The sequence below is a fragment of the Populus trichocarpa genome, chromosome 6 (assembly GCF_000002775.5).
Source record: "Populus trichocarpa isolate Nisqually-1 chromosome 6, P.trichocarpa_v4.1, whole genome shotgun sequence".
Taxonomy (NCBI): domain Eukaryota; kingdom Viridiplantae; phylum Streptophyta; class Magnoliopsida; order Malpighiales; family Salicaceae; genus Populus; species Populus trichocarpa.
The window spans coordinates 24,276,044-24,336,991 of record NC_037290.2 but is presented as its reverse complement, the minus strand read 5'-3'; the positions used below and the strand labels follow the sequence as shown (position 1 = coordinate 24,336,991).

At 34.5% G+C, this 60,948-nt stretch overlaps 9 protein-coding genes across 12 annotated transcripts; 3 read left to right on the top strand and 6 right to left on the bottom strand.

Moving 5' to 3' along the window:
• The first annotated feature begins 1,777 nt into the window (after positions 1 to 1,777).
• Positions 1,778 to 9,007, top strand: LOC7471543 (transcription factor MYB3R-1). Of its 2 annotated transcripts, XM_024602487.2 has the most exons (13): positions 1,778 to 1,995; positions 2,495 to 2,687; positions 2,766 to 2,820; positions 3,236 to 3,293; positions 4,650 to 4,744; positions 4,872 to 4,975; positions 5,121 to 5,249; positions 5,487 to 6,335; positions 6,429 to 7,254; positions 7,547 to 7,887; positions 8,139 to 8,253; positions 8,333 to 8,542; positions 8,695 to 9,007. In XM_024602487.2, exons 2-13 carry the CDS (start codon positions 2,605 to 2,607, stop codon positions 8,818 to 8,820), a joined length of 2,991 nt encoding a protein of 996 aa, XP_024458255.1. In that variant the 5' UTR covers positions 1,778 to 1,995; positions 2,495 to 2,604; the 3' UTR covers positions 8,821 to 9,007. The 2 variants fall into 2 exon arrangements, with proteins under 2 accessions (XP_024458255.1, XP_002309557.2); XM_002309521.4 differs by having other exon boundaries at positions 1,779 to 1,995; positions 5,487 to 7,254.
• Positions 9,008 to 10,801: 1,794 nt separating this feature from the next.
• Positions 10,802 to 15,042, bottom strand: LOC7471542 (aspartate aminotransferase, cytoplasmic). The gene is made up of 12 exons (XM_002308582.4): positions 14,693 to 15,042; positions 14,483 to 14,554; positions 14,225 to 14,286; positions 14,046 to 14,129; positions 13,819 to 13,918; positions 13,608 to 13,728; positions 13,109 to 13,272; positions 12,843 to 12,980; positions 12,509 to 12,630; positions 12,184 to 12,278; positions 11,855 to 11,975; positions 10,802 to 11,133 (listed from the first exon to the last, which is right to left on the bottom strand). Exons 1-12 carry the CDS (start codon positions 14,876 to 14,878, stop codon positions 11,049 to 11,051), a joined length of 1,350 nt encoding a protein of 449 aa, XP_002308618.1. The 5' UTR covers positions 14,879 to 15,042; the 3' UTR covers positions 10,802 to 11,048.
• Positions 15,043 to 16,448: 1,406 nt separating this feature from the next.
• LOC7471541 (aspartate aminotransferase, cytoplasmic) lies at positions 16,449 to 20,589 on the bottom strand. Its single transcript, XM_024602488.2, has 12 exons — positions 20,413 to 20,589; positions 20,006 to 20,077; positions 19,801 to 19,862; positions 19,641 to 19,724; positions 19,257 to 19,356; positions 18,998 to 19,118; positions 18,468 to 18,631; positions 18,240 to 18,377; positions 17,910 to 18,031; positions 17,420 to 17,514; positions 16,983 to 17,103; positions 16,449 to 16,767 (listed from the first exon to the last, which is right to left on the bottom strand). The coding sequence occupies exons 1-12, from the start codon at positions 20,509 to 20,511 to the stop codon at positions 16,680 to 16,682; spliced, it is 1,266 nt and encodes a 421-aa protein (XP_024458256.2). The 5' UTR covers positions 20,512 to 20,589; the 3' UTR covers positions 16,449 to 16,679.
• A 2,319-nt stretch (positions 20,590 to 22,908) lies between these two features.
• LOC7471540 (tetraspanin-19) lies at positions 22,909 to 25,167 on the bottom strand. Its single transcript, XM_002308580.4, has 5 exons — positions 24,640 to 25,167; positions 24,336 to 24,435; positions 24,030 to 24,110; positions 23,518 to 23,622; positions 22,909 to 23,402 (listed from the first exon to the last, which is right to left on the bottom strand). Exons 1-5 carry the CDS (start codon positions 24,801 to 24,803, stop codon positions 23,139 to 23,141), a joined length of 714 nt encoding a protein of 237 aa, XP_002308616.3. The 5' UTR covers positions 24,804 to 25,167; the 3' UTR covers positions 22,909 to 23,138.
• A 1,340-nt stretch (positions 25,168 to 26,507) lies between these two features.
• On the bottom strand, positions 26,508 to 30,778 carry LOC7471539 (uncharacterized). Its single transcript, XM_002308579.4, has 8 exons — positions 30,280 to 30,778; positions 30,036 to 30,194; positions 29,173 to 29,504; positions 28,419 to 28,758; positions 27,648 to 27,796; positions 27,466 to 27,559; positions 26,892 to 26,963; positions 26,508 to 26,797 (listed from the first exon to the last, which is right to left on the bottom strand). Exons 1-8 carry the CDS (start codon positions 30,646 to 30,648, stop codon positions 26,753 to 26,755), a joined length of 1,560 nt encoding a protein of 519 aa, XP_002308615.2. The 5' UTR covers positions 30,649 to 30,778; the 3' UTR covers positions 26,508 to 26,752.
• A 1,162-nt stretch (positions 30,779 to 31,940) lies between these two features.
• On the bottom strand, positions 31,941 to 35,866 carry LOC7471538 (uncharacterized). Its single transcript, XM_002308578.4, has 3 exons — positions 35,120 to 35,866; positions 34,313 to 34,393; positions 31,941 to 32,727 (listed from the first exon to the last, which is right to left on the bottom strand). Exons 1-3 carry the CDS (start codon positions 35,490 to 35,492, stop codon positions 32,309 to 32,311), a joined length of 873 nt encoding a protein of 290 aa, XP_002308614.4. The 5' UTR covers positions 35,493 to 35,866; the 3' UTR covers positions 31,941 to 32,308.
• Positions 35,867 to 39,497: 3,631 nt separating this feature from the next.
• On the bottom strand, positions 39,498 to 40,221 carry LOC7495709 (translation initiation factor IF-1, chloroplastic). Its single transcript, XM_002308577.4, has one exon. It carries the CDS (start codon positions 40,071 to 40,073, stop codon positions 39,630 to 39,632), a length of 444 nt encoding a protein of 147 aa, XP_002308613.2. The 5' UTR covers positions 40,074 to 40,221; the 3' UTR covers positions 39,498 to 39,629.
• A 6,211-nt stretch (positions 40,222 to 46,432) lies between these two features.
• LOC7495708 (TOM1-like protein 9) lies at positions 46,433 to 52,506 on the top strand. Of its 2 annotated transcripts, none has more exons than XM_024604157.2 (10): positions 46,433 to 46,816; positions 47,165 to 47,243; positions 47,827 to 47,925; positions 48,014 to 48,127; positions 48,336 to 48,496; positions 48,724 to 48,805; positions 49,047 to 49,132; positions 50,005 to 50,205; positions 51,032 to 51,510; positions 51,672 to 52,506. In XM_024604157.2, the coding sequence occupies exons 1-10, from the start codon at positions 46,716 to 46,718 to the stop codon at positions 52,241 to 52,243; spliced, it is 1,974 nt and encodes a 657-aa protein (XP_024459925.1). In that variant the 5' UTR covers positions 46,433 to 46,715; the 3' UTR covers positions 52,244 to 52,506. The 2 variants fall into 2 exon arrangements, with proteins under 2 accessions (XP_024459925.1, XP_024459924.1); XM_024604156.2 differs by having other exon boundaries at positions 48,011 to 48,127.
• Positions 52,507 to 53,256: 750 nt separating this feature from the next.
• On the top strand, positions 53,257 to 56,398 carry LOC7495706 (protein PEROXIN-4). Of its 2 annotated transcripts, XM_002309518.4 has the most exons (6): positions 53,257 to 53,478; positions 53,693 to 53,770; positions 53,892 to 54,011; positions 54,089 to 54,217; positions 55,363 to 55,492; positions 56,179 to 56,398. In XM_002309518.4, exons 2-6 carry the CDS (start codon positions 53,765 to 53,767, stop codon positions 56,265 to 56,267), a joined length of 474 nt encoding a protein of 157 aa, XP_002309554.1. In that variant the 5' UTR covers positions 53,257 to 53,478; positions 53,693 to 53,764; the 3' UTR covers positions 56,268 to 56,398. The 2 variants fall into 2 exon arrangements, with proteins under 2 accessions (XP_002309554.1, XP_024458866.1); XM_024603098.2 differs by lacking the exons at positions 53,257 to 53,478; positions 53,693 to 53,770 and having other exon boundaries at positions 53,886 to 54,011.
• Positions 56,399 to 60,948: the final 4,550 nt, after the last annotated feature.

Genomic DNA, 60,948 nt, shown 5'->3' with positions numbered 1-60,948 from the left:
TTAACACACCTCTTTTATTGTTCATGTGAACATTGAAAGAGTTGGTTTTTTTTTTCTTCATTTTCATCTTTCTTTTTCTAATTTTATTTTTTAATATTTGATTGATTTTGAATTTATCTTCATAAATTATTTCGGTTTGTTTTTCATGAGATTATTGTAGTCTCAAACAAATATTATAATATTTGGTTTGTGCTTAACTTTATGAGCGTTTATTTTTGTTATTTTATAATTAAATAAAAAAATAATTTTAAAAACATTCTTAAAACCAGTGGAGTCCATGACCTGAATCATGAATTTAGCAGGTTAAGCTGTAAAGACCAAGTCGATCTAAGATGTAGCTATCTCAATATTGTTTTTTTTTAAAAATCATCTTGAATTCTTTTAAAAAGCCAGACCATGCTTTTTCTGGTCATTTGGGTTATGCTTAGACCCATCAAGTTAACTGTATCATATCGAGACAACTCCTATATAATTTAATTTTAAACTCGGGCTTGACAAAGAATTAAATTAAAAGATTTTAAGATTAACCTGCTTAATTTAATTTAATAATAATATTAAATAATTTTTTATAACTTATACACACACACTCGAGTAGCATCGTAACATGATCTATAAATTAATAAAACGCTAAAAGACTTGTATCCTTGTGATGTATCGATGAACACTAAAACAATTTTTGAATTTAAATATTGGAACCTTTTGCTATCTAAAAGTTTTAGTTTTTCATCCAAAACTTTATAGAGATTTTTAACCTTCTGATATATAATTGCACATTGGATAACAATCCAATGTTTTGCTCGGCGGTTTATAATAACAAAATCTCATAATTAACAGATACAAATTTAAATGAGATATTTTAACCAATGAACAGTTAACAAATATTAATCATGCAATTAGCCCAACAATGCTAATTTATTTTTGTATTTCAAAAGTATTTTTAATTTTTTTTAGATTGTTTTGATATGTTGATATTAAAAATAAATTTAAAAAAATAAAAAATTATTTTAATTCATTTCCAAGTAAAAAACATTTGAAAAAATAACCACTACTATAATACCAAATAAACTCTAAATATATATAAAAAAGTCTCATGATTTATTCATCGTTTGTTTTTGTGTTTGTAATTGTTGTCTGAAAAAATATTAAATTAAAATTTTAATATTTTTTATGTTAAAAATAAATAAATAAAATTATTTTAATATATTTTAAAGTAAAAATACTCTTAAAAAGTAAATTGCATCATGATATAGATACTCATTTAATCAGAATCTTGTTTTTTTTAATATATATAAAAGAAAAAAATATACTAAGAAAAAATAATAACAATGCTAAAGCACAATCATCATATATTTGAATTTTTCTTTTTACCAATTGAAGAATGAAATTTTTTAAAACCCTTGGAGAATGGCTCTTTCTTGCTATATCTTTCTTTTATTAAACTAGATTAATGTTGGTGGATTTCAAAAAATGCAATAAATAAGCTACCACTACATTATTAAAAAAAAATCACTTGTAAAAATAAAAAAGAAAAAGGAAAATAAACTGAGTCCACTAAACCCTCAGTCCTCAGTATTAAATACAAAAAAAAAAGAGGTGAGAGGAAAATAAAATTTGTCCGTTGGGATTTTAAAAACCTAAGGGAAAAAAGTCCATGAAAAGGACGGCTAAGATTCGAAATTGGAAAAATCAGAACCGTCCATAAAATTCAAAAAAGTTGCTCGACATTTAACACCCGCAAGGTTTGAATAAAGTCAATAAACTCCAATAGTCAGCCCCTTCAATTTTGAAATGAATAGAAGAAACAAAGCCCTCCCCCCCTCTCCCTTCTCTCGACCGTTTCAATCTCTCTCTCTGAAACGTATTTGCAGATCCCTTTCTCTTCTCTAAAATCTCTCTAAACCTCACTTGGATCTGCAAATGCGCACCGTTTTATCCACTTTATCTTCCCTCTCGTGTTTTGATCTCTCTTCTTTTCTGTCTTTGAAGCTGTGTTTGGTAAGTGCTTGAACCCCCCCCCCCCCCACCCTTTCCTTTTTAGTTTGAATTTGAAGGGGTTTTTTATTTTGATATTTAAATAGGATGAAATATATTTTTTTTCTTAAAACTTTTTCCATTTTAATTCGATTCTATTGAGTTTGAATGGCAAAAAAGATTGAAACTTCGTCACTATGTTCATGTTTTAGGGTTTTTGTTTTTTAATTTGAAGAAATTAAGTCTACTGATTGTAGAACTCATTTTCAGTTTTATTCTTGGAGGAACTTGAATGATTTAAAAATTTGAATTTTTTTCAGTTAATTAATTTCACAAACTGTAGAATTCAAGTTTCAATCTCTTCTTTTTCGTGAAGAATTTTAAATTTGAAACTCTAGTGGAGTTCAGTTCAATCCAACTGCACTCAAATAGAAAGCCCTAATTTGTGATTTAACTAAGTGAAGATTGCTATTTAGAGGTTATTCTGATCCGGGTTTCTTTTTCTTCTCGTGTCTTGTGCTAGCTTGTGATTTTGAGGGAAATTGGAACGGGCTGGTAGGGAGGTTATAATGAGTTGTGGTCGAGTGGGAATTGGGGTATGTAGTATCTTTTTTATTTGTATATCAAGCAACAATGGAAAGTAGTGACAGTTTAATTTCTGCTCCCGTGGATGGGCTTGTTAGTGAGGGGGTTCCGAGACCCAAGCTTCTTCATGGGTAATTTTTCAATGTTTTCTTTGATTGAGAGTTTAAACTTGTTAAATATGTTGGATTCTGAATGATGTTATCTTGCAGGAGGACTAGTGGCCCTGCAAGGCGTTCCACAAAGGGGCAATGGACAGCTGAAGAGGTAATTGAGTATTCTTTCATGTTTAGTGGTTCGTGTTTACTAGTATTTAGGTAGAAGAATAATTTTATGCTGTGGAGATTTTATTAAGGGAACTTGTTTGCATTTTTATGATTGGATTAGTTCACAGAGAAACCTTACCCGTTATGATTTTCACTACTTTCCCAAGTCCAAAATGACATCTCATGGTGATGCTTAGGGTTTATTGTTTACCTGTTCCCATCATGCATAAGTTTCTTTTTCATTAATTTCTGTTTTTCCCTTCATAATTATAATCACCAATTCCCCAATTCTCAGTTTATTTCTGGTTATATGTACAGTAATGAGCAAGTCTTCATAATTATAATCACTAATTCCCCAATTCTCAGTTTATTTCTGCTTATATATACAGTAATGAGCAAGTCTTATATGTGTTCAGGATGAGATTCTGCGCAAGGCTGTTCAGCGTTTCAAAGGAAAGAACTGGAAAAAAATTGGTATGGTTGTGAACTTATAAGTTTAATTCTGCTCTATTTTTTCTTTTAAGTTTCTCATTTCATTATCTTTCCTTTAGAAGTTTATAAACTTTGTGCTTTGTTTTGGGCTTCAATTCTTTCTTGTTTTTGCTTTGGAAGGTTGATAGTTGGCAATGCACGTTCACATTGTTTGCTTTTATTTTTGTTGATGATCTACGATTATTTCCCCGGGGATGGGCTTAAAAGTATTCTACCTAATTATAATAGGTTGGGAATCATTATGACATTTAAAGGATAAGAAGCAGAGGATGCACATCAACCTGTCAAGTTTTAGTTTTGATAATGGATCAATAGAAAAGACGATTTAGCTACTTAAAAAGTACCTTCTCAGCTAACTATAGTTTATCTAGGGTTTTGGTCCCGCCATTCAGAGGTCCGAATCCTTCTGTCTCAGAGTACAAGGAATTTCGCTACCTTAGGATAGTTAGAGAGAATTTATTTTTGCACTTTGGAACTATTGTAGAAAATCTTAATTTAAACTTACATTTAATTTTATGTTCTTTTAAATGCAGTCTTTCTTTTTGGGAGTTTTGGAATTACTAAGCTTCATTATTGAACTTGTCTGCATTTGTTACATGAAAACTGCCTTCATTTTGTTCTTTCTTGAGCCAGCTTTTAAAGCGAAACGCTTAAAAATTAAATCCTTTCATATAATTATTACACTATGCCAAGTATTTTCGGTTTTCCTTTTACCATTGTCAACCTTTGAATTCAAATACAGTGACTCTTCCTCATCAGTGCTTCTGAAGGTCTAGATTGCAGATGCCTGAACTAACTTTCACAATATTCCATCAATTTTACTATAGTTGGTAATATGGTTAACTTTTTCAGACCATTTATTTGTTATTTTTTGCATCACCACATCCATCTTAAGCTTTTCATTTCAACAATGTTCTTTTATAGACATATTACCTCTTTATTGCCTGAAATTGTCATGCCGCATGACTGTTCTTACTACTGTTTTCTAAAAAAAAAATTCCATGTCATTTTTTGGAAGTTTTGGAATGCCATGGAGAAAATGCTTGTGTGATGAAGTTAATGGTATTGAATTGATTTGTGCTTAGCAAGGCTGTAAATGGATCAATAGTGTCATGTGAGCAATGGGAATCTCCTGGGCTATATCTGTCAGGCACTGCCTGGCCTTATTTCACTGGAGCCATTCTCATTTTATAATCTTTTTTAGGTCTTTGTTGAATGTGATAAAACCATCTCAGTCAATTTAGTTTCACTTTTTAGTTGGTACTACATGCTCATCCTCATTTGTATTTGTAATACACAGCAAATATTGTCTAATTTGTAATATTGAATTTTATGTAGCTGAGTGTTTCAAGGACAGGACTGATGTACAATGTCTGCATAGGTGGCAGAAGGTCTTGAATCCTGAACTTGTTAAAGGTCCATGGTCAAAGGAGGTAGGTATACCATATGGTTGTTTCTGTTTATGTCAAACTCTGCTCTCTTTTTTTCTTGCTACTTTCTATCTTGAAGATGATTTTTCATGATGATAAACTGACCTGTTCTGTTGTGAAATGTAAACAGGAGGATGAAATAATAATTGAATTGGTGAACAAATATGGACCAAAGAAGTGGTCCACAATCGCACAGCATTTGCCTGGACGTATTGGAAAGCAGTGCCGGGAAAGGTAAGAGTATAGAGCTACTTAGAAGCTGTATTCTTCTGCCCTTTTTAAAAGTTGCAATTATTTGCTGTCTCATATATAATCTTGTTTTATGGTTTAAATTTGTCCTGTATATTGCTTCATTTGCACTAATGTTCACATAATTTAGGTGGCATAATCATCTTAATCCTTCAATAAACAAAGAGGCATGGACTCAGCAAGAGGAGCTGGCCTTGATTCGTGCACATCAGATTTATGGGAACAGATGGGCAGAGCTGACAAAGTTCTTGCCTGGAAGGTTTGTTCATTCCTTATTTGAAGAGACTCCCATTGTTGCATTTAACTTTCTCTGGAGGTGTTTTTAGCTCTTTGGTTACTTGCATGCTTGGATGAACAAGCTTTTGAGTTATCTCCTTTCCATCTGCCTGTCTGCTGTGTAATTTACATCTCTACTTCTGTTAATTAGAAGTTCAGCAGTGGTGTTAGAAGTGATCTTTACTGAATGTGAATTTGATTTATGTTGCGTGGTGAACAGGACAGACAATGCCATAAAAAATCACTGGAACAGTTCTGTAAAGAAGAAACTGGATTCTTATTTGGCATCAGGTCTGTTAGAACAGTTCCAAGCCTTTCCTCTTGTTGGACATCAAACTCTACCCATGTCCTCGTCTTCCTCAAGGCTGCACTGTTCTGGAGATGATAATGCTCAGAGAGGTGGTGCAGAAGCTGAAGATATATCAGAATGCAGTCAAGAGTCAACTATTGGTGGTTGCTCACAGTCTGCGAGTGACCTGGGTAATGCAGTTTTTCATACAAGAGAAGAATTTCAGTTAGCTGAAGAATCTGGTCTCAGAAAGGAGCAAAGCTCCAGTCCAGCATCTTGTTCAGAACAATATTACATCCCTGAAATGCCTTGTGAATTGGGTGGCTCTTCCAATTTTCTCCAGCAAAATTTCTCTCATAACACTCTGACTTCCATGAGCAGTGATTATCAATTTGAATTACAGGAGCTACCTAACGTTTCCTCCCTAGAACTAAGGCAGGAATCATCAGGGTTGCCAACTCATTGCATAACTGCTAATGAAAGCCATGAACTGGTGAATGTTCCATTTCAAACTTCCATTGGCCTGAGTGCTCCTGCTTCCATGGGAAATATCACTGCAAGTTCTGTGCAATCAGACCAGATATTCATATCTGATGATGAATGTTGCAGGATTCTATTTTCAGAGGCAGCAAATGGTGGAATTTTTTCCTCTGAAAGTATTACAAAAGACTCGAGTGTGGTTGACTTAGGTGGTGGCATGGATTCTTCACTTCCTCAATCATCAAGCACCCAGATATCTGAAACAGAGAGAAGTGCTTCACAGTCATATTGTCCTCCGAGGTCTGCTGTTTTGGGAGCTTCATGCAGTCAATCATTTCTATCTGGTCCTTTACTATATTCTGCTGACAACAGTACACCACTTGTATATGATAGGGAACCCGATCAGTTAATGGTCCAATCATTCGGAACTCATGAACAACAGTTTATTACAACCGTACATGACAGCTTTATCTATACCAATGATGCCATCAACTCCTCTTGTGATGATGGTACAGGCAACACAGAGCTGCAAGAGCAACCATATTTGAAGGAACTGTCAAAGCTAGTGCCCGTGAATGCTTTCCCTTCTGGTTCAGATACCATATCATCTTGTCCTGCAGATGAGCAACCAAATGTGCATGCAGGGGGTCTTTGCTATGAACCTCCTCGTTTCCCATGCTTGGATATACCTTTTCTCAGTTGTGATCTCATACAATCTGGAAGTGATATGCAACAAGAGTATAGTCCTCTTGGTATCCGCCAACTAATGATGTCTTCCATGAATTGCATTACTCCATTTAGGTTATGGGATTCACCATCTCGGGATGGTAGCCCTGATGCTGTTCTGAAAAGTGCTGCCAAGACTTTCACAGGTACACCATCCATCCTGAAGAAACGAAACCGTGATTTATTGTCACCCTTGTCAGAGAGAAGAGGTGACAAAAAGCTTGAGATTGACATGGCATCCAATTTGAGCAAAGATTTTTCACGTTTGGATGTTATGTTTGACGAGAGTGAGACTCGCAACAGATCATCTCTGCTGTCTCCATCGTCCGATCAAGAAAAGAACCATGAATCCTCAGGTGAAGATAAAGAAAATTTGGACCCTGCTCGTGAAGGTGCAGAAGAAAATACTGGTAATTCCGAGGACAATGTAAAGCAAGGGGTAGGTGATAGTGATGCAAGGTCCAAGGCTCATCCTGATGCTGGTGCTCAAACTGTGAGTTTTTTATTTTATTTTGTGTTACTGTAATTGGGAGTCGTTGGTTCTCTCTACTTGCATATTCTGTAGTACCACAGTCCTTGTTCATGGTTAGTTTGATGGTGCTTGCACATTATCTAAAATTTTATACTATTTGATTTGTAAAGAAAAAGAAAGAACGAAAAATAAAATCTGCAGTCTGTTTACATGTGTTTTTCTTATTTGTTTTCCTTACCAATAATAATTCCCCTAGCTTTCTATCTTATTGGCATTTCTTAAATGTCTGTCTTTCCCTTCCTCCTTTTCATAGGTGAAACAGTCTTCTGAGGTCCCTGTTGAAGAAAACTCCGATGATCTGTTATTTTCTCCTAATCAACTTGGTTTTAAGGCAGACAGAACATTTGGTCCTAGCGCTAGAACTCCCAGGAATTTTTACCGTAAAATTTTGAGCACTTTATCAGAGCAAGCCAGTGCTTCAGAATCATCGTCTGGAAATCCATGCATAATCATTAGTCCTACTGTTTGCATGGAGAAGAATCATGGAAGTCACATAGTTGAAAGCACATCAGCACAACCTATTCCTTCATCAGCACCCTCAGAGAATATGCCTGATAATTCTGGGAACAGTGCTGGCACTGAAAATTTTGGCATGTAAGTTTACCTGCATTTCTTTTATGATCCTTGTCGCCATACTGTTTAGACCAGTAAAAAGCTGCTGCCATGTCAAATATTCTGGTTCATTTTTATTTTATGGGAGAAGATGGTAATTCATGTTTGGGTTGGAACTTGACATTTCTTGCTAATTTCTGGCTTTATCCGTGATTAGACAGATATATGCTACTTCTTGTTTTTGCATTACCATGGTTCTTATTACAGGCTTGGTTGATGGCCTTTTTTTGTAGATTTGGTGATACTCCTTTCAAAAGGAGTTTTGAATCCCCTTCGGCATGGAAGTCACCTTGGTTCATTAATTCCTTTGTGCCAGGCCCAAGGATTGATACAGAAATATCCATTGAGGTAGATAACTTTCATTGATAAGTTAATTACCAAATATGTTTAGAGATTTTTCTTTTAAATATCTGGAATTTCTTTCCAGGATATTGGTTATTTTATGAGCCCCGGGGACAGAAGTTATGATGCCATTGCATTAATGAAGCAGTTAAGTGAGCACACTGCCCCTGCTTATGCTGATGCCTTGGAGGTTATGGGTAAAGACACTCCGGAGTCCATATTAAAAGAAAGGAGGCGCTCCAATGATCCCGATGGTGACATAGAGAATTGCTCCCATTTAGTTTCAAATGTTTCGGTATGACTGATTGTGCAGAACTTTCACAAAACATTTTTTATATCACCAAAGTGTTTAGTTGCCAAAATCCATCCAAGAATATTTTCACCTTTTTTTTGTCCTGTGAATAATATTAATATGTCAGCTAAAAAGATTGTTTGGAACTTGTGCAGACCGAATGCCGGACCCTTGACTTTAGTGAATGTGGAACACCTGGGAAGAAAACAGAAAATGGGAAATCTTCAACAGCCATAAGCTTTTCAAGTCCCTCTTCGTATCTGCTGAAGAGTTGCAGATAGTGGCTGCCTTGGTCTGTCATTGTTTGTAGTTTATATTATACATACATATATATGTATACTTGCTGTCATTTTTTTTTGTTCCTCCTGTTGCTCGGTGCTTTTCAATTATAAATGATAAAGAGATATTCCCTTGCACACGTTTATCGCTTCTTTGATTAAGATGATTGAATCTGTTCATATTTCAGTAGACTTTGTCTGCAAGCTATGGATGGACAGAGGGCAAGACTTGCAGTTTGATTACTTTGTAAGAATTCAGGTCTGGTTAACCCCTGGTAAGGGCTTAGGGCAACATAAGATCTGAGCAATTAAGTGGACAAAAGCATAGTGTGGAATATAAAGATCCGAGCTAACCCCAGTAAAAAGTTGAGAAACTATAGAATCATAGGCAGGATAGATGGTAAACTACAATAATTTCCTCCTTTCCTTGCATATAATCCTTTTAAAGAAAAGCTTTTCTGTAATTTTTCTTCATGTGCCTATTACATAATCTATATACCCAACTTCCCCCATCTTTGGTTTCTCCAACTTTTCAGGCTTGTTTCTTTTATCAGATTCGGTTGATGGAAAATAACTTCTCCCTTTACTTTGGGGCAGCTGGGCCATCCTAGATTTGTACAAGAGACTTCGCTCGTAAAGTAAATCATTGCACCTGTGGTCTAACCAATTGGGAGAGAATGGATAGATTCCTTTTCAGGAGTGATTTCGAAGAACTTGAACATGGAATTGCAGAAGAATGATATTTGTGTGGTTGGAAGACAAGGTGAGTGGTTTCAGGTTGAAAATAACTTAAAAAACATGAGTTCTCACTCCTGAAAATAGAAGCACATGGAGAAAGAATGCATGAAATTGTGAAATTAGAGGCATATTCCAATTATCTTTGTTTCTCTGAAATTGTAGCAGCCAGCAAATACATGGACGCCATGGAATCCAACGGGTTGAAACTTGGGGAACACATGCATGATATCTATACTTTTGAAAAGTAAATATGGAAAAATTATCCATCTGATTTTTTCTGAATGCTGGATTTATTTTGTTTAAGTTCTTTGATCGACTAGGGGAGAAGAGGAAATGTATGGCAATTTTTTTTAAAAGACTTTCTTGAATTCTGATGAGATTGTTCGAGTTATTTGGGTGCAGCCATGAAGAAAAGGTTCATGGTTGCATTAACTTGCAAGGAAACCGACGACTAATGATGTGTTTGCCACCATATCGTTTTCAAATAGACCTGTTTCCCAATAGTTTTATCTCCATCACTTGTTTTTCCCTGAAGTTAATTGAAATTGTTATCAAGAAAACTTAGAAGCAATGGCGATGTTTTCATGAAGAAGAGGTAAATACCTTTTGATTCGTGACTTAATGTTTTGTTCAATACGGAAAGACCAAAATTTTTGTTTATCTGCTGTTGCAATTGTGGTGACTTCGGAGAACTGGGATGCCATTCACAAATAACAAGATAATCAGAAGCTTTATCTGTTCAACGATGATAAAGAAATATGTTAATTCCTGAGTTCTATAAAATTTCACCACCGTTCATAGATGGTTTTTGTTGAGGGTTTGTAGCCATTTCGTTATTACAGCCACGCCTTGGTTTTTTTTTTTTAAATGAATACTAATATTAAAAATAAAAAAAATATTATTTTAATACATTATCTCTATTTACATTTACATCTTAATAATATAAACAATAATTACTATTACAAAAGGATAAATTAATTAGTGAAAACGGCTTGGCTAGGTCTCATTGATAACTGGCTCAAAAACTACACTTGGCTGTAATTGCTATGTTTAGCACAAGCCCTCAAAAACTATACTTCCAAGCCCTTACCAGTTGTCACCTGAAGAATTTCTCGTTAACAAATACACATTTGAAGACTTCAGTCTAAAAGCGCCTCTGTTAAGTTCGAACTTGTATTTCTTATTAATCTTTCACAGTTCATTGAGGAGAGCATAGACACAAAACACACGCCAGGAGGCCAAAAAAGAAGACAAAATAAATCTTTACTTGTATTTCAAGGGAGGGAGGCTAGATAAAGGTGCATTGATTAAAGAATGCACCTGTAGTAATTATGTTTATTCCAAGAACTTTTTCTTATGGAAAGGTTTTCATTTTTCCCATTTTATGTAGGCACTACAATTATTGTGGCAAAACAGAGAAAAAAAAACAGACAATCAACCAATTTGATATGGCAGAGAGAGGTTTTCGTAATTAGAGTGCCTGATTGTTGCTTCTACACAACTCGCTTAACAGCTGCATGCATAGCATCTGCAAGATGAGGGACTGTCTTTGAGCTCAAACCAGCCATGCTAATCCGCCTGCACAAGATCCATACATTCCTGATTAGAAATATTCAATACCGTTGCGAAAATTCAACCTAGAACCATAAGTGCATGCTTCTGTAGCAGGGGACCTGAAAACCAGGTCTGAATGCAGCTCTGGACCGCATTAACACCATATTTCAGAGAGGGAAAAGTTTGAGGGAGAAAAAGGAGTAAAGGGTATATCTTTTGTTTGGTGAGATGGAAAAGCAGAAAGATGGATGGTATGAGGGAATCATCCCTTTTCATCCAAGACGTAAACAGGGTAGGTAACATATGTAAAGATAATCATCAGTGTTCAATTCTAACAGGTTTAATTTCTATTATTACAGCATCAATACTCCACCTATAACTACAAGGGGGTAGAGATGACCAACTAAAGCATGCCTTATTTCCATCTTAATCCTTCCTACTAAGCATACTTTTTTCCTAATCCTCCAAGTTCTTGACCACTCCTGCCAAATAAATTGATAGAAGTACACAACAATTTCTTTACGGGGTAAACTACGGGTTTTGTTTCAAATGCACATTTTCCAAACACCAACCAAGCTTTCAATGTGCACCGTACATAGTTAAACCAGCAAAAGATTTTGAACAGATTTCTCCCAAAATGAGAGCTATAAAGTAGTAGTGTGACATAAAATATCAGATGCGGGCTTGGTTTGTTCTTTAATATACAAGAATAACACGGGTGACTGTAAGGAATAGAGCTTATTACCCATCTGATGTCATGTAGATGTGGTACTCTTTAGTCATGAAAGCAACTTGCTTAGAGTTCAGTCCAGTGAATGTAAACATTCCAATTTGTTTAACAATGTGACTCCAGTCACCGGGTGTCCCTGCAAAACAGGATGAAGATAAAAATATAGAAATTAAAATTCCAGCCAAGGGTATGGAATAATAAAACCACCAAAGCACCGATAACCCCCCAAGATCCATCACAGAAAATTATGACAGAAATAATACAACCACTAGAAGAACAAGGGAGGTAGAAGAAACACATTAAGTGACTACCAAACAGAGAAGAGAAACTCAAGAGTGGCTCACCTCTAGCATGCAAGGCTTCAAAGAGTTTCTGGCGCATGCTGATTATACGGTCAGCCATAGCCTTCAACTCGATGGTCCACTCATTGTACAAATCCCTGCGTGCAAAACAGAAAGAATTTGAAACAGAATATATGAACATGAAATCCACCCCACCTGGCTGTGGAAAAATGTTATTTCACTTCTAAGATGGAAGGAAAGAATAAGAAGTCCAGTGCAACTAGTGTCATTTGAGTTCATACATTTTTCCAATAGAAACAAAATTAGAAATCCGTGTTTTCTTTCCTTTCCAGATGGTACAGGAAGGGTAGTCAGTTTATGTAATTACCTGTCCTTTAGAATAGCAGCCACAATAGATGCACCATGAATAGGTGGGTTTGAATACATGGGTCTAATCACAAGTTTCAACTGGCTTTCAACCCTGCCTGCAACATCAGCTGTCTTGCAAACCTGTAAAGAAATGAATGCTGTGAGAAAGACAAGTCCGAGCTTGATAAAATCATGGGCTTTCCAGAACTCCACTAACATGAAGAATCCTCACTGATATTAGCGGAACTATAAATTTGTTTGATTTAAGAAAAATGTATCAGACAGAAGAATTTAGAGTACTTTTTTCAATTAACTAACACAACTCAGAATATGTCATTGGGTTTCGGTCATACAATGCTCAAAGCACCAATGCGCTCCCCATATAGCCCCATGTTCTTTGCATAACTCTGAGCTAGAAGAAGTTCACCGCCATCAGCAACAAACATGCGAACAGGCTGTGCATCAGCATCCAGACTTCCGCTTGCAAAACCCTGGGGTGCCAAATAAAACAAGTTAGATTGATATGAGATGATGCCAAGCATCATTTTCTATTGTTTTTGACAAAATCCTCGTGGGGCAGGAATCCAAATCTTCTGTTGTTGCAAAAGAAGTAGCCGACCTGATAAGCACTATCAAAGAAAGGCATCAACCCTTTTGACCTCATCAACTTCCTGATCTGCTCCCACTGCTGAGAAGTTGGATCAACGCCCGTGGGGTTATGAGCACAGGCATGAAGAAGAACAATAGCTCCAGATGGGGCAGAATTAAGGTCTTCCACGAGGCCTATTAGCCACAATAAAAAATGAACAGAACATTACCACACATAAAAAACAACAGTAAAATAAATTAAGACTAACAATTCCTCTACAAGATACGCAGGCAAGAAGAATGAGAAAAACTAGTCACAAACATTATTTAAGGAACATTTAATTAAATCCATTAAGCATCATGCAGCTGAATGGGAGAAATTGAGTGCAACACAAAGTATTCCATGGCAGATATTTATCCGGAGAAAGTAAGCACCCATTCATTGTTGAAAATCTAGAATTGTACACAAAAGGAACAGCAAAATCAAACGAATATATGGTTGCTAGCTTATATGGAGGAAGATTCCAAACCTTGGAAATTCAGCCCACGTGTTGCTGGATCATAATAGCGGTAAGTTTTGACAGATAACCCTGCCAAAGTGAAAATTTTAGGGTGGTTTCCCCATGTTGGCTGGGGAATGTATATTGTCCGCTGCAGACAAAATGACAATAAAAACAAAATGAATTCATCTTCCTACCGCTAATAATGATCCAAAAATGGTTAAATGAGAAAGAGCTTTACTTGATGATGGTGTTTTGCCAGAAATTCAGCTCCAACACGCAATGAACCAGTGCCAGACAAGCATTGAACTGTTGTAACCCTGTTCTCTTGAATTGCAGGGCTATTTCCAATGGGGGGAAAAAGAGAGAACAGAAAACAAGCAATTAGGAACAACCTCAGCTTATAATAATAAAGCACATGATGGACTCAAATAGCAAAATCCAAAACCAGAAAAGGGCAATCAATACCAGTTGGCACCAAACATAAGCTTAGCACTCAATTTATTGAATTCTGCCAATCCAGTAATAGGAAGATACTCCTTAACTCGCGACCTATACAGAAGTCAGTAAATAGAAGATCAACCACAACATTACATCCATGTTAGACTTGCGATGTCCAAGAAACAACAATTAGAGAAAAATCTCACCTGTCATTAACAAGCAGCTGCTCAGCTTTTCTCACTACATTCAAAACAAGAGGCTTTCCTTCCTGTTAACAATCACAAAAATCGTAAAATCTGGCAACATGAGCCTAAACCCACTTAATTACAACAAGGGTTTTATCTTATACATACGAATAACAACATCTTTGCTAGAAAAGTTTCAATATTTATCACGATCCAACAAAAATTACCACTAGAATAACACAACTTAATCCAAAAAGAAAAAAGAAAAAAGAAACTTACTTCAGTTCTATAAGCGCCAACACCCAAATTGAGCTTAACAGGACTGGGATCTTTGTTATAAGCAACAGTCACCTATAATTATTCATCACCAGAAAAAAAAAATCATAAATAAATAAACAAAGCGGCAATCTTTCGATCTCCCCAAGACATAACCAATCAAAATATGACAGCTGGGCAAAAGCAAAGAGATGGTTCCATTTGATCACTTACACCGAGGATGGGGTCTTCAGGACCGCGAACAACGTGGGAGAAAACAGAGTTGCTGTCAGAACCTGAAGTAGGAAAAGCCGAAATGCTGTCGTTCTGAGGGTCCATTTCAACACCAACAAGGTGTCTTGCTAATACGCTAATTCTGCGATCACTAGAAGAAGATGGTGATGTCAATTCTGGGTTCATTTTGCTTTGCAGTTTTTGTCGAAAAATTCTTTAGCTTTCTCGATTTGGCTTCTTGAAATTCTTGATTTCGAAGCGTTCTGTTCTGGGATCCTGTCTTCTAGTAAGAGAGAGATATGAGAAGGCTTCTTATAGCTTACGCGGCGAAAGATGAAGGTAGTTGTTTCTCATCTTTCTTCTTTAAACGGACAAATTTTCTAATAAAAACAAAAAAAAGAAGAAAAGAAACTAGTTGTCATTAAAAGCTCATCAAAGTCCTCGAAGTGTAAATTACTTCAATTACAGCTTCTGTTTTTGGTTATCTAATCAAATCAAAGGATAGATGCTAAAATGATTTTTTTATATATATAACTACACAGTTCAAATATAAATGGATTACCTAAAATATAATTAAAATAAGGATTTATTTTTCTTAAAAAAAATAATCTAAGAATATCTTAACTATTAGATTAACAAAACGATATAATAATGGATAATAATAATAATATGCCTTAGTATAAATGAAGTCCTCTCATCAAAATATAATTATATTTTTTAGATTAAAAATAATTATATGATGGATGCGTGACAAAATAATTGATTTTATATTTTAATCTCTATATGAATTATGGTAATCGTAATGTTAGATGGGTGATGATTGGACATAAGATTGGAAATGACAAGTCGTTTAGGAACTGCTATGAACTCTGGTTATTATTCAAGGACTGATTTACAGACAGCTCAAAATCTTGTCACGGTTCCGTGCTAAAAGAAGGTGAAGTGGGGCCCAATGAAACTGATGTGGCACGAAAGTCGAGGAGATAGATATGGGCACCCGCCACATTGGATAATATTTCATCATCTCCTACAAATTGAATTTTTGGACATGAATGATCTAGCTATTAAATTCAGACCGTCCGATGAATCGACACCGTAACCCATCCATCTAGAGCCTCTCTCGAGTAGAGTTTTTCTTTTTTTTTCTTACAAATTATCCTGAACATTGACTTGAATTAATTTAAGTGACACGATGGATCAATTCTTGAGTTGATTATGCTGACAAATCCAAACGAGTTTGGTTAAATTATAAAGACTTAAAAAAAAAATTCTTTTTTTAAAAAACATTATTTTATTTTTTTAAAAAAATTATCCAAAACAAAAATATTTAAAATTAGTCCAATGACTTGAAACGAGTCAAATCTTGAGTTGGTTTTGACAAATTTGCATCTAGTATTCTAATCTCAATTTAATCTTATGCTTTTTGTTTATGTATGAGTTTTTTTTAAAATAAATATTTTTAAATTATTTTTATTTCTTTTTTTTTTAGATTTTTCTTATATAGTATTATTAGGCTTTTATAGTTATTTTTGGATTGAAAAAATAATTTTTCTATTTTTATTTTCTTATGCAATATTAATAGAGTTTTATAAAAAATTTTATATAAAAAATTATAATAACTTTTCTATTTTTCTATTTTTGGTCTCTAAAAAGTTTTAAATTGTAACAAACAAACTCTGTTATTTGCATTACCTTTTGTTCAAAATCCTCTATTCTCCTCCTCCACTTTTAGATCCCTGGCCAACCACTCCAGAAATTCAGGATTCAATTCGTGGGCTCATTGTCCAGACCATCATTGGCCTTTGCCCCTTTTTATATGATTAATGACTTTATTAATTCTGGATTGTCAAAAGAAAAAAGAAAAAAGGGAAGAGATTAATTAGTTCTGGGACACACAAGAAAAAAAGCTTTGGAAATAAACGAGCAAAGTCCCTAACTTGATGGGAACCAATTCCTGATAATCTCACAGCATTGCTGCATTACAGCTTTATAAATTGATCCCTGTAACAGCTGAATGAATTGCATCAGCTAGATAGGGGACAGTCTTAGCACTCAGGCCTGCCATGTTGATCCTCCTGCACCATGGAAAGAGGCGAGGTTATAGAATATCCTAAGCCTTCTTCTAACCCTGACCTCTTGCATGGATTTGCATGCACCAAAAACAATCAGCATGGCATTCAAAAATTTCACTGATAGGATCATGACTTGGTCCATTCCATCCTCAGAAATTGTTTTGTTCAAAGCTACTAATTGCTAAGAATCTTTGAAGGACAGGGATAAATGTAGTTACCCATCAGATGACATGTAGATATGGTACTCTTTGGTCATGAAGGCAACTTGCTCAGCATTCAATCCTGAGAAAGTATACATCCCAACCTGCTTCATAATGTGGCTCCAGTCCCCAGGTGTACCTGATGAATAAGCAAAACATGTTCACTTCCTTGAGAACTACAAGCAGACCAATAGAAGCTAACCCTAAATCACCTTTCTAAAGCATAATTATGAATAAGAGCTACATATCAATCTTCAGAATGGTTTTGCAAAGACAAACACCGAGACACACAGATGGAAGACAACATTGCAAGTATTTCTGGTTCTCTTTTTACATGTTTACTGTTTCAAAGATGCAAGCTTATTAAACTTTGGTTATAACTAAATTTGGTTGCATAAAAAGGTCAAAGTCAATAAATTCGTATAACACATACAAAATGAATTAAGTAGCCTTACCTCTATCACGCAAAGCATCGTAAAGTTGCTGACGCAGGTGAATAATACGATCAATCATTGCCTTCAACTCAACAGTCCATTCATCAAACATTTCCCTACAGACATAGCAATAACAGACTTAAAAGAGGAGAAATATTTAACTATCTGGTTTTCTCATCAAGGTGCATCGGGACTCATTTCACACCAGTTATGATCTTCTCTATTTCATATTGCAGTGTTAATCATTATGTTTAATCTTCCTTATTCATCTAGTTAAGTTGCATCATCAGTTCTTCATTCCAAAACATAAAACGTACAAATTCTAAAACCATGTTTTTACCATGGAACATCAAACATATGTAGTTGATCCCAAAGAGGATATGTCATGTGCAAACTTATATTTGCATGAACAGAAGACACTCTCTAGTGGACGATTTTCATTGAAGAACTCCCAGACTCAAAATGTTGCTGGCTAACTTGCCATCAGAGAAACATACTACTGCTACCATACCTGTCCTTCAATATAGCAGTCACAATGCTTGCCCCGTGAATTGGTGGGTTTGAATACATAGGTCTGATCACAAGTTTCAGCTGGCTCTCAACCCGCTTCGCCACATCTGCTGTCTTGCACACCTATAAAATGGTCAACATTTTGAGCATCTGATAAAACAACAGCCATGACAGGAAGTCGTTACACAGACCCAGGGAAATCAAGAAAGTTTTGCATGCAAATCTATAAATATGCTGATTACGAGAATAACAGAAAAGTTTAATTAGTTAACAGAGTTTTTGAATACACAGACCAGGTCAAACTGATGGAAGTTTATTGCTAGAGCCTTACAATGCTAAGTGCCCCAACACGTTCTCCATAGAGTCCCATAATCTTTGAATAGGAGTGAGCTACAAGGCATTCACCACCATCTGTAACAAACATTCGAACAGACTGCGCATCCATATCCAAACTTCCGCTTACAATGCCCTAGAAGAGTGAAATCATGTAGTTAAAAAAACAAAGGAACAGGAAGTATATGAAGAATAGTTGGAGATTTGAGCTTCGATGTTTGTCTACCTGGTAGGCATTATCAAAGAAAGGTAGCAGTCCTTTTGATCTCACCAACTGTCTAATCTGCTCCCACTGATGAAGAGTTGGATCAACACCAGTAGGGTTATGACTGCATACTTGGAAAAGCACAATGGCTCCAGAAGGTGCAGAACCAAGGTCATCCAGCATTCCTACCCAGTAAAAAAACAACGAAAAGTTGAAGCCAAAGCCAAACGAATAACCATATCTGACACCAGTCTCTTTTGTGAGGGCCATAATTGCAGCTTTATTATATATCATTCTTTTTTAAAAGGCAACAGATCATTAGATATGAACAAACTATTGCAATAAAAGATTTATAGTTAGGAAAAGCATAAGATTTAAAATCAATCTAGATTATGGTAGCTTTAGTCATTTAGAGAATAGAACAGTTGAGAAATAAAGCTTAACATTGTTCACAAGAAGTATCATTCAAGGTGACATAAATTGATGGGCAAAAGTAGTAGAAGGCAAGAAGTTCTGCAAAAGAAGCAATAAAATTCCTAAACTAAACAAACCTTGGAAGTCCAGCCCTCGTGTTATTGGGTCATAGTAACGGTAAGTTTTCAAAGTTAGACCAGCTGCTAAGAAAAAATTTGGATGGTTTCCATATGTTGGCTGGGAAAGATAGACTGTGTGCTGCAGATATTAGAAAAAAAAAAATGTCACAGACATGCGATGATCATAATAGTCGATAACGGGAAAAATTAGCAAAAGAAACAGGACATTAATCTAAGTATGAGAAAAAGAAACAGGCAATTAAGATGAGCACTTTACTTGGTGGTAATGCTTTGCTAAAAAATCAGCTCCAGTCCTCAGTGAACCACAACCAGCCAAGCATTGGACTGTAGTCACTCTGTTCTCTTTCATAGCTGGGCTATTTACAAATTACAATAAGATGGAAGTATCAATAAAAGGCAGCTCTATTCCTATAAAGCAGAGTTTTAGTCGCAACCAACTTGTAAAATAACACAACTAAGTAAACCAGCTACCATGATTACATCATAATAGAAGTTTGTAGCAAAATGCATTCAAATATACACACAACTTGGAAGCCATGAGACACCTTTTTAAGCTTTTGTCTCCAATTCACAAAAGTTAAGACATTTGGTTCCTTGCAATAAATCTAACACAACTGCATGCAGGTTGCGATTATTGTACCTGTCAGCACCGAAAACAAGCTGAGCACTCAATTTATTAAATTCTGCCATTCCAGTAATAGGGAGATACTCCTTAGCAGCAGACCTGAATATCATAAAAACTTGAATTTCAACCACATTATAAAGTTGAGTTTGCAACAATTAACAATAAAGTACCTTACACATCATCAAGTAGTAGCTTCTCTACTCGTCTAACCACATTCAAAACATGAGGTTTTCCATCCTGTCATCACATCAATAAAGCCAACCCAAAATAAACCAATTTCGACAATATTAAACTACAATGGAAGCAAAAGGCACTCCTACACAGTTCAGCACTTTCACAAATTTATCAGCGCTAACTAATTTGCAATAAACGAGATTAACCTCCGTCCGGTAAACACCAATACCCAAATTCAGCTTAACTGGGCTAGGGTCCTTGCTATAAGCAACCATGACCTGTTCATTTATAACATATAAAAGGCATAAATGATCAAAAAAATCAAAACCCACCAAGCTATAATTAACATTCTTTGAAAATTCCACACGATACTTAAATTTCTCTGTACAATTTAACTGTACAGCACAAGTAATTCCTAATCATTTATCATTCTCAGACAGTGCAAAGTTTCTGGTTAATAAAATGGCTGCATTCATCAAGCAATCATACTATATACAAGTGGTTGAAAGAAAGAAATGAGAGTAAAGCAAGAAACAAAGACTGTGACTATAAAGACTACTGACAAAAACGATGATGAGAGTAAAAACCATGTGAGAATAGAAGAAAATATTACCGCATAAACTGGAACATCAGGAGCTCTAACAACATTTTCAAACACAGAGTCTCCATTGCAGTCCTTGGTTGTTGTCTCCTTGGTACTCAGAGATTCCATGGGGTGAGAGTTTCTGTTTTTGCTACTGTTTCTGCTTCTGTTACTGGTTGTCTTGGCTGTGTCCGCATAGCTTGTCTAGTGTCACTTATAGACGAACCACCCTGGACGTCATTTATTGGATGACGTGTCGTCTGTCTTTAAAGTCTAATCACCTTGCTACCCACTCTTTGTCGTCTATGGTCTCTGGAGTCAATCAATTACTATTATATTATTTCACAACCGGATTTCATTATCATTAACAAAAACTAACCGCGGACATATTTTGTTTTTATTACTCAGGGCATTTTGGTCTTTTAAATATTGTTTTTTCCGTTAATTTCATTGCCATAGTGGGTAGATTAGTCTTTTTGAACTTAATTAATTAATTTTTTATTTAAAAAATGACCTAACGCGTGGATATAAGTGATGCATGCATCGTCTTGCAGTGCCCAAATCACCATTTTTATTATGTTGTTGTAAGTGTCACTATTCTCTTTCTTCTGGCTCGTGTTAGTGACAATGAATTCAGTGATCTTTTTTTTTCTTTTTTTTTCTTTTTTTCCCATAAAAAGTGCACTTTTATCCTTTTTGTTTTTGATTTTTTAATTTCAGTCCTTATTTTTTATTTTTAATTTGTTTTCTTGGCTCTTTTATAAAAATTTTATTTATTTTCAATTTAGTTCTTCATTTACAATTTACCATATATTTATTTTTACAATTTGGTCCTTATTCATTTAATTTTTTTTTTCTTCTATAAAAATTTTATTGGTTTTCAATTTCATCCTTCAATCCAAGTTTATAATGGTTTAATTTTTTTTAATTTGGTCCTTATTTTTTTATTTTCTTCTTTATGTTAAAGTTTTTCTTTCAATTTAGCCCTTTGATCTAAATTTTTTTTATTACTCTCTAATTTAATTTTTATTTTGATATTCACACTCATTCATTTAATTATGATTTTTTTTATTTTATATCATTTTGTCTTATTGATTTTTTTCCGGTCTCATCCTTTGGCATTTGATTTGCTAGGGATTGAACTTCACCGTTTTTTCCGAGTCACGGGTTTGAAGAGTTAATATAAGTCAATATTTTTTTTTTACTTATTTTCTTTCCCGATTTCTTCATTCAAAATTTATTTTTTTTTTAAAAAAAAAGGCCTTCTATGAGGTTAGTCCTGACTTCATGAACAAGTTATGGGTTTCGAAGGATGACATGGTTTGACTTTGATCTTTTTTCTAGGTCCTTTAATAGAATTGATTTATTTTTAATTTCATCCTTGAAATTTTAATTTTTTTTAAATTGGTCCTCATGCTTTATTTTCACTTTCCTTTCTGTTGGGTTATCTCATTCCTCTTTTCTGTAGGGTTTTCTTTTACAAAGTAGCAGGTTAGCCTGATTTGACGCAAATATTTTTTATATAATTTTTCTTTTTGTTTTCATCACTCAACATTTTTTTATTGATAATTTTGCTTCGTTGTTTTTCTAGGTTTCCCTTCCTTGCGGTCGATTCAGGTCTCATGACCACAATCACGAGTTTTGATAGTTCACATGGGTTTGGTTTGTTTTTATGTTATTTTTTAAAATTAATTTTTTTTAATTTCATCTTTCAACATTTACTTTTTTGAAAATTAATCTTTGTGTTTTTTGTTTTTTTCTTTCCTTCACGTTTGTTTTTTTCTATAAAATCAAGTGTTTTACTCTTAGCTAACTCTTCATAAATATCATTTTATTTAATTAGATATGTGTATAAGCTTTTCAATTTATGTTTAAGAATCTTTTTATGTCAAAAAATGCGGTGAAAAAACTTGTTTATTCATTTTTTTTATTGGATAAAAAAATATTTAACCCATGACAACACGCTGGTAACATGGCTGGTGTTGTTTGGATTAGATATTTTTTTGTTTATATTAAGTTATTAACATTAGAAAACTTATAAAATATTTAGCTTTTATAATTAGGTAGAGATTTGAATATCAATTATAGTTATTGAACTCAGTATCATAATATGGTGATCAAGAAATTTCCATAGAGTTTTATTTGGAATGATTTTTTAAATCGATCCAATCAAATTTGAATGATCTAATAAGTTAATTTGTAATTCATTTGATCTAATTAAACCTCATTCAAATTCAATTGAATCAAAAATATTTTGTCATTTTAAACAAAAATAATTTACCTAAATTAACGAATGACACGGTAAGCAACCCATTAATCCATACCCTAAATCAGTTAATACTTAATACCCCTAACTCATCTAACAACTATCATCATGATAGCCATATTTTAGAGTATATATACATTCTTGATCAACAATTGAATATAAGGAATTTATTATATATGCTAGTTGCTAGATGATATGGTCGTAGGATTGAATAATTATTTTTGGAAGGTGAACATAGAAAAGGAAAGGAAACATGATGCTAGAAAAATATGGTGATGGGAACCATTGTACTAGATTATTTAAAGTTGGTGTCCAAATTTATATGGTGAGACATGGAAGCAACTTTGGGAGCATCTCTACGCATTTTTTCTAGCCAGGCTTTCATTGAACCTACAAAATTTCTCCATACATTGTATCTTAAGCATTGGTACAATGTACAGAACTTGCAAAACCTTTTGTTGTGCTCAACTGAAAGAGGGTGGAAGGGAGATTAATAAACAGTGTATGTTCTCTGAAATCTCCTTCTGAGTAAGCTCTTAAAACGTGACAAAAGGCTTCTTAGTGCATTTCCTCCTCCTAGAGGTAAACTGGTCCCACATCTTCTGCAAGTATGTCCTGGTCTCTCTGCAAATCCAGGTGATTCTGCTGGCACCAGAAAGGATTGAATAAAAACCGAGGTATCCACCTCCAGAAAGTCAGTTCTTGGCTCGCTACCTACTGCCCAAAGAATGGCAGCAAGTATAACGACACTGCTCTGCAAAATGATAACTACCAATATAAATTCCTGTGTCCTTCTCAGGAGAGAACAAACTAAATACTCTAATGACTAAAGTTTTGATGAACTATCAAACCTTTTGTGTTAGAGTTACCTGAGCCACCAAAATCAAGATCGTGATTGCACGGCTTATCTTTACATGGGTCAATATAAACATCTCAAAGTATGTGTTTTTTTCGCCCGTGTATGCAGAAATTTTCTGTAAAAGAAGACTAGGATAAATATGACATGAGAAGTACAGTCTTGTTCGCAAAATGTTTACGAATTAAGTACACCATGGAAATTAAATTCATGAACAAGCAGCTTATGACCAGCATCTGGGCATCATATCGAGACTCGAAAGTAGGCTCAGGGATCATATAGATTGGGTATTAAATCAGACTTGATTTCAGACTATTCTGCAGAACAAGCCAAATGCTGGGTAAAGGGGATGTGGAAACCACACCTGTCCTTCCTAGCTTCAAGATAATGCGAATTTACCAATAACTAAACCGTAGATGCTAATCTGTGTCTCAAAATGGTTGAGATAAGCTTTGACCATATTATGGTCACATTACTAAGAGCATCTCATTTATATATTAATCAGATAACTTAGCGCAAGCATACCTTTCCCCAGTCCGTCTTGAAGAAAATCGCGAAGACCACGGTCGCCTCAAGGGAAAGAAGGCAGCAGATGGTAACAATGTACTGAAGTTTAAGTCAAGGACGGAAATTATATGTAGCAGACTTAAATGTTACAAGCAACATGTAACCATAATGGATGGCGAGCTTCCTCTAGAAGCACAGATAATGAGCTTATATTAAGGATGTCATGATCACTGGTTAAGCAGTCCTCGAAAATGATAAGGCTTGAAATGCTTCAGAGTCTCTTTTGTTCTTTCTAGTTATGTTAATGATAAGCAGAAAGGATACGAAAAGGAGAGTAGAATTGCTGATGCGATTAGCTATAATATGACCACCGACAGTGCTTAAGCAGACAACAATTCCCACTCCTAAAAATGTGAATATAAACCTGAAACCAGGAAAAAAAAAAAAAAACTTGTTAGAATTCCGAGGAGCCATTCCTTGGATCTCTTGAATCAACCATGAATTGATATGTTCCTTCCTCTATGAATGATATAATCTCAATTCATCGAAAAGGAAAAGGATTCCATAAAGTGATGTTTGAAGGAACGTGTGTGTAGTTGAGAAGAATAAGAGGGGATGGGAAACATACCATGGTGCTAGAGGAGATTGCCTATGAGGGAACTTAGCAATACCTTGATCCCATTTCTTTTCCAGCCAAAGTGAATATATGATGATTCCAGTCCCACACAAGAGCATCATCAGGTTGACTATCCTGATTGAGTTGCGCAAGCAACACCTTGCACACTTTGTCATTTCTGGTATTGAATCTACCTGTGTTGAGCAGCTATCATAACCAATACTGGTAGGCAGAAGAATAATAAGCTCCTCTCAAGCTTATTTCCCATTTGAAACCCAAGTGCCGCCATGCTCTGCTGAATTGGTGTAGAAAGGGAGCGGGGGTTGGTGGTCCGTAAGCATGTGCGAAGAGTGGGTTCTACTGATATTGTTTTGGTGGTTAATAGACACACAGAGGGTGTTCCTGGTGTGATTTTTTGCACGCAAGAGGATGGGAATTGCACTTCCTTTGAAAGGTAGATGAGAGATGCACATCAAGATATACAGAAACCACCAAGCTGAAGGCAAACCTAACAGTCAAGTGTGCATGGAGCGACAATAAGTAACACTGTCCAATATGCTTTTCTTTCCACAAAGACTAGGTTAGGAAAAATCAGTACCATAATCTGTCAAAACAATGAAATCCAAAAATAAAAATAAAATCTCAGGTGTAGCTTAACTAATTAATTCCTTCGGAGTTTCGCAAATCTTTGAGTCATTAAAAATTTACATGATTAATAATTTCAGGATTCATAAAATTAATCGGGATATGTATAAGTAAATTTGAACATCCATGTCAATAAAAAAAAAACTATAAATAAATAAAATGCAACGTTTTGATGTCCCAACACCTGCACGGAACACGCAAGGGCCAGTAGAAGTTAGAAAGGAAAGGCTTCCTGTCCAGCACAGAAGACAGCCCACATGTTGAAAACGGGATGCCTCGCAGGTGGTCCCGAGACATTATAGAATGTTCGTGACACAATGTTGATTGGAGTTTTTTTGGAAAAAACTTAATTGGAGTTTTTTTGAAAAAAAAACCTAGTATGACTAAAAATTTCAGCCGTGAAAATTTATTTGTGAAAATAATATAATTTATTGAGACACACAGGTACACGTGCAAGATCTTAATGGCATAAATATTTTTATAGCCTTTAAACTCTATGCAAAAAAAAATTTTGATTGGTCACGCATGTGCATCTCACTGTGTTATTTTTATAAATAAATTTGCAGCTGTGCTAGCTAAAATTAGATTGCCCTCAAGTTCTTGACGGCAAGAGTTCTTGACGGCAAGACAGGCTTACTTGCAAGGGCTGCATTACCTCGTTCTTGACTAACAAATTGGCGGTACACATGATCAAGCAATCACATCCTCGCAAAGGCACAAGGAGAAGGAACAGTACAGTGGTGCAACAGGCAGACATCCTAACCATTTCATGAAGCGAATACCAGTCTAGATAATGGCTGGAGTGGAAGGTAGCAATCTCTGCCACTTTCAACTGCAATTTAATAAGGGCCTCTCTCATGCCCACAATTTTTGTTTCCATTACAGCACCTGGTACTTGTTCATTTTTCCAGCAATTAATTAACAGCCTAAACTGCTCGTAGTCCTGAGAAGACAGCATCCCATTATAATAGTTAAAGAGTAATGAACAAGCTAGCCATCCTCCTATAATAGTTAGCAGCACTGGACAAGAGAGTCATCGGTCCTGGGAAAGAAGAAAATAAGAAGAGGACTACCTTTGAAAAGACAAAAGCAGCTTGTTAAACTTGCTAGACAAATCGGATTTATTGCTACAGCATGATGCTGTTTGTTAGGGTTAAAGAATGTGGGTGCTACGCACTAGTTTAATGCATGATGTACCCTATACTATCCATGGTAGAAGCATAAACCATTCCAAGTACAATAATAAAGCCCCTTGTATATTTCATGAATTGTGAGAATGACATGGCGACAACATTTTTAAGGATCCCGAAAGCCAATTTCTCTCTTCTTCTTTTTAGGGGGGGCAGAACTACCACAGTTGCACTGATTCAAAATTTTAAAATAAATAAAACTGAAAAAATGCCAATAGATAACAAAATCTCAGCCAAACAAAGAGAATCTAGATGCAAGTTAAGGCAATACAAATTCTACGTTATAGGCCTCATTCCAGCTTTATCCGATCCATGTCATTTATCACCCCTTCAAACTGTATCATAAAGGAAAAGAAAAAAAATCATGACAGGCGAAGTTAAACACTGTTGTGAAAATAGGAACACCAGCAAATAAGAAAATGAGCATACCTTGACAATTTGCCGCAAAAAGTAATCACCATATCGCTTCACTGGTTTGGTGTCAACAACATGAATCATGTCCTGCAGTAGTAAAGCATTGTTTGAGAACAAAAGAGCAGAAATTTTCCAATAAATACCGCCAACTACTTCTTGCCTTTCCATAGTATATCTTGGAAGTATTTTAACTTGCATTGCTTAGTTGGATGTAATCGGCACATGCACACGTCAAACATGAGTACATGAATGTATGGCTTATGGTGTGGGCACCACAACTCAACAACAGCTATGATGGCGAAGAATTGGTTCTCGCCATAGTCAATTATATCATGGGAACCATGATTCTGTGCTATGATGACGAAGAATTGGTTGTTGCAATGGTAAATTTTCTCATGAATTGCCGAAAGGCTCGGTGATTTGTTTATTCAACGTTGTGAATAAAATCAACAAGTCCAGCTAGTTGCAATGGTCCAAAGAGACTATCAAAACTCCAAGAACATGCTAATATGTCAATTTAACATCATATTAAATTCCATGCGCAACTTAAAAAAAGATCAACAACATAGTCACATGCAAAAACACATACCTCATCGATGTAGAAATCCACATCAGCATTAGATATAATCTTTCCCTCGGAATCAACAGCATGAGTCTTGTGCTTGTATGTCATCAGGATAGTCCTGTAAGATGTAACAGCAGCATGTTCAAGACATCATTTCCAATCATTAAAGGTTTAAATGAAATAAGCCTATGGAACAAAAACCTCACCTTAAAGTAGGTTCATCCACTTCCATGTAATTCGCAAGCTTCCCAAGGGATATAGTAGAATACACTTTTAGGAAGGTTCGAACACCTGACAACAATTGTTGCTGTTTTACTTCGTAAAGAAACAGTTTCAGTTGCAGTCTGTAAGCATCCTGCAGACATAAACAGCAATTTGTAAATATCATGTGCATGCAGAGGCAGAGAGGGTTCAAGGTTGAGGGCCAAGCAGGTCAACTGCCAAAATGCTTGGTTCAGCCTACATCAAAACAGATAGAATGTCACTTCCTCGATATGCAGACATTACCTTTTAAGAGAATAAATTAAGAGGGAATCCTAATTTCCCAATCCAGATAACTCACAAAGGGTACAGCTGTGTCTAAACCATATGGAATTTATAAGTGGTATCTTTGTCCATATAAAACATATGGCAACATGAATCAGATGATATTATTAAAAATACTTGTAGGAGAAAAATATGCTGCTTTAGAATGGTGTGACCACTGTCACTGCTATTTTCTTCCCTTCTACTCCTATTTCTGGCATTAAGAAAATTCTAAGTATACACTTTGATATTATGTTAGCATATGCATCACTATAACAAATTTATTTTAATAACATACAGCATACCTCAACTTCAGTGAAAGCATGCATATATAATTTAATTTGCAAGTGATTTCCAAATAAGTTAGATGGTCAATGACAAGAGTACCAAGAAATATGTGTGCTGTTCAAACATTCCTGGTAGCTCTGTTCATGTAATATGTGAAAGCATACCTGGTTGTAGTTTACAAGTGGTTCTTCAAAACTTGGAGCTGAGGGTGTAATGAACTTAGGGCATGCATAAGAGAAGAGTTCATCGTAGAGAGAAAATGCCTCATCATCATATCTTTGCATTCTAGCCATCTTTTCACCATACTTCTCCCTTAATTGTGCATTGACTGTCTCATCCACAAGCTTCACTTGTGGGCAAAGTGACAGACAAATTGCCAGCAAAGCATACATCTGCTCATTCTTCTTTAATATCTGCTCATACTGTGGAGATTTCTGATGATACTGCTTAGTCTTGTATATGTACAGGAGAATTTTATTGAATTCACGAATAGCATCCACATACCTATAAAAAGAAACAAAAAAGATGTTTGACATTAAAAGGACAAAAAAAAAAGGTTTCATTCAGGTAAAGCCCAGAACAATATTATATATGCAAACTAATAAACAAGAAGAAACAATGGGACTAACCTAAGAGATTAGATATTTTTATCCTTGGGTTGGAATGAGAATTGGGGAGTATGATTGAGAGTTTAGATATGGACTAAACAGGCTCACTTATTGTCTGGGAATACTCTAGTCTCTCTACTTCACATGGGTTTTTTTTCAAATGTAATTCATACAAACCTGAGAGTTACTGGTATGATAGACTTGAGCAAAATAGACCAACTCAGGGGAAATATAAGGATGGAGTCTTAAAACAAGAAAATGAAGAAAGAAAACAGATATATGCTGATGAAAAACCATAGTTAGTGCGTACCTCCTCAACATAAGATTGGCAAAACCATAATGGTATATTGTAGCAATGTGGCTTCCTATGACACTGGTATAGACACCCTGTTGACTAATGTCAATGGGAAGCAAGCACTTCAGGCCAGTATGATAGTCACCCAGGAGGCAATGAACTCGCAGCAAACCAACCATACTGAAATACCCCAAAACCTTCAAGACATTACTGCCACCACTATAATCATACCCATCAGTAGCAGTGAATTGTTCAATACCTTCCTTCTCCTGCTCCAGTATCTGAATGATACTCGACTTCTCCACCAGTGCTTGCAAGAAGTTCAGCACTCCATACACATTCCAAGCCTGTACGTACACAACCCTTTAATTCTAATCCAATAATCCAAAATTAAATCCAACAAAAAACATCTGTAAAATAGCATGAGTCTAGTAATTATCACATTATAGCATCCATCAACATAAGCAACAGAAGGGCTCGTTTGGAATTCCTTCTTGGCTCAAATTTCATTGCTCACCCCATGTTTCCCAAAGTCAAGATAAAAGGTGCAGTATTCCATTCAAGCAATAAAAAACAACCTTCCTAGTTCTAATTTTTCCTCTTTTCTGTTATTGTCTCATCAATTTTTATGGGGTAAATTCCAATATCTCATCTCTGTTGAAAAACTAAACACCAATTCCCAACAAATAAAAGCCACAAATAACACTAGACTTAAGCATTGTTTCTCGCATCACAACTTCTGGGAAGAATGCGTCCTACAATTCACTGATTTATTTCCCTTTCCTTCCACAACAGCACCCAACATTGAAACAATAAAAAAATCAAATTAACATTATATAAAAAAGCCATCCCCAAATTACAAGCAACGAAATCTTTACCGGATCAAATTGCCTCAAAAGGGCAATCTCTTGCTCAGTCTTGTTCTTCATCTTAGCTCTATACTGACAAAAACTCTGAAACTGATAAACAAACTCATCCACCATATCCCATAACCACTGATTCGGCAATTGCATGTTCACCACTCCATGCAACACCACCTATCAAATCAAACAAACAAAAATTGTAACAATTATCACAAAACAGAAAAAATTGAAAAAAGAAAAGGAAAATAAATAAATAAACCTGAAAAAGACCACAATAATTATCCCAACTATCAATCCGCTGTTTAAGAGTAGGCGAAAGTCTTGCATACAGATGCCTAAACCACATCTCACGATAAAGCAAGCAAAAAACATGATCATTGTCGACATAATTTGCGACCGCGTCGACTGAAGGCCAAGGAGTGTCTTTGAAGAGATGGTCGGAGAGAGTTTGGAAAGAGGTTTCATACATCTGGTGAATCTCGTACACATTTTTCTCTCGTATGTGTCTGTATAAGTGTGTTACGAAGGACTTGACGGAGTCCGGGACGAAGTTTGGGTCGTAACCTTGTGGACCAGTTTCTTCATCGTGTCTGCTAGGAGCGTCTTCGTAGTCGTACGATGCTGCCATGGTTGGAGAATTAGGGTTCGGAGGAAGCAGATTAGGGAAAGATAGAGAGGGAAGAAGAAGATGGGGGGAGTGGGAGAGGCAGCGAGGGAGAGAAGCGGGGACGCACACTAGGGTTTAGTTATTACAGTTGGGCTTTTTAAAAGTTGTGATAAGGCCCATTAAGATTTTCCTGTCTTGAGAAGAATTGATTTTCTATGTTGCTCACAGTTTAAAGAAGAAATTTAATATATTTTTTGGGTTGATTTATAACAAATTAGCATTGTAGCTTGGTTGAAACAGGCGAGTACCTGTGTGAGGTGCAAATATTTTCTAAATTATGATGGTAGGCAAGCTTGGTTGGCACTTTGCTGTTTTTTTTTCTTTTTTCCTTTGGTTTTATTTATGAACACTCTAGAAAAAAAATCATGATATTCATTTACTTTTAAGTTTTGATATGTTTTTTTAAATATTATTTTAAGTTTATATTTGAGTTTTAATAAAAAAAATTGCTATTATGTATTTATTTGAAAATAATAATAATATTGACAAATTATTCATGAAAATTTAATTAAAATAGGTGTTTTATTATTAAAAAATTTAAATTTATTTTGAACATGATTTTATTATATTTATTTATTTTTTTAATCATAGTTTTAAAATTTGGTTCAGTCCACACAGAACTAGAATCAGATTAGGTTTATAAAAAAAATAAAAGAAGGCAAAAACTCAGGGACCCAATCAAAAACTAGATCGTAACTCGTTAACTATTTATTTTTTTACAAAAACAACGTCGTTTTGTTTTATAAAAGAAAATAAGGGTCAACCCGGGATAACCCAGTGACCTAATCAAAACCCGTGATCCAGGTCTTGGGTCGGATCGACCACCGGGTTGAATTTAAAAACTATGCTTTCAATTATACAAAATAAAATATAAATATATTATTTTAATTTTTTTAGTTTATTTTAACAATCATAAAATATATTTTTTAGCATAAACAATTATTTCAATTGAGAAACAAGATGCTTGTTGAGATAAATAATAGATGTGTTCACAGAAAAATTTATCTTTATGAAATAACATATTAAAAGTAAAATAATATATATATTATTTATTTTATGTTAAATAATAAATAATAGCCGTTGTAATTAATTCCAAAATAAATATTCAAAACCTATTTTTTTATAAATATCTAATTTTTTTATATCATGGAGCAATAATATATACATTTATACCCACCCAATGCCATCCCCGGTAATAAATTTAGCCAACGAAGTCACCTGAAAATTCAGCTGACATTTGGGATGTGGCGGTGTAAAATGAAATCGTATGAACAATCTGCTTGCTAGACCTGGAATTCTCGAGTTAATCAAATCACTAGTGGAATGTAAATGCTTGCTTTTTCATTAGCTCTGGAGCCCAACATAAAAACGTGAAATCAACATTGAATTATTTACAACCTACATATCTACGATGACTACTCAGAGGCCAAAGGTGCGACAGAGGGTATAGTCACATGGACATCATCATCAAAGCCATGCACTCACTGTTCGTCTCATTACAGTGTCAGCAGCTAAACTGGCTTCTGATAACCATCAGTTAACATGACAAGCTCCATACAGCCTCGATGCTGGACTTGAGAAAACTCTGCAAAAAAGCTACACATGCCACTTGACTTCAAGATCATACTCTTTGTCTGTTAGAAGAAGAGCGAGTGATTTGAGGTGATTCTGAATAATTGCCAGGTTCGTCTTCTTCATCAGAAGATAGGAGGGACGACCCCATCCAAGTCTTGAAACCTTCATTAACACGTCTTTCTAGATCTGGAGTGACCACCATGGTGTTGGCTTCCAACATTTCCAGACCCAGGTTTCGACCACCAAAATCACTCTCGTCAAGAATCAGAGCAGCTTTCCTTCTTAAAAAGATGGCAGTTACTGCATATAAAATGACTAGCCCCCATGTTGCAATCTCATAGCACCAAAACAAAGGCAATGAGCAACTACTCCCCAGTGTCAGGAGGCTTGAACCAAGAAACAGCGCAAGGAGACCAAAGATAATGGCAAAGACACTATTCAAGATGGACAGACATCGCACCCCACCTATATGTCAAAAACAGTTAAAAGATACTCATCAATAGAATAATTGGGCAACACCTCTATGTAACATACAGAAAAGCAATATCATGAATATGCTGAAAGGGCAGGGCTTAAATAGTTAATCTTTGTTTCACTTTCCAGCAATATCATGGGAATTAGTTCAGCAAAATGAAGAGAGAGAAAAACAGGTTTACGGCCAGAATTGGCTTCCGGCAAGCAATTTGCAGAGCCAATCATCCATGATCAAGTCTTTTCAAGAATACTAGAAGTCAAAAGAAGGCCATCCCATTCTGATTAATCTAGAGGATTAAAGTAATTAACGAGTCCATTGTTCCATTTGTTTATCATTTTGCTAGGAAACTGCAGTAAGCTTCTTGTTAATTTCATAGCTATGTAGCAAGCATTAAGCAACAAATGATTTGCTAAGAAGTCCTTATTTTATCAATTTCAACAGCAGTCTGTCAACCCATTGATTCTTCAGTTTCTAACTTCATAAATATTTTGGATTGCACAAATCAGTGTTAATGTCATTCAGCTGCCTCCACTTTATTTCTTGATCTCTTGTTGGGAAAAATGTTTGGGGGAGTGAAATCATTTGCATCTCATAAATCTCTAAGTACTGGCTAAAAAGAAAATGAGGCGATCTGTGGTGCATAACAATTTTTAAAATAAAACATCTTGATTGCATCAAACTCGGTATCTGCTCATGCAGGTTTCCAGACCTAATTAAGTCACTACACTCGTGAAAAAAAACAAATGGCGGGAACCCATTAATCTGTAAGTGTCTAGACCCGACTAATTAATGCATTGTCCTAAGCTGTCCAATTACCAGATCTGCTGCTGTCACCCAAATATACAATGGGGAAAGGAGTTAGAAGGTCTGCTGGTGTCTAGATCTGACTTAATAAAGCATTGTCACTACACTTGTCATAAAAACAAATGCCCGGGAACCCATTAAACCTCAAGGCAGCCATTGCAAAGGACACCTAGTAGAATGTTTTAAAAAAAAAAACATAAGGGTTCACTGATCCAAAAATGTACTCATGCATGAATCATCCATCACCAAAGCCTTATTGTAGATACTTCTAAAAACTAATCACCCATTTTATTGCTCATCTCCTTAGCAACCCAATGCTGCATGAATCAGAACTTTAAAGGCATAGTGAAGCCACTTAGGAAAGCAAAACCAGTATATCATATGATATTAGCAATTCAGGTGTTATTCTGGCAAAACTTACTAATCCCTCCCTTCTTACTGTGCCTCTCATAGAGCATGTTTTGCCTTTTGTCGTCAGCATTATTGGTAAGTTTGAGAGAAAAATCATCAACCAAACATGAGTTACACTATTCAGAACAATAGCAGCAACCAACACTTGAAGCACCAATGAAAAAAAAAACCTACTAAATCACGTGTAAAGAATTATTTGTTTCCTTCTTTTAAGTACAATCCTAAAACCTAAATCGCCAAACTAAGCCCTATAAATAACTACAATGGCATGTTTAGACACTGAAAAGACTCTTAATGGGAATACCACAGACCTTGCAAATATTTAGACTACATCACTGGGGCAACAAAATTAGAACATACCCCTTTTTGAAGAACAGTAATTATTTTCAACCACCTTTAAGCATCCATGTCTTGCTGGAGTAGAATAAGCAACATTCATCCCTGCATCATGCATAAAACCATGAGATTCTGGATAACTGAGAAAACAAGAAGCGAACCCTTAATGCCAAAACAAAAGACCCCCACACTCATTCCCCTAGTCACACACAATAGGAGTATTTATACAATCAAGATGTTATCCACATGCCCATCTCTATTTCAATATATCGGTCCTGAATAAAAGTTCCATATTCCATGCTTCTTTCTATTAGATAATTACATCGAGCAATCTATCTCCAAGACTGACCATGTCAAGTTTACATTTAAATCCACTGTACCTCTTAACTCAAAAAACACAAAACAAAATGCCAGAAACTTTTAAGTCCAAAAGGCAATTTACCATATCACTTTACGCAAATGGCCATACTCTGAAATGAGACTCTAATCATTTCCTTTTCAATGCTCAATACATTTTCTTAAACACAAACTTTTAACTATCAAAATGCAAGAAAAGGCAATATACAATAAGCCATTATCATTATCTAATATAAAAATTCAAACATGCTCTTTCCCATTTTTCCAAAAAAAAAAAAAAAAACCCTAAAAGCTAAACCAAATACTAAATTGAAATTTCATTCAATAATTAAAGTACAGTTGCATTTTATTCCATAAATGGAAACCAATCCTCATGAACAACCAAGTCCCATTAAAACACACAATTAATAACACCCTCCATTACCCAAAAATGGAAACAAAATCTACTAAACCCCCCCAAGAAAAAATTCTTACCTGCAACAAGATAGGCAAGCGAAGCCAGGAAAACAATCATTGACGGAACAAAAACAACCATCCAATAATAATCAACAGTCTCCTGATCCGTTAAATAAAAGGCACCAGGAAACAAATCCGAATCCCCGCCATTTTTTATCGGCAATGGCTGTAATCTGTTACCGTTGCAAAACGATCTCTTCCCATTATCGCCAGGAAACACGATTTTTAAACTCACAGTCGTCGAAACAAAAATCACTAAGCAAATAGTTCCCCCTGTAGAAATCCATAATGGTCGCTGTAATTTCACCCATGCTCTGTCTTCTTCGCGAAGAGATTCGTATTCGTGTTTCGGCATGAAAGCTTGCCGTAATGCGTCGCTGATTAAAGCCATTTCAGATCGGTGACGTTTAGGGTTTGTGGAGTGAATAGAAACAAAAAGCAAGCATGTGATTTGGATTTTGCGGGTTTGTTATTTTAATTAGGAACTAATTGAGGTCAGTTGCGTACAAATGACGTTGATTTTAAGGGATTCGACGGTGAGAATAGTGCCTGATTCGTGGAGAACACGGTGGCGTTATGGTTGTGGTGTGCGGTTGCTTTGGTTATTTTTTTTATTTCTTTACAGGTGTTGCGGGTTTTGGCGGGGTTTCGCGTGCGGTGGCGCGTATGATTCTAAACTGGAGGATTCGAGATTTCTTATGTTTGTATACAAGGCCGCAAGAAGTAAGAAAGGACACCGTCAGGATTTTTAAGATCTCTGTTTGATGCTTTTTTTAGATGTGGTTTCTTTAAATGTTTGTTTGTCATTAATATGTACCTCGAAAAAAAATATTTATGCTATTAATTTTGTATCATTTTAGGACAATATGTTTTGATATCATTTTATGATTTTGTAATTATTAAACATTTATATTTATATTTTTACAACATTTTGAGAAAAATAATGAATTTCTTCAACAATTATAGGGAAAAAAATGATTAAGCAATATTAAATATTGAATAACCACATACTTAAATCAAATTAATATGACTATCTATTACTTTTACATAGATATTAGACTTGGTTTGGAATTCCGATATTATATATATATATATATATATATATATATATATATATATATATATATATATATATATATATATATATCCACACACACACAAAATCAATTTAACTTTTTTATTTATTTTTTTAAATAAGAATACTTTCATAAAAATATGTAGAAGTGTCATGAAGTTACTTCTAAATTATTCAAAATTTATAAGTACAACACTAGTTATGAAATATTACCTTTGTCCGACAACATAACACAGTATAGTTGCCACAACACAACAATAATCAGAGGAAAAAAATACAATGATTGAACGGATTTTAAAAAAAAAAACAATAATCAGGAATTGCTATACGAAAGAACGGTAGCTAATATATAAAAAAGGCTATGATTTCATTGAAAAAAATAGAATTTCAATGGTATCCAATAGAAAATATTTCAAATTATTTTTAACTTGATTTACTTGAATGGACTAAAAAATAAAATTTAAGAAAAAAAAAGTAAAAAAAAAGAAAAATAAAATGCAATAGGTCAAGCACGTGTACGAGCCTACGTGTCTAGCCCATCCAAAAAAAATATGACTCACAAGTGAGGTTTTTTAAAAAAAAAAATTATATGAGTGTTGTCCACCCTTTATTTTTTTTAAATAGAGCAAACAGCGCGTCATCTACTGGCCTGATTTCCAATGACAAGATGATCTTTGGAAAATCAGGCCATGAGTTTTTTTTTTCCAAAAATTTGATTCTAGATCTATTTTAACTTAAAACACCATAAAAACCTTTATAAACTCATTAATGATATAAAATAATCCTAAAGTCGGTCCAAAATTCAAAATGAACTTGAATTCAAAAAAATTATCAAACTCAAATTTACCATTTACAGTGATGGGAATCGACAAAGAACACTTAAGCAAGACTCCCCTCATCGAACGAAATTCGTTGATATAAAGATCGATTTTTTTCGTGGCCAGAATAGGTATCAATCAAGATTTTTTCTCTTTTTAACCGGAATGCAACTTCTCTCTTGGAGTGTTGGACCCAAATCAAAATTTCAAAAACCAAAGCGCCTGAAAAATAGAAATTGAAAAGTATAGAGATCAAAGTAGATTTTTTGCACGAACTTAACTTTAAAGTTACCACCTATTTTCCATGCTTTTCCCATCATGGTCCTCCATCTTTTCACTATACTGTTTTTTTTTTTACAAATTAAAAAAAACTAAAAGAGCTCATGAAAACACTGTATATTTACTCTATTTTTACTGTGGATTCTAATAATGTTTTTCGTTTTAAAGCTCTTTTTTTCACAGGTTTTCTCACGCGTTGTTTTAACTCTCATCTCTTTCGTTTTTCTTAACTTCTGTTGCTTGAAAAGAGTTGATGAATGTCCACCACATTTATTTTTTCAACTTTGTCTCCTCTCTCTTCTGCCCTCTGTTTTTGGTTCTTGAAGAGTAAAAACTCACGGTGAATGAACAAATACATCAAGCCTTGGCCCTTCTACATCAGAGAATGTAAGTTAGGGAAACACTTGGTGGATGAATAATTATAATTATAACTACATTATTATTATTATTATTATTATTATATTATTATAACATATACTAAAACTGCTCAATGTTTCACGGTGCAGTCCACAGTTCACAGTGAAACGCTGAGCTATCTTTTTTATAAAAAAAAATTTGTATTTTTTTATGCCTTCATGGGTTTTTTTTTTTGGTTTTTTTTGCGTTTTATTCTTTTAATGAATTTTTTTTGTTTAATTTAGTTTGTTAATGTTAATTTTTTTATTTAGTTATCAGACTTTCATGACACGGATCCCGGGTTTGACTAGTTAACCTGATTTAACGAGTTAACCCGAAATTTTTTTTAACTTTTTTCTTTTTAATTAATTTTTTTCGTTTAGTTTAGTTTGTTAATGTTATATTTCTTTTTATTTAATTATCAGACTTTCATGACACGTATCTCGGGCTTGACGGGTTAACTCAGTTAATTCTGGGTTAACCCGTCAATTTTTTTTTCTATTTAGTTATCAAACTTTCATGACGCGAATCTCAGGTTTGACGGATTAATCTGGTTTGAAGGGTTAACCTAATTAAAGCTAATTGATTATCTATTTGGCCACAAAAAAACACTTAATCGAGGAGAAAAATAAACTTTAATGATAAAAAAAAAAATTCTCCGCAGCAATCCACAATAAATTATAAGAGGATATAAGTGCATTTGGCCATAGTGTTTTCTATAATATTTCAGCCCATTTCCTATCCCTTTACAGTATCTTGTTTCAAGTTTTCATGACTACGACAATAATAATAAAAATAATAATAATAGTAATAATAATAAGAGTACATTTGATACGAAGAAAATAACTTTTGATACAAAACAAGATAGGTGGGATTAAATTGAAAAAGGCATCACAAGTTGATATCCTATCTCCTGTTTAATGCACATTAAACTCGATGAGAAAGTATAAAGATATTCTTGTTTTTTATGTTTTTACAAAAGTACTTGTCAAAAACAATTATTTTCTTTATTTTTTAAATAATTCTTTAATTTTATCCGTTATTACAATATCAAAAAGACATTTAGCTAGAATTCTGGGCCGTATAACAAACGGGTTCCAAGGAAGTGTTTGGTACATCCAAGCTTCAGAATATCATCGACTCCATTGGAGACCCAGATGAATAGCGTATTTCATAGAAAGAGATGGAAGCTCCCAATAAGTTACCAATGCCAAAAGGAGGGGCATGTTTCCAGATTGTATAGAGAGCAATCGATCCCATTTAATTCTATCTAGACATCACCAACTCTTGCGGCAACAAAATCACATCACAGCATCTCAGATGATTTTGTTTCCAAGTGGCAATATGCTCCTACGCAGGGAGCGAAAGAAGCGCCATACAAACTAAAATTTGGATTAAGTTGTTTATTTGAAACCATTATCACTCTTTCAATTCTACTCCAAGCTCTGAGCTCAATTTACAGTATAGCATTGCCATTCTTCCTATTCCATGCCCGGCTCAGAGTAGGAAGAGCTGAAGAAAAATCACCATAAAATAGAAGAGCACTCTCAAAACGGCCTTGAAGATCAAATCCCACACCAGACACTACCTTTCACTTTACTTGCACTAAATGGAATCAGTGCCACGCTACAGTAAACAGGTTCTGAGGCAAACCAGAGAGAGCTAGCTAGACATATTTCCTCGAAGCACTACCCTTAGCCCATTTGAAATTCTTTCTTCACTCAACTTGATTTACTAATATTGGCCAAATTCAACAGGTTAACAACACCCCTCTTCAGAAAAACTCAGATTAATAGCAAAATGTAGAATGGGAACCGTGAGTGGAACCTTGACACCCTAAGAATACAAAGCACTTTATTATTTAATAATTTCATATGCAAGCATGGACAGAAAACAAAAAAAAAACATGTGGATTCAGATGTTTTCTACGAGTTGCATAAAAGAAAAGGACACAGCCCAATCATTCACTAGATGGATCTCTATTGCGGAGTCTATAAACAATGCGCCCTCTGCTCGAATCATAACGACTCACTTCAACCTTGACTCTATCTCCTGGCAAAATCCGTACAAAATTCTTGCGTATCTTACCAGAAATATAACCAATAATCAAATCTTTATTGTCTAGGAGGACCCGAAACATTCCATTAGGTAGTGATTCGGTGACAGAGCCTTCGTGGGTCCATTTCTGTTCTCCAGTTGGATTGGCCTTTGCACTGGTAGAAACAGGAAACCTTGAAGAAGTCGTAGATGTTGTTGTAGCAACAAGGCCAAAGGAGTGTGTCGTTCTGGTGAGTGATTGGCCAAAGAAGACTGTTGTTGGAGAAAGATTTGTGGGTTTCGTTGAGAACCCAGTTGCTGTTAGAACATGAATTTGAGTTGCTGTTGCTGATGCTGTTGAAGTCATTTTTTGAGGGGACAAGACAGAATATCCGGGGAAATTTTGAGAGTGAGAGAAGGTCTAACCCTAGAAGAGATAAGGCAGTGTTTGTGATAGAAAGAAAGAGACTCTGCTATCATTTGGAGATGATAAGGAAGCCGAGAGGGAAGAGGAGGGACCCTGCGAGGCTGCGACCGTGATCCTGTTGGGCCCAAGCTGGAACATAAGGCTCTTGGGCTTGTTCATTTTTCAATGGGTGCCGAATGACATCCTTGATATATATATATATATATATATATATATATATATATATATATATATATATATATATATATATATAACAATTTAACAATTCAGTGCCAAAAGTTTTATTTTTTTTTCATTTTATTTATGATTAGTTACACATGGATCACCCAATAAATTATGAATTACCAATGTTTCATAAATTAAAATATTTATATGTTGAAAACATAAAAAATAATAAATAAAATCACAACACGATTTTCATTTTTTTACAATGATCCAAATCCATGTATAATAAAATTAACGGATCTGAGATGAAAAACTTTATAATATTAAGGAAATAGTTAATGATATCTTATTAGTTACTTCATGAATATATCTTGAAAAAAAAAATAGAAACAAAATGAAGAAAAAAAAATAAAATTCATGATCCACAAAAAATGATAAAAATATCTACACTTAGAATTTTTTTTTATCACTATTTTTTTATGTGAGTCCGAAAAATAGCTAATAGAATATCACTAGTTATTCCCTTAACACCGTAAAAATACTTGAATGAGATTCTTTTATATTCATTTTTATTTTATTAATTTTATGTAAATTACTAAATTCAAATTGAATGGGCATGATTTTAAAATATAATAAGATGAGCAACAACTTAGCTATATATTATTTATTTTCTTTGATATAATTTAAATAATTGAATTTAAAATCAACTAAAAGATTTGGAACAGGGTCTATCATAAAAGAACATGGGAATATTTAAATTTGAAATTGAGAGATTTAACATCGAGGGAAGATTGTGTACAATTTGAAAAGGTTGAGGACGACATTGGAGAAAGATCAAATAGAAACCTTTACAACAGTACGAGGGTATAATTGTAATTTCTCTTTTTAAAAATAATTTCTCACTGGCAAAATTTATAAACAAACGACTTGCCTTAATTTTTCTTGGAATCCAGACACGTGAAGTCAGCAACAGCATGGTTTAGAGCAATTCAAATCTTCATCGTTGATTGAAAAAAAATGAATTAGATTGGTAGGAAAAGGAAAGCCGATTATACGATCAGCCACTATTTGACGGAAAGCTCTGCTCTCATTGGTTTTCTTCTCCCATGGATTCTCATTCAACTTCTCTGCCAAAACCCATTTTCAGCACTCAAATATTAGCATAAACTGCCTGGACTGTGGACACTTGAATAATTCGTGTCTAATACCAAGAAATCTTGCATTTCAAAGACTTGGGTTTATTTCACAATTAGAAAATCGAAGACTGCTAGATGTTCTGGTGAGTCGTATATATATCATGCGATTATGGCTTCCTTAGATCCCTGTTACTAGTTTTTCAATAAATTATAAAATGTAAGGCTTTTCTGTATACTTCATCATAATGAAATCTGTGTTACAAGTATGGAGCAATATATTATTAATTAAATTTGATATAACTTCATCAGTCCCAATAAAACCCCCACAATTTGCCACCATGAAGAGTGTAAATTACCTTCCTAATGTGCCTTCAAAGATGGAAGCAGAGTAGAATGGTGCATATGCATCCATTTGGCTGGATAATGATGGATTCATCGCTGAAGGACGACCTAACATGAATGTGGCATTTGCTGCCTAGGAAAAAGACCTTCTGATGGCTGCCTTTGACAGAATTTTGAGCGGGTGCACTGCTAAGTGAGTTTTGACGCTATCAGAGGAGCTGCTAAGGGAGGGTAAACTCCATGGAATAAAGGTAAAAAAGTGACTGTAGAGGAAGGAAGGAAGGCTGATGAGATCATGATGCTTATTGGCAGTGGAGAACCTGTTCTCCCTGTGTTGCAGTGGGACAGTCAGATCTTTGGTGATGGTGAACAACATCCCTGCAATATACTAAGCATCCTTCAAACTGAGATTTACGTGGAAGCGTGATGCTAGGTTGATATTGAGCCATCATCTTCTATAATTGATCGAATTTTTAGTTGTTTCTCTTCAATTCATAGCAGAAAACTAGGACACTTCCAAGTTTCAACTAAATCAATACGATGCCATCCATCGTGGGCGGCTCTTTAGCCATGGTGAGCGCATGGATGTTTTCTTGTTGCTGTGTTTGATTTTCTTACGACCAAAGCTTTGGCACATCTGCTGTACCATATATCTGCCGTGGTGCTTTAAGGATTTGTAGGTTCCATGTGGTAGGTCCCTTGTGAAGACTGCGAGAGCTAGATTCAGAGGAAAACTTTGGTACAGCAGTTGTACTGGGTTTTCTCCCTCTTATTTTTCCACCATAAATATCCAAGTGCACTGCATTTGTGCATCCTGCAAGCCATTTTCCTAAGATTTATATCTTGGCTCGAACCTTATCATCAGGCCCCCCTGCGGTCCGAGTGCTGGTCCCTCAACTCCATTATTATTTTTTCTTTTTTCGGTGCTGGAAAGTGGACTTCAAGCACAATAAATAATATAAATTATATATTAAAATTTTATTTAATAACTTAAATTATTAGATTAAAATATTTATTTAATGTAGTATCATAGTTTTAATAACCGTTCCTATTCTATTTAGTAAAAAATTAAGCACAAGATTGTATGTATTTTTATAAATTTGAAGTTTAAAGGGTTTTTCACTTGAAAAAATGTATTAGAGAATAATATAAATTATATCTTAGGACTTTATCTAACGGCTTAAGCTATTGGGTTAAGATGATTATTTGACACTGTTCAACCACTGTTTTTTTTGCATAGCTTGATATTGAATCTGTCTATTTTCTATATATCAATTAAACCTGTTTTTGTATTTAAGTAAATTGATTCAAATTTCTGATTCAATAATCACTTTATAAACTTGTGGATCCAACATAGAAAAGTCAAAAAACACAATTTACAATCAACTAATAGTTCTAATCCATTTGTTTTTAAAATAAGTAGTTTATTCTAATTTTGATAAAGTTTATTTGACAAATCTCGCTCGAGTAAACTGTTTATAGATACGATTATTATTAAGAGACGGGTCAATCTTATACCGGGGCAACATAATCTAGATTTAATAACAAAGATTTTCACTTTCAAATCCAAGGTAATCTTCATGGAAGGCATATAAAAAAGAGAAACGATTCTAAATTTCTAACCCTACCTTTTCTTGCGGAAAGAAAGAATGTCTTGACTAGTCACCAACGAGCATCTTCAATAAAAATAAAAAAGCTAAATGGATAGCTAAAAATAAAAAACTAATATTTTAGTTTTTATTTGTTTATTTTTCATACTCCAAAAAAAAAGCCAAACAAAATACTAAAATGTATTTTCTTTGTCATAAATGTTATTCCTACATATCTCTCAAAAGAACCAAAACTAACAAACTGGGGTCAACAAAAGAATAAACCAATTAAATCTAGCCATGTGGAAAAAAATAATATCAAAATCATTAAAAAAAATAAAACACTTATTTATTACATTCTAATAGAATTGGCTTTTCAAATGGCTTTTTTCCATTGAAATATACATAATAAAAAAAACTATATTTATATTATTCAAAATATCATTTTATCAATTTATCTTTTTAAAAATAGCATCTCCTAGTAGATAATGCTCCTAGGGGCACTATTGTATGTGCATGTCTACAAATCAGCTAAATTGTTGGAACACTTCCGTATGGCATCTAATCAAGGCCATGATGATCATGGAACCTTAAAAAGGAGTACTGATGAATCAGAGAAACAGACAGGTTGCATCAGCATGTGGTGGACGGTACTGGACACTTGTGCCGGAAACCGCATGAGTGGAGCATATCTAGTCATGGTCCTCAATAGTATAGTTATTATCTAAGCCATTGCTTTGCAAAAAGTGATATGCTTCTTTGTCTTCTTCTCCTTCTCTCGAGGACTAGAAGATGCCATTGTCATGGTAGGCTATTCTTCAATGGGGTTTCATGGCTTGAAGCTTTCTTATCCATTGAGATTGCAGAGCTTTCTGCTTCGAGACAAGAGACCTTAATTTGGTCCTCTTTTTTCTTTCTTTTTCTTCTTTATCAGAAAACGATGAAAGACTTTATTTCACTTTCAGCATTTTTAAAAGTCTTAATTTTATGATTTGAATTATTTCGAGATTCTAGTATTGAATTCTAAATGAAATTTAATATTTTTAAATAATATAAAATATATTAGGTATAAACTTATTTGATTTTACAATTTAAAATAGTACAAATTTAATTCTAAAATTAGTTTTTTTTAATATGTGAATTCAATTTATTTATAAATTGAAAATAAAAACTTCTTTCAAACAACATGTTTTTTCTTTAAAAATTACATTTTATTTTTATTCAAGAAATAAAAATAAATAAAAACATATGTAAAATAAATGTTATTACTCGGTAGGAAATAAATGTTAAAAATAAATATTTTTTTATACAGGTCTACTAGTATGTTTGGAAGTATGGTTGTAGTTGCTTTTCAAAGTGTCTTTCACTCGGAAATATATCAAAATAATATTTTTTAATTTTTAAAAAATTATTTTTGATATTAGCGCATCAAAATAATTTAAGAACATAAAAAAATATTAATTTAAAATAAAAAAAATAAAAAAAAATAATTTTTTTTTAAAATATTTTTAAAATACAAAAACAAGCAAATAAACTGCTTAATACTTGATTGGAAAAAAATATAATCATGAACGCATAACCAATAATAATAATAATAATAATAATACACATAATTTCCTATAAAATATTTGGTGTTAGGCTAGGTTATTCACGTGAAAAAAGGATGGGATTTGTATATTTGATAATGGGTTAGATTTTGAAAAATAAATCAAATCAAATCATTCAATTTCTTATTGAAACTTTTAAATCTTATCCCTTTTCTCTAAATAGAGTTAATAAATCTTTTAAACATTATCATAAAATAAATTTTTTTTTTGTCTTTAAATACCACCTTTAATCAACTTGTCATTTAACAGCAGGTAAAGAGTAACTATTGCCCGTAGAAATCACCGCATAAACGATACAAACCGTTGGATTGCAAATGGTCGGCTGATCAGCAGTGAACTAAATGGTAAGGTACATTTTAGCCCTTATATATATTAAGAATATTCCATTTTAGTCTCCATTGTATGATAATTCTTATATTAACCATATAATTTATAATAATTTTAAATTTTACTTTACTGTTGAATAATTGTACTATGGTTGTATTTGTTCTTACAGTCCAATCATGTTGTTGAAAAATTTAAATTTTTTTACATCAAATTAATTTTTTTAGTATTTTTTGATCGTTTTGATGTGTTGGTATCAAAAATATTATTTTGAATTATTTACAAGAAAAAATAATATTTTAAAAACAATCTCCAACACAATTCCTAATCTTAACTTAACTAAAAATGTCGATTTCACCTATAAGATTTATTGAATAACTGGTGTCATCTAATCCAGTTTGATTAATTTTTTTAATTTGGGTTGACTATACTACAAGTGAAAAAAATCAATTCAGTTTAACTAGATTTAGTTATCCGGTAAGGTGTGAAATTCAATTAACTCATCAATGATTTATTTATTTTTTATTTTTTTAATATATGTTATATCAAGAAAACCCAAATAACTTTTTCTTTAGTTTTCAATCTATAATGGCTACTGCTATTGTATAAAATTAATCTTTCTTCTTCTACACAATCATAATATATCATAAGGTCGATCTTAAAGGCTATTTATTTTTATGTTGAAACGTTTTATTGTATAATATATTTTTATGGTATTTTAAATTTAAACTTTGATGTAATGTATGGATTTGAATATTGGTTTTATATGAAGCTCACCTTTTATTTTTTCCTGTTTTTCAATTTGAAGATTTTGTGTATAATTATCACATATACAATAAGAAATATAAAAATAGAAAGAGATAAATAAGAAAAGGATGAAAAATGCATTTATTTAACATCTAGGAGTAACATTAAATTTCTTTTTAAACCAACAGGACTAAAAATAGGAAATCTAGAAAAAGAATCCAAAGTGGAACGTTATAAAATCTACCAGGGTCATAATGTAGTTTACCCTCTACTAAATTATGGCACAACTATCTCACGCGTGTCATCATCTTAATGGTCCACCATTTTCAAATAATCCAACTGAAAAACTTGGATAACAAAACTTAAATAACAAATTCGCTTCTTAAAAAGAAAAGTCGAAAATAAAAAAAATCTATGGAAAATAAAAAAGAAACTATTTGATTTGTGCTTCTGCTAGAGAGAGAGAGAGAGACTTCTGAGAGAGAAAGGATCTAAAGAGAGAAAGGGGAAAAACACCTAACAGAGAGAGCGAGCGTTAGTGCGTTAGGTTTCTAACCGGAGTTTAGGAGCCGGAACTGAGTGCGATCTCGCCGGGAAATTGGTGTCAGGTGGTAAAAATTTAGGATTTGATTACTTTATTGATTGAATTTCTAGAAGAAAAATAAAGCAGAGATGGTGAATTCTATGGTGGAAAGAGCCACGAGCGACATGCTGATCGGGCCTGATTGGGCTATGAATATCGAGATCTGTGATATGTGCAATCGCGACCCTACGTATGCGCCGCAGCACTTGATTCTTCTCTCTTGATTTCGTGTTTAAGCTTTTTTTTTCATATATAATTTTGTAACTCATTACTTTGTAATTTAAATTGATTTGTTTTTTAATTTGTAAATGTTTTGGATAAACTTCTTTCTTAATAATTTGATCGAACAGTTGATTCTGATTAGCTGAGGAGAAAATTTCAATATTTTGAACCGTGTTATATTCTCGTGGCTAGTTATTTTTTTTCTTTTATTTGCATTTTGAATAAATTATAAAGCTTGCTTCTTGTCGATCTAAAGACTAGGAACTTTTTTAGATTGCTTACGTTTTAAATTTTTTGGTTTGATTTGGATTACCAGGCAAGCGAAGGATGTTATCAAAGGAATAAAGAAGAAACTTGGTAGCAGGAATTCAAAAGTTCAACTACTTGCCCTAACAGTAAGCTTGGCATCTCTTGGTTTCTTTTTTCACTGGATGAATATATCTGTTTACTTTATTCAGTTTATGTGATACGAGTGCAATATAGTTTTCAGCATGCTTGTTACATTAGGGTTCTATTTACTTTTTTTTTTCTTTTTCTTAAAGGTAAATTGAATCAGTGTTAGGTTTTATTAGGAGAGTGTCGTGTGTATAAGAGAATGAGCAAGCAGGTGCAGTGGAATACTTGGCACAAATTGGCCAATTTCTGAAGTAGAGTATTATGGTGTGTTTGATTGAGGTAGAAAGGTGAGATCTGATTGTGTTAGGCGAATTTGGGTTTGGTCCGAGATCCTTTTTTTCTTTTGCCTCGGTATGGTATTGGAAAATGAAGTCAAATTAGTTTGTACTGTAATTCTCTTTTTGAGAGAGTGATGGTATGATTAGGTGTAGAAGGTAGTAAATTTGTCGGGGATGCTGTTAATTTAGTATTAATTGGATCACCAGTTTTCTCAGTGTAACATTGCCACTCTTCTGGTCATTTTTTAACAACCCTGTTTCCAGAGGACTAAGTTTGTTTCAATTTTGGTCTGGGCGCTTCTAGCTGTTAGAGACAATCATAAAGAACTGTGGGGACATTGTACATATGCATGTGGCAGAGAAAGATCTTCTTCATGAGATGGTCAAAATAGCTAAGAAAAAGGTGAGTGTTTCTGTACATATCTTGTATCTGTGTCTTTTTCTTTTTTGTAAAAATTGTTCATAGTTTGTGTTATGCTTAATTGTAGCAGCCTGACTTTCATGTCAAAGAGAAGATATTGATTCTGGTAGATACTTGGCAAGAAGCTTTTGGTGGTCCAAGGGCAAGATATCCACAATATTATGCTGCATACCAAGAGTTGCTGGTGCGTTTCCTTTGATGTTCCTATGATGTGTTCCTTCAGCCACATTGATCCTAGTTGGCATAGCTGAATAATTTGTACATTTCATTATGAATCACCAAACAAGCATGACTTTGTCATTTCATTGCCAATACTCTGTTTTACAAGCACTTCTGATCATCATAATGTGGCTGTTTTGGTTTGCATCTCTAAGTGAATTACTCTATTTCAGCGTGCTGGGGCAGTGTTCCCTCCAAGGTCTGAGAGCTCCGCACCTGTATTCACACCTCCACAAACACAGCCTCTGTCATCTTATCCTCAAAATCTGCGCAGTATTGAGTATCCACAAGGAGCGGCTGAATCTTCTGCAGAGTCAGAGTTCCCAACATTGAGGTATGCCAATGACAGTTTTATTTATTTATTTAGCAAGACATTGTAAGTTGTTCATAGCTTTGGCCTTTCTTTGGCACTTCCTTTCCTTGGCATATGCCTGAATGATGAACCCAAAACTTTTTTTTATGGTGGTTGCATTATTTTTATTACATCCTGTGTTCTATGGTTGTATTCAGGGGTTATTTAAGATGTGTGTTTGTTTTAATTTTTGAACTTCCTTTCACTAGCATGACAGAAATTCAAAATGCTCGGGGTATCATGGATGTTCTAGCAGAGATGCTAAATGCATTAGACCCAGGGAACAGAGAGGTACATTTTCCAATCCTTGGGGTAGTTAAAAAACTTGTGATTTATTTAATTTGTCAGGCTATCTTAAAGTCAACAATTTTTTACTTTGTATTTTGAATTCATTAGTTCTTAAATGTAAAAATTGCATGTTATCAAGTGCTTAAAACTTCCTACACTCACATGTAAATTAGCTTAGTGTGAATCAAGATTCTTAATCTCATTTTCATTTCTTAAACCAGTGAGTTTTCTCCTCAATTTGCAGGGGCTTAGGCAGGAGGTTATAGTTGACCTAGTGGAACAATGTCGTACATACAAGCAAAGAGTGGTTCATCTTGTTAATTCTACTTCGTAAGTTCCATTCTCCTTTTTTCTTGTTTTGTTCGTCTATAATGTTTTCCGGTATTTTAGAAACTTCTCCTGTATTCGATTTTCATGGTGAGTGGTGTCATTTATGTGCGTGCTTGTTGATATATGAAGTTGGTGTAGAACAACAAGAGGGAAAGATACTAAGAAGATTGAAAACCAAAAATCCACTAGGCTAAACACTTGAAATCTACAAGGAGCACTTCTTGAATCCCCAAGAACCCACACATTTGAAATCCACAAGAGCTGGCCAAATTTCACTATATAGCTTTTCATTCATCAAAATAGCTCACCCATTTCATAAATGTGTGTGAGGCACACCTAAAAATTAAAGATTTGTAATTAAGATAAGGAAACAACGAAATCCTTTTTAATATTAGATATTAATTAGCCCCATTAACAGTGGAAGTCCTAAATAGTACAAATCCTAAATAATAATTTCCAACAGTGTATTATTGTTTGGCTGGCTTCTGGCGTGCCAGAGTAATGAGTCTATTTTCTGAATCTAAGGAGGACGTAATAACATCTAAAATTAATGGCATGATGTGACCTTTTTGTTTTGAGATAAGGTTTGCATAGGTTGTACTGTATTAATTATATCTTTATGAGCGGGGCAATATGCTAGTCATAGTCTAGATTTGTTGCGTAGCTTGATAGTATTGTTGCTGGTTGTGACTGTTATTGTCAAACCTGCACTGGAGTGACTGACCAGTTTGCTAGATTAGTCATTTTCACAAGAGGTAGAATGAGATGAGTTGGTTCAGAATGTTGTGTGTTTGAACCCACTTCCTGTATTAAATGCATGGTGGAACTACTGTTGACATATTTTGCTTCATAATCTGAACTTTCTTTTTCAGGGACGAATCCCTACTTTGTCAAGGATTAGCATTGAATGATGACTTGCAGCGAGTTTTAGTCAGGCATGAATCCATTTCTTCAGGAACTTCTGCCCCAGGTCTGGCAGAAAAACCAAAAGCTGAATCTAGTGGAGCACTTGTAGACATTGATGCTCCTCTAGTTGATGCTGGAGATAATAAGGACAAAAAGCCTGATGGGGGGTAAGCAGATTTATTCATCTGTTTCTTATCTATAGAAAATGACCAGATAAGCGTTGTGAATTATACATGAATTGATTGCCTAAGTGCGTGTTTGGTATTGTAGTGTAGGATGCTTTTCAAAAGTTCTTTTCATTTGAAAATGCATCAAAATGATGTTTTTTCAGATTTTATTATTATTTTTGACATCAGCATATCAAAACCATCCAAAAACAACTAAAAAAGCATAAATTTGATGCCTTTTCAAGCGAAAAACAATATGAAAAGCAGGTTGTAATGCAAAAAGAAGCACTCACTAAGCTCTCATTCAATCATGGTGGTTGTGTGTTGATAATGTCTTGTTATCTTATTGCCATAGTTTTCTTTTCTTTTCTTTTTCATTTCCTTTTGTTGGAACTACATTGTCTGTTAAATTAGGCTTTTAGGATAATATGTTTGTGGTTGTGAAGTTAAGCTGTCTTGGGACTGGTTATGAATCTGGCTATATGTACTGCGCTACTTGCCTGCCAAAATTAGTAATGATTTTGAGGATATTGAATTCATGACTCAAAGAATCACTTATGGAGTCACTCATTTATTATAACCATTTGATAGCCTTCAGATTAGTTTTGTGAAACATATCTAGTTATCAGCTCAAATAAGGTTCCAACCAACGCCCGCAAGAAAAAAGATCTGGCATGAAATTCTGAACTGGTCAAGTTGAAATGGTGTATGAAAATTGTTTAACTTTTGTCGAGGTATATGGCTGAAAGTTGAAGCCAAAGTTTTAAACTCGTAAAATTCTAGTATGAGATTTATATTATTTGACTGTGAGTGAATATTTCTGCAGATCAACTTCAAATTCTCAAACACTAAACCAGTTGTTACTCCCTGCACCTCCTGCAACTAATGGTCCAACTACTCTAGCAGCAGCCAATCCCAAATTGGACCTGTTAAGTGGTGATGATTATAACTCACCAAAGGCTGGAACCTCTCTGGCTCTTGTTCCTGTAGGAGAACCACAGACGTCCACCCCTCTGTCACAGCAGAATGCACTTGTTCTGTTTGACATGTTTTCTGATAGTAACAACGCTCCAAATACAGCCAATACACAGCCCACCAATCTGGCAGGACCAACCAATTCCTTGACTCCACCATTCCAACAGCAACAGAATTTTCAAACACCAGAAGCTGGTGTTTACCTGAATGGAAATGCCCCGAATACAGGATCACCACGATATGAGCAGTCAGTATACATGCAAGGCACTAGTCCTGCCTGGAATGGACAGCTTCCCCAGCAGCAACAGCAGCCAGCCTCACCAGTTTATGGTGTGCTTCTATTTTCAAATTAACTTTTGTTCCTTTGAAATAAATTTTTTTGTTGTTGGGTTTCTTGGACTGTCTTAGTTTTACTTATTTTAGTGAATAAGGTTTCTCTTTATTACTATTGCATTGAAATTCATGAAGCTTTCACCTTGGGTTGTTGAAAGGTGCTCAAAGTAGTGGAGCACTGCCTCCACCCCCCTGGGAAGCTCAGCAAGCAGACACAAGTCCAGTGGCAGGCGCTCAATACCCTCAATCAATGCAAGCTACTCAGATGGTTGGCATGCATTCACAACCACTGCCTAGTGGTATGTACCCTCATGGCCCTCAGCCAGTGGGTAATGAACATGTGGGTATGTACATGCAGACTGCACCGAGCAATCAGTTTTTAGGCATGAATCCTCAAGCAATGCAGGGAGGGCAGTACATGGGTATGTATCCACAACCAATGCAAGCTGGGCCGATGGCTTCAATGTATCCTCAGCAAGTGTATGGCAACCAAATGGCTGGATATGGGTATGGACCGCAGCAAGGGACACAGTACCTTGATCAGCGAATGCATGGACTGTCTGTTAGAGACGACAATGGCTTGAGAAACTCATCTTACCAGGTTCCAACTTCTTCCTATGTGCCATCTGGTAAGCCTTCCAAGCCAGAGGACAAGCTATTTGGAGACCTAGTAGATATTTCAAAATTCAAGCCAGGAAAATCCACTCCTGGGAGAGCTGGTAGCATGTGAAAACATGATTGGTTGCATTTTTTTTAAAAAAATTTTCTTCACCATCTGGCATCTTATTTTCCAATTTTTTTTTTTAAATTTCAATATATATATATATTTTTATTTTTTTTCTTTTGGTCTATTTTGGGTCCCATATTTGTGTTTGTTTGGAAATCATGTACATTCTTTGTAGAGAGAAAAAAGAAGAAGCTGATGCTCTCAATTAGGTTGGATTTATGATTTTGGGTTTTTTCAACAGTTTCAACTTGGACATCTTTCTGAAAGATACCTCTATTTTTGTACCCTTTCCCCCCCCCCCCCCCCCCCATCAGTTCTTGATTGATCGATAATGTAAACTGATTAGGTTTATTGACTTCAAGAGTTCAGTGCTCGTGTGAATATTTCCTGCCATTTGGAAGTTTCAATCTCCAAAGGGACTGCTTTTGACTATCCAGAGGCTGGAATCAGGAATGTTGTTTCTAATGATCATCCCCCTTTATAGGATGCTTCCAGCACTTTCATTTCTGACAACCTTTCTCGCTCTCCTGATATTTGGAACAAATTTGCCACTTTCTTAACAATTATAAACAGTGATATAGTTACATAAATTAAAAAATAAATATAAAAACATTACAAAAACCAATCTCTATAAATGTTGTGATAAAAATATCATTTTTTTTATCACCAAGATATCAACCCATAACTTTTTAGAAAAAAATTGACCACCATGAGTTATCTGAAGGTTCAAGGGTTCAAATAAAATAAAATAAAATTTTAGGGGTTTAAATTGAAAAAACTATAGGTATGTCAGTAACAATATTATTTTTTAAAGTATTTTTTACTTAAAAATATATTAAATTATTATTTTTATTTTTTAAAATTTATTTTTAATATCAACAATCACTCTTAAATAATTCTTTTAAATTTTTTATATTATTTAAATGTTCGCATGGCAAAAACAATCATTTTTAATTAATATATGCGGGATGCGTATAAAGGCGGCCGAAGCCAATATGTTTGGTTTCGGATATAACTTTATCCCAAGGATGACCCTTTCCCTCGTTCTGCGATCACCATTGTCGTCATCTGACAATCCTCATCCGTTGATATTCTCATCAACGGTGAAGATAGTCAGATACCAAACCGCTTCAAAAAGAAAAATCTGTAAACCGCGATCCGCATACCAAAAACTCCTGCTAACCTGTTCGATTATCGAATAAAATTCCCCCCCTGCCTCCTCTCACAACTTCAACCAGGTGAGATTCTAATTCTAATCTAGCTCTTAATAATCACGTTAATCACTTTCAATTATCTTATCATTATCCTGTTTCTTCAGCTTTATCTAACCTGTACCGATTGTTGGTAACCTGTTTGGATTCCGAGAACCAGAATCAAAACTCGAGAGAAAAGTTTTTTTTTATTTTTTATTAATGAGTTATTAACTGATAATTTATCTCCGTAATTATGCAGTTATTGAAGCGCGATTCGGTTAATTTACTTTTGGAAGAAATCTATTTAGGTCACCAACGGCTGCTTATAAACATGCAGGTTAGCAGCCTCTGTTGATTTACTAATTTTGTTTATTTGATTTATTTCTACGTGTGATTGGATGATAGAACTGTGTTAGGGATTTAGTGAATTGAATTATTGATATTAAGGAGAAATGCAGGCATCGAGAGCGAGGTTATTAAAGGAATACAAGGAGGTTCAGCGAGAGAAAGTAGCTGATCCGGATATTCAATTAGTTTGTGATGATTCTAACATTTTTAAATGGACTGCTCTGATCAAGGTAAGATGTTTGGACGTGGTGAAAAGTGGTAGAATTGTGTGGTTTTATGGACTGGTTTGTGTAATTTTTGTGTATAGGGACCGTCGGAGACTCCTTTTGAGGGTGGAGTTTTTCAGCTTGCGTTTTCTGTTCCTGAACAGTATCCTTTGCAGCCTCCGCAAGTGCGGTTCTTGACGAAAATATTTCACCCAAATGTGCATTTTAAGGTATGAATTGTTTGGTATGGTAGCTTTGCTCTCTTGTTGTTTATCGATGTTTTGGCAGATGATGGTAGTAGGGGTCTTATATCTTAAATCAATTCAATGATTTTTACTGCAATTTCTTTGTTTAATTGTTGCAATTATATCTTAAAATTGTGCATTTTAAGTTGGTGTTTGTTTTTTCATTTCCTGCAACAATTTATTTTTTAAAGCAAGTCAAACTTCAATCCCAAAATCAATTGTGATCAAATATGCTTCGAGTTATAAAAACTACATCATATGTCTTTATTACCTTCGAAGTAATTATAATTCAAGTGTTATGACAAGGTGTTTACAGTCAGTTTATTTTGTTACATTTGGCACCCCTGATATAATCCGCAGTTTGATTCCAGCTCAACTTTTATCTGTTTGGCCTCTTTCTTTTTTAATTCGTTTAATAGGTTGATTTAAAACATGATAAGATCCATTAGAAATGACCTAACATGCATGACAACTGCTGGCAATTAGTGCTGTTGTAGAGAGCTTACAAATAGTCTTCTGTTTAGACCTGAATTCTGTGGCTGCCACTGTCTAGTGGGTCTTGTTGTATGGTTTTTTGTGGACTCATTAGAAATTTTTGAAGTGACTGAAGCTGAATGTTAACAGCTTGTGATATTGGTTGGATATTTTAAAAATCAGTTTTGATGTACAACATTGCACCTGAGAATAGATCTTACTGTTGCTGATGCCATGCTGCGCAGTTATCTGCAACCATGTCTGCTAAAGAAATGAATTGGCTTGGTACAAGCTTTTGTTGATATGTGCTTTATTTTTTTGAACCCAGGCTTTCTATATCTGTTTAATTTAGAGTTTCAAGAGTTTGTCAAAAGAAATCCCACTTAAGAGTTTGTTTTAATAATAAAGAAAAGCTACTCTTTTATTTTTCCTTCTAGAGGAGAGAGCAAGAGGGAGAGGATTGGGTAGCTAGGATCCATGGTGTTATCAAGATTCTGTTGAATCTTAAATATAAACTAGAGGGTCAAAAAGCTGTCTAAATTGGAGCATCCCTTTTTCTGTACTAGAGAGATTACAAATTGTTGTTTAAAGTTTTTGGAATGTAACACCAAAGATGGTTGGTTGAGTACTGACTATGGCTTATGATTAACTTGCAGACAGGAGAAATATGCCTTGATATATTGAAGAATGCCTGGAGCCCAGCTTGGACTCTTCAGTCTGTTTGTAGGGCTATAATTGCTTTGATGGCCCACCCAGAACCTGATAGCCCTCTAAACTGTGATTCAGGTAATTTAGTTTATATACCTTTTGTTTCAACATTATATATTTACTTTGACCGGTGACTAAACAACAGTAATCCATTGCAAATTTGCAATGACTTAATAATACTGTGATACAATGGTTTAACATGAGGGTTAAAGATGTACTTTAATTAGTAACTTCTTCCTTCAGGATAGTAACAATGAAAAGTATGATGTTGAGGTAACTACCGATGAAGGTTCTTCCAGAGATTGGTGAGATCTCTGTTAGTAACGACCTCTGGGATGGTAAAAATGAAAGTAAGATATTGAGACAATTTCTAATAAAGGTTCGTAAAAGATTGGGGATATCTCTGTCAGTATCTACCTCTTTCCTCTGCCAAGTCATGCTTGTCCTAGTTTGCCATTCCCATTAGTATTGTTGCTTCCGTTGGTGGTTTGGAATTGTTACAGCTGAGAATGCAAGGATCGGAAACGAACTGGCATTGTCAGGCTTCACTTGTTATTGGCTTTGTTTCCTTTCTTGTTAATATAGGTTCTCATGTAGAATCGTAGAAAATTCATGCCATGAAATAATCACCACGATTGGTTTTTACAGGTCCACTTGTGGGCATCAAATAATGTTTATTTTTTCGAGCTTTGGCAAATCGATATCCAAGTTTTGCAAACTTGATGTGTGCATACTGTTCCTAACGGGTAATTACACTAGTGCAGGCAATCTTCTACGTTCTGGTGATGTTAGAGGTTATCAATCCATGGCAAGAATGTATACCAGACTTGCAGCCTCGCCAAAGAAAGGATGAATCTGTGCAAATTGATTTCTTAGTCATAAGAACACATTGTGAAAACATCTTGTTATCATTGTATGCTGAACAAGTTTGATGAATGCCACGGACCTTTTGAGCTGGCACCGTATATAATTTATGTTCAATCACGAATCTAATTGGACACGAATGAGATCGAATGGACACTCGTCAATGATAAAAAAAAAAAAAAAAAAAACTGCCATTTTTTCCTGCTCTTTATTGATCTTACAAGCAACAAAAGGGTTTCAAACCATTTTTGAACTACACTAACTATACTAGACACCTGCACACCAATTATTAGGACGACCACTGAATATCGGGTGCAAAAGCAGAACCAGACCACCAAGTATAAGTTGTTCATAAAACAGCCAGCAGTATGACCTTGAACTAGGAGATATCACTTTGTTATATAAAAAACTTAGTATTTGTTCGTTTTGTTTATAATTGATGTATATAATTTATGTTATTGCTAAACACTCTTATATATTAATATTTTACTTCTCTATTGCTTGTTAGGAGACTAATGGGAGTTAGATGAAATTTAAATTTGTTTTTAATACTTTAATTTATTAACACACTAAACAATCAAAATCATGTGCAAATGCTCGCAAGTCAAACTCTTTTTTTTTTTTTAAATATTAATGATAAAGAAGTATTCTTTGAACCATTTTTTGCCTATCAAAATAGAGCTTTTTTTAGTGTCTTAAACAAGCATACATGACTATTTAATTTTTCTTTAAAATTTTTTTGCACCTTTTATTAGGATTTGAATCATGAGAAACAGATCTACTTTTAAAATACAGATTAAACCTAAAAAGGTAAAAAAAAATTTCTTGCCTTGCATTTATTTTGGCCTTTCGATTCTTCGCTTAAGATACCACGAGAGTTTCTTTGTTTGAATTACTATATATGACCCAATGTAATTAGTCAATATAATAGACTTGACGAGGACCAACAACCATTGTATTTTGCATTTGTCTTCCTTTTGATTTTTTTCACATAAAATCAAAAGAAAACTCTCTTTATTCGTAATATTTATTTCTATAATAATAATAATATTATTATGATGATAGATTATCTGTGATTAAATTAGTATATATAAAGGAAGCCTATATACCAGTATTATCAATTTCACCTCTGACCAGCTAGTCATGGCATCCAAAATCTTTTATGCCCTTGCCTTTACTTGCTTCCTCTTCCTCTCTTCCCTATCTCATACCGCTTGGACACACCCAAATGTGCAAAACGAATCGCCCTTTGAGTTCATCAGGCATCTGCAAGGATCCAAGAAAGGTGACAAAGTAGAAGGTGTCGACCAACTCAAGAAATTCCTCCATCATTTTGGATACCTAACCCATGGAGGTTTAAATAATGATGAAGTAGATGATGATTATTTTGATGAAACCATAGAAAGAGCCCTCAAAACCTACCAAATCAATTTCAACTTGAAGCCCACCGGGGTGTTGGATGCAGAAACAGTGTCGTTGATGATGAAGCCGCGATGCGGGGTGCCGGATATTGTTGATGGCAAGACTCGAATGAAGTCTGTAGGGAGCTACAACATTGATTATGCATTGTTTCCAGGATCACCTAAGTGGCCAGAAACCACGAAAGTACTTAACTGGGGATATCGACCTGGTACCAGAAAAGATGTGCTTAATCCTCTTGCAAAATATTGTTTTAAACCATGGGGTGATCATTTACCTTTTACATTTAAATTTGTTGAGTGGAATCTTAGAATTGCAGACATCACGATTGGCTTCCTTAAAAATGGCCAAGGAGGTATGGACGGAGGTAAAGAAGCTTTTGCATATCCACCAACAGATGGGAGAGTGTTTTTCAATGCCGATCTAAACTGGTCGTTTGGTGCAGCCCCAGGGGCCTATGACTTTCTGACGGTTGGATTGCATGAATTGGGACATGCTTTGGGGCTTGCTCATTCCTCAATTAAGGGTGCTGTCATGTGGCCATATACTGGCATGAATGAAACTAGGGTTCTGCAAGACGATGATGTTCATGGAATTGAAGCTTTGTATGGTGTGCACTGAGCTGGGCATGTCTTATAATTATAAATGCATTGGCATTAGTTCACCTCAACTTCGTATCAATATAAAGGTTATAAATCATAGCCCAATGTTTTCTGCCACCAATCCATGGTTGGAAATTAGCAGAAAAGAGAAAAACATTTATAACCCAACAAAATAAATGAAATGTAATTTGATGTATCATTGTATTTCATACTAAAAACCTTTTTTTCCCCTTATACAGCCCATGACTAGGACTAGAAAGGACCAAATAAAAAAAGATTTTGTTATAGAAGTTTAGCGAATGTCAAGGACATGGAAAGAGGGTCTCACAAGATACTAGATTTAATTCTTCTAGATTGAGCTACGTGCTGATCTCAAGTATTTTTAGATTCGATAAGATGCCAGACTCAACCTCTCTTGGGTTCGGCTACGTGTCAGGCCCAAACATCTATGAGTCTGGCGAGATGCGAGTCTTAACCCCCTTTGAGCTCCAGACCCAACACCCGTGGGTCTGACAAGATGCCAAACCCAACCTTTCTTTGGGTTCGGTTACACGCCAGACTCAACCCCTATTGAGTTTGGCAACACGCCAGGTCCAAATGCTTATGAGTCTGATACTAGACCCAACCCCCCTGAGCTTAGCTACGCGCCAGACCCAAACGCTTATGAGTTTGGCAAAGTGTCAAGATTAGTGCCTTTTTGGGCCAAGGATTCCTTCGGATACAAGCATCCAATGTAAGAATCTAAGGTCATCATCTCCCTACACCCTAGCTATATAAAAAGTTATATATGAGTAGTTTATTCGCCAATCAATACTAATATTGATTATAAAAATGATCCCATCAACATTAATACCATATACAGATTGATGCAGGATCGTCTTCTATAAACATGTGATACTCCCATCAATATTAATGTCATAAAAGGAGACATTTACAATTAATACGAAGGTTGATTGTAAGGGTCTTTCTCCCACTTGGAAATGAAGAAGAAAAAGACCTACAACCCCTCAAGTAAGAAAATGAAAAATTCAAGGTCTTCATTCTCTTACAACTTATTCTCAACATTTATCATACATAAATCAAGAACAAACTTTATTGTTCTTAGAATTTAATGCTCATTTATTGCAACCTCTCATAATAAAGTTATTAACTTAATCATTGAAGGGTCTCAAAAATCCAAAAAAAAAAATTGTTTGGCAAGAAATCCAGTCTTTGCCACCAACCCTTGAAATTTTCAGTTATGAAAAATAAAAGATTAATATGAACACGATAATCTATTATCCGAACACGGAAAAAATAATTTCCCTAGCACTCTAGGTTTGGAGAACATCATCATAATCAAAGATTATCATTCTATATTTTACACTTCAATTGTTATTTATAGCTACCGAACGGAAAACTAGACTTAAGGGATTCCATTAATTACAATTTAATTCACCAATTCTTCCACCATGAAATACGAATATTTCAAATCCCTCACGTATACGTCTTAATTATATCTAATATAATACTTAACCTAATATTCCTTGATACATAATATATAACTAATGAAAAATAAAAGGTTACTTTAGATATTTAAAGATATTATGAAAAATACACATATATGATATTTATGGATACTTCATTAAACACATATCAGAATAATCCCAATATTTTCTGCCACCAAAGAATAATTTAACACTATGAACACTTCGATTGGCATTGTCTGAGTTTATTATTACATAAAAAGAACGGGCAGCAACTAATGCATGCATGTATTCCCTGAAAACTAGTTCTGATATGTATAGTTCTAACAACATTCTCACGGGCCTTAAAACTATACCATTGATGATCAGCAGAGAGGACGTGGTGCCATGGATGGAATTGTGTATGGTGAATCAAAGCAAGAAGCCAGACCAGGAGCTGTCTATTTCCGGAGCTGGAAAGGACATTAAAAGTGTAAGAATCAAAGCAACTTCACTGGAAAATACTGGAAAAGGAGAAGAATATGCAGAGAATTTGTTTCTGAAGAAAGAAAATGTACAATCATAAAGAACACACACGGGGTTGCTTGCGTCAACATGTTACTAGCTCTCTGAGCAGTGTAACCGAATAATCATCTGCTGACTGCTGATGAAAAAGCCAGAAGAAAAGAAAATGAGATCAAGGATATATAAAAGGCATTCAAGTTTATTGTTTATCGCAAACAAGTGACCTGGTACATAAGTCAGAATTGGAAACAGATCTGAAGTCAAAAAGGCTACGTTCTCATGTTTGTGGCAGCCATAACAGAGAATTTGCAAGTCCCTTACAGGTGGAAGAGCAAATAGAGACATCCTCAGCCAATATTTCAACAAAGCAAGAGACACAGACCTGTTACAAAGCCTAGAAAAATACTCTGGGAGCCTTAACCACTCTGCAGGGGGCAATCAAGCAGTTCAAACCTCATCCAATAAAAGAATTTGGTTTTCGAATTGGAACCTTAAAATAAGATGGATTTCTTTTCTTTATTTAAAAAAGGGATTTGTTTTTCATTGAGTTCATGATGGCTTAGATTATTTGATACATAATTTGTATAGAGTCAATTTTTCAATTTTTTTTTAAAATTTGTCTAACATATTTTAATTTGTATTGATATTAATTAAATGTAGTTGCTATGCTAAAATTGGT

What these genes read in the sequence shown, in the direction of transcription:
- LOC7471540 (XM_002308580.4), bottom strand. Translation starts at nt 24,803, where the DNA reads ATGACAAAGTGTGCAAGGTGTTGCTTGCGCAACTCAATCAGGATAGTC. An exon ending in TCAAGACGGACTGGGGAAAG is followed by an intron (nt 23,623 to 24,029) that starts GTATGCTTGCGC and finishes CTTCTTTTACAG; the next exon opens with AAAATTTCTGCATACACGGG. An exon ending in TCTTGATTTTGGTGGCTCAG is followed by an intron (nt 23,403 to 23,517) that starts GTAACTCTAACA and finishes ATCATTTTGCAG; the next exon opens with AGCAGTGTCGTTATACTTGC.
- LOC7471539 (XM_002308579.4), bottom strand. Translation starts at nt 30,648, where the DNA reads ATGGCAGCATCGTACGACTACGAAGACGCTCCTAGCAGACACGATGAA. An exon ending in ATTATTGTGGTCTTTTTCAG is followed by an intron (nt 30,195 to 30,279) that starts GTTTATTTATTT and finishes TTGATTTGATAG; the next exon opens with GTGGTGTTGCATGGAGTGGT. An exon ending in GCCAATCTTATGTTGAGGAG is followed by an intron (nt 28,759 to 29,172) that starts GTACGCACTAAC and finishes TTCTTTTTATAG; the next exon opens with GTATGTGGATGCTATTCGTG.
- LOC7495706 (XM_002309518.4), top strand. An exon ending in ACCCAAATGTGCATTTTAAG is followed by an intron (nt 54,218 to 55,362) that starts GTATGAATTGTT and finishes ATTAACTTGCAG; the next exon opens with ACAGGAGAAATATGCCTTGA. An exon ending in CCCTCTAAACTGTGATTCAG is followed by an intron (nt 55,493 to 56,178) that starts GTAATTTAGTTT and finishes ACACTAGTGCAG; the next exon opens with GCAATCTTCTACGTTCTGGT.
- LOC7471543 (XM_002309521.4), top strand. Translation starts at nt 2,605, where the DNA reads ATGGAAAGTAGTGACAGTTTAATTTCTGCTCCCGTGGATGGGCTTGTT. An exon ending in CTGATGCTGGTGCTCAAACT is followed by an intron (nt 7,255 to 7,546) that starts GTGAGTTTTTTA and finishes TCCTTTTCATAG; the next exon opens with GTGAAACAGTCTTCTGAGGT. An exon ending in ATACAGAAATATCCATTGAG is followed by an intron (nt 8,254 to 8,332) that starts GTAGATAACTTT and finishes ATTTCTTTCCAG; the next exon opens with GATATTGGTTATTTTATGAG.
- LOC7471542 (XM_002308582.4), bottom strand. Translation starts at nt 14,878, where the DNA reads ATGAACCCAGAATTGACATCACCATCTTCTTCTAGTGATCGCAGAATT. An exon ending in TTGGCGCTTATAGAACTGAA is followed by an intron (nt 14,287 to 14,482) that starts GTAAGTTTCTTT and finishes GATTGTTAACAG; the next exon opens with GAAGGAAAGCCTCTTGTTTT. An exon ending in CAGCTGCTTGTTAATGACAG is followed by an intron (nt 14,130 to 14,224) that starts GTGAGATTTTTC and finishes ACTTCTGTATAG; the next exon opens with GTCGCGAGTTAAGGAGTATC.
- LOC7495709 (XM_002308577.4), bottom strand. Translation starts at nt 40,073, where the DNA reads ATGACTTCAACAGCATCAGCAACAGCAACTCAAATTCATGTTCTAACA.
- LOC7471541 (XM_024602488.2), bottom strand. Translation starts at nt 20,511, where the DNA reads ATGGAATCTCTGAGTACCAAGGAGACAACAACCAAGGACTGCAATGGA. An exon ending in CTGATGTTCCAGTTTATGCG is followed by an intron (nt 20,078 to 20,412) that starts GTAATATTTTCT and finishes ATAAATGAACAG; the next exon opens with GTCATGGTTGCTTATAGCAA. An exon ending in TAGCAAAGCATTACCACCAA is followed by an intron (nt 19,119 to 19,256) that starts GTAAAGTGCTCA and finishes TAATATCTGCAG; the next exon opens with CACACAGTCTATCTTTCCCA.
- LOC7471538 (XM_002308578.4), bottom strand. Translation starts at nt 35,492, where the DNA reads ATGGCTTTAATCAGCGACGCATTACGGCAAGCTTTCATGCCGAAACAC. An exon ending in GCTTGCCTATCTTGTTGCAG is followed by an intron (nt 34,394 to 35,119) that starts GTAAGAATTTTT and finishes TGCATGATGCAG; the next exon opens with GGATGAATGTTGCTTATTCT. An exon ending in TTACTGTTCTTCAAAAAGGG is followed by an intron (nt 32,728 to 34,312) that starts GTATGTTCTAAT and finishes TTTGACATATAG; the next exon opens with GTGGGGTGCGATGTCTGTCC.
- LOC7495708 (XM_024604156.2), top strand. Translation starts at nt 46,716, where the DNA reads ATGGTGAATTCTATGGTGGAAAGAGCCACGAGCGACATGCTGATCGGG. An exon ending in TCAAAATAGCTAAGAAAAAG is followed by an intron (nt 47,926 to 48,010) that starts GTGAGTGTTTCT and finishes GCTTAATTGTAG; the next exon opens with CAGCCTGACTTTCATGTCAA. An exon ending in TAGACCCAGGGAACAGAGAG is followed by an intron (nt 48,806 to 49,046) that starts GTACATTTTCCA and finishes CTCAATTTGCAG; the next exon opens with GGGCTTAGGCAGGAGGTTAT.